Raw genomic sequence first — 60,948 nt, forward strand, 5'->3', positions numbered from 1 at the left:
TGTCAAAATTGTTAAACCTGATTGAGCACAAAGCTGATCTTGTACCATAATCTAAAATTTTTATGGTTCTCTGAATTGCCATTCAGGCTGGTTTCATGCTGTAGTATAGTATAGCCATATTTGGAATTCTGGAACAATCAAGAATAAGACTAGATTGGCAGAATTCAGTTGTTCTTACGAAGTTGTTTTTACTAATTTTTTTGGCTTCTGAGGGGTTTAAAGCTGTTTTAAAGAAAGGGCCTTGAGCCCTGTTAGCCTTAGCAAATGTTTCAAGTATCGAGTTATGGCACAACACTGTCAAGAGTATGCAAATAGCTGTAATAGGCACAGGTTCTCTTAAGTATCTTAACTGTTCAGTGTAATGATATTGGAATTAGAAAACATCTCTTCTGCTGTGCATTTCAGCAGGTAAAAAAAGAAGAGGCTATGTTGTAGGCTTCCTAGCTGAGAGTTGGGCAAAATTACTCTTTGTCTAAATTCAAATTAGACTGTTAAAGAAGCAACCTTATTACAGAAGGTAATTTTTTTTATATTTCCTAAGTTCAAAGCCATGTTAGTATTTTAATTTTTGATAAGTGGACATAAGTCCACTGTAGAAAGCCACAGTACATTAATGCCTTCTGAAGTCACTTGTTCCATGCTAGCTGCTGCCAAGGGGCAGTGTGGACTTTGCTATATTGCATGGATCCTCCTCTGGCTTCAAAGCAATGAAGAACTTACACAGAATAACTTGAAAACAGTAAAAAGAAATACCAGTTGCTTTCTCTCTTTCAGCATTTGTTTGCTACAATTAAGATTAGCTCAGGTCATTATCATTGAATTGTCTTTAGCCCAGTTATAATATGTGCTGATGGACGAGTGAAGCTGTACATCTGGTACCCGTTGCCAATAATGACTGTCAGAGATACTTGAAGGATGACTTTAGAAGTGCTATGAGTATTGAGTTCTGATTTTTACATTCAGCTTGTTACCTGAAGGTACTGCCATGATACCACCATTCAAAGTTCTGATTAACTTTCCATTACTGGTGTGGGTTTGTGTTTTGACGTCAAGCTGTTTGTATAAGTAATTTGAATTATCTAAAAATCTAGCAAACTATATATTAGAAGCACTTTAATTTTTGACAGATTACAGGTTCTGTTCTTTGCATTTTTCTATGCAAACATTTAGAGGATTTGTGTTAGAATCACTTAATATAAACCTCTGTCCATAAACTTTCTAAACTATTTGGTGTTGTAACTAACAAATACATACATCACTTTGTTAGATAATTATTAAAAATAAATTATCAGCATTACTAGAAGTGCATGACTGTTATAATCTACTTTTACTATCTTCAAAGACTAATTATGTCTTCTAGTAATGCTCTTTCAGCATTGGTTAGATGCATAAATAAAACCCCCAAATTTAGCTGCATGCTATTATTCTGAGGCTAGTCAATTGCCAAGTTATGTATACTTGCTGTCAATGCAGGTAACTTCCTTGTTGCATTAAAGCATTTATCTGTTTAGAATATCTTAACTGTGTTTCTCTTATTAGGCATGCTGAGCAGATGGGATGATAGTCAAAGGTTTTTGTCTGATCACCCATACCTTGTATGTGAAGAAACATCTAGGTATCTCATGTTGTGGTGTTTTCATCTAGAAGCTGAACAGGTATGAAGATGTTTAAATCTTTGGAAGCACACATTGTCCGATTTGCAGTAGAAAGGTGACCAACTTCATTAGCTGTTTAACTGTTCTTCCAGCCCTTTCTACTTTATTGATAGTGCATTGTCACATTTATGTCTAGATATAGCTAATTGTGAGTCCTCTTGCTTCTGTAAGCATCACTTCACATCTGCTTAGGAATTGGAACAAGAGGAAATTCTGCTGAATTTTAGAAATCTCAGGAAATTTCTTTAAATCAAAACTTCAACTTTTTTTTTCTTTTTTTCAGAAAAGAGCTCTGATGGAGCAAGTAGCACATCAAGCAGTTGTAATGCAGTTTATTATAGAAATTGCCAGAAGCTGCAATGTGGATCCAAGAGGATGTTTTCGTCTCTTTTTCCAAAAAGCCAAAGTAAGTCAGCTTGGGTAATAATGTGAGAAACTCTTGATACGATGGAAGTGTTTTAAAGAGGATTTCTTCCCAACCATGTGAGGCTAAACATAGTTTTTTGATTGATGTAGGCTTATGGGAAAGTGTTTTGATAGCAATTATTTTCTAGACAGAATACTTTATTATAATTCTGGTTCTGCAAATGAAAGCTTAGTGGATTTTGCTTGTTGTAGGTGGAAAGCAAGATGCAGCAGGGGCAGAACAGGTGTGTTACAGAAAAGTAATAACTAAATAACAACAGCAAACACCAGTTTTAAACTGGTCTGACTATTGGCTAATAAATGTTTTCAAAGTGTAGTTATATATTGTCAAAACTTCCCCATTTCATCTGCCGCTTATAGTGAGGCAGCTATATAAATAGTGTCCCTTTCTCATGATTGAAATAGGACAATGCAGAGCTTTGCAGGAAAAAGGTGGGAAAACTGAAACTGTGATTTGCTGTAGACTGTGTTCAGTTGTTCAAAACTCTTAATAGATCTTAATAATGCCTAAACAAGAGTAGTTAAAATGTGAGTTAGTTTGTGCTTTACTTTTGACCAAAGGGCTACAACAAGCACCTGTTGTAAGGATACCTTCTGAGTTGGAATAACTTGCAGGCTAAAACTGGATTTAGTTTACATGTTCTCAGATAAATCAGCTACTTAGGCATATAAATGCTACAGATTGTCTTAAAAAGAAATCTGCGTGAAACGTAATTTTAAATTGACTAACATTATTCCTGAGTTGTTCATAGTTGTTATTCCCCAAAAGGTCATTACTACATGGATTTCTTTCAGCACTGTGTAAGCTTACAATTCAAAAGTATATGTGGCTACAGAACAAATATTTAATTTTTCTCTTTGCAGACAGGAGAAGGCTACTTTGAGGCCTTTAAAAATGAACTTGAGGCATTCAAGACAAGAGTGAGAATCTGGTCACAGTCACATGGCTTCCAAACTATGTTACTCCATGATCTCAATGTCAATCCTGGTTGTGTGGGAGAGTGGACATCTTTTTTACAGGTAGGTTTATTATTTCCAAAATTTAATTTAACTGAAGCAGGACTAGATACTACCTAGAGAAGTTGTACCTTTCTGAGATATAAAGAGGATTATTTCTTGAATTGCTAATGCTTGGGATATATCATGCAGTGCTATTAATACACAAGGCATTTATGGGCTTTATTTTTACTTGCTGGAATTCACAGTATCAGCATAAGGTCAAAAGTATATGTTTGTTCATTGCCTTTACATTTTCATGCCTAAAATAAACACTGCATGATAAAACTGATCAGATTGTAGAGCTGTATTCCCAGTCATCACCACAAGCAGTATAAAGTCGTGGGATCAGTCAAGTAAGTTACAGAATCACAGAATGGTTTGAGTTGGAGCGGAGCCTAAAGATCATCTAGTTCCAAACTCCCTGCCATGGCAGGGACACCTCTCATAGGCCAGACAGCCCCATCCAGTCTGGCCATGAACACTGCCAGGGACCCTGCAGCTTCTCTGGGCAAGAGAAGTCAAGTCTAAGGAAAGTCTCCCTTAGTGATAAAAGGGTATAGTTAGGTGTTTTTTGCAGTTCCAGTTATGGCCACGTTTTAGAATGAAGAAATAACTTAAAAGATTGTCAAAAATTATGTATTAGGAAAGGAGTCACAATTGAAAGTACTTGTTTGAAAAAAAATTGATTAAAGTACCTCTCAGAGGTAGATCAAACAGCTGAATTTTATATAAATGTGCAGTTAGGTGCTAGAAATATTAATACCAAATACAAGCTAGCAAATTTTAAAAATTCTTGACACAGTGACATAATACTGGTTGATGATGTTTTCAGACCTTACTTCCTTTCTATTGTAAATTTGTCTCATCATGAGATGGCCAATGCAAACAGTCTTTGTTTCTCTCTCTCTGTTTCTCCCTCTATCTATACAATTACAGAGCATTAAACTGTTAATTTTTCATCTGTTGCAGAACACAGGAGATCTACAAGGTTCCATAAACACAGATGACTGCAGTTTCAACTCTGTGATACAAAGAGATGAAGAAGAATCCAAAATGATGGACACATTATAGTGCTTCTAAGACTGAGGCAAAGTACTCTTTTTTCTTTTTTTCTTTTTTTTTTTTTTTTTTTCCCAAAGAAGCAAACACGGCTATTTTCTTGACACTTATTTTTCTGGGTACTGCACTTTATTTTTCGTGTCGGATTTTTGTTGGTTTTGTTTGATTTGGGGGGGAGGGACTTTGAAGGGTGGGTAATTAAGAAAAAAAAAGTAATATTGTTTGAAATGTGCTGCTAGGTTTTTAGTTGTCCTTGAAGAGCAGGGTTCTTATATTGCCGAATGTGAAACTGGATGTGTTTTCTGCTACTAACCTTGCCTTTCATGACTTTAGAAATTAAACATCTGCACAAATACAATGTTTACAAGAAGCAGCAGATTCATGGTAGAATCTGCTATTGTCTTACTACAGATGTGGATATGTTTTACTCTGAATATTGGAGATTGCAACTGTATTCATGCTACTTTGCTGACAGTATAAGCTCTCAAATTTGGTTATCACTAATAGCAATAAATCAGTATCTGGTATCAGTATTTCTGATCTGAATGGATTAGATTAAAACACTGGCTTTCTACCTCTACTAAGGGGATCTAAATGTTATATTGTACTTTCATTAAACATAACTTGGTTTAATCCTAAAACATAAGCAACACTTGTCTACAAATGAGTGCTGGGTTGTATGATTTCTGGGAGTCTGATTCTCTTCTTGTTCATCAGGCTAACTTCAGATTATTTTTTTAAAACCAAGTCTTGTTATGGTTAAAGTAATTGAGGAAGGGAATTTATACAAGGCTTAGGCTAAGACCTCAGTTTAAACAAAAAGCTTTGTTATAAGTCATCTAGGATGAGGTATCATACATTGTTTGAAAGTTACTTTATATGCTACTCAACCAAAGCGGGTTTCTGACATTGTCAACTCAAACATTAAGTGGAAAAGCATTAAAAACCTCTTGTTTAAGAAGCTGGAAATCCAAAGACATTTTCTAAAAAGAACCTTGCACTCCAAAACTCTACTGTGCTTTTCTAACTTGCTGCTATTACAGCAGGTCTGTCTATAAAAATGTGTACTGTAATTGGAAGACTAGCAAAGACAGCATATGCCTCAGGTAATGGTATCCATACATATTCTTCATCCATTACTGAATTGTTCTGTTTTTATGTAGGTTTGGAAGGCATATTGATTTCAGAAGTTCAGTGGTCATAGCCTACCTCCAGTTTTTAGTTCATGCAGAATAGCCACTGGCAATGCCACGGGCTGAGGCAGAGTGGCTGCAAAGCCACTTTTACCCACAGGAGAAGGACCTGGGGCTGCTGCTGACAGTGACTGACTGTGAGCCCAGGTGGCCAAGAAGGCCAGTGGCAGCTTGGCCTGTACCAGCAACAGTGTGGTGAGCAGGGCAGGGCTTGTCCCAGTATACTCAGCATGGGTGAGGCTGCACTTCAGATCCTGTGTTCAGTTTTGGGCCCTTTACTCCAGAAGGACATGGAGCATGTCCAGGGAGGGACAATGGAGTTGGTGAAGAGTCTGGAGCACAAGTCCTATGAGGAGCAGCTGATTGAGTTGGCCCTGTTCAGGCTGGAGAAGAGGAGGTGGGGTTTGGCCTCTTCTCCCAGCTAAGAAGTAACAGGACAAGATGAAATGGCCTCAAGCTGTGCCCAGGGCGGTTTGGGTTGAACATCAGGAGGACTTCCTTCACTGAAAGGATTGTCAAGCGTTGGAATGGACTGCCCATGGAAGTGCTGGAGTCACCATCTGTGGAAGTATTTAAGAAATGACACCTAGTGCTATGAGTTATTTGGCAGGGTAGTGACAGTTGGAGGTTACACTCAATGATCTTGGAAATCTTTTCCAACTTTAATGATTCTGTGATTCTGTGAAATAGAATCCAGTAATTTTCAGTTTTGCCTACAGCCAAGATATGCAAAAGTCTAAGTCTGAAGAATATACTGAGTATATTCTATATAGAGTATCCTGCAGAGTGTTATGCAACAGCATAATCTGCAATGCAATAGCAGATACACTCATAGAGATAGCTTTCCATATGACTTCTGCTCTCTAGTCTTTTGCAAACAGACTGAAGGTAAAAGACCAAGGAGCAGTTCTGTCCCACATGCAAATTTGAGATAAAAATACAAATTTCTACTGCATCTACTGCAATTTGACAGATACTCCAGGAAACGGTAAGTAAACACTGCCTCCTCCTTAATAATTAGTTAAATATTAAGGGAAACTTAAAGGAAAACAAGTAACTTCAGGTTGTTTTTTAACTGAATGTTATATGCAAGGGTATTAAGGGCAATGTAGCACAGTGACTTGCTACCTTTAGCACTGGAGCCATTGATCTAACAACCTATTACACAGCAGAAGTTATTTTTTAAGTTTCTAAGGGGGTAAAACTGGATGGTGCAGAAATAAGTGTCAAGTAATGAGGAGATTCCTCCCCCCTCCTCCTGGTTCACTGAAATTTATGTATCCTGGTGAAAAAAAAAATTGGCTGTTTTTTATTGAAATCAAAATGTAAGAATACAAGCAGCTAATCAGGGTTTCTTGCTGTAATATGTAGACATTTCCTCAAGAGGACAGTATAAATGGTCAACCTTCTTAACAAGCTTTCTTTAAATGAAAGGAAAACTGATTGTAGTGGGAGATGCTGCTTATATTGTTCATTTATAGTAAGGCAGAAACTTCACAAATTCTACAACAACTATCTCTTTTTAGGCTCAAATTTAGACTCTCAAGACTCATAAAGCTAAAATTGGATATGCAGATGCAGTCCAAGATGTGTCAACACCCCAGCTCTGTAGTTGTTTACAGTCACTGCTAAGGGAGATTGGAACCTGCATTACTAGGACACAGCTACTTCAGACATTACCTATACAGAGTTTGTTCCTCAGATTTTGCTGACTCTTGAAACTTCCACTCTGAACATTAAAAAGGGCTGGGAGGAGTCACTGAAAAATAGCAGTGTCTGCCGTCCCTGGACTGTTAAAAAGTGTGGACTGTGGAAGTTTGTATTTCCAGTCATCTAGTGAATTAACACAAGAGATGGTCAGAGACAAAAGCCTCATGAAAACCAGTTGCTACAATAAAAATTGCTACAGTAATATGCCACACTTAATATTTTGACCACTGGCATCAGTGAGCACTTATTTTCAAAGATAGTAGAAAAGACATTCACTGGTCAAGATCGTCTAGTTACAGGTTTACCAGATTACACAATCTGTTCAGTACCTACTATCTTTTTACTGATAAAGTCTTGCAGGGTCCCACAAAGACAGAGGCTTTACCAAATGTGTTACACATCATTGAAACTCCCATGCCTGCAAAATAGTTGCTCTGAGGGCAGAAATATAATACTTGCTTAGATAATTTGCCCTGGTACTAAGTGTAATTTATGGTGAGCGAAATCAAGTCACATCTGTGTAAGCAAACAAGAAGCTAACCTTCCATAAGATCAGTTTCCATACACAAGAGCTCTGGTCTGAAATGGCTATTTGCAGACCAGTAGTCATTGTTCACAGCTGCTGGCTAGCTCCAGCTAGGCACACGTTCAGGGAGTGTGGTTGCATGTTCTTGTCATTGCTTCATTTACTGACTGAGTAAATCAGTCAATGTGCTTTCTAATTAAGCTGTACTCTGAAATGTATTTCCTTCATCAGTCAATATTGCAAATGTGTTCCAAATAAGAGACACAAGAGTACTGGCTTTTGTTAAAGACAGTTACTGTATTTTTAAAATTAGGTATATTTAATATAAAAAATACAGCATTGAAGTGCTAACCACAGGCAACAAAATTTTACCATAGTGTAAGTTAAGGACAGCATTAGACTTAATTTGATAAGTCTGGTAGACTACTTGGACAAATCCTTGATTGCAGAATCTCATGTATTCGGGAGTGAGCTATGACAGATGAGCAGAAGTTTGATCTATATTCACCTGGGGTTGGCAGCATCTTTCTGGCTCACATCTGGCAACTTGGTTTGAAGGAAAGCATAGATATGTGGCCAGATCTTATTCGTTTCTGTTCCAGAAAAGGATTTCAATAACCCTTTTTTCCTAAGGGAGAAAAAGAAGAAAGCATTACAGAATGTCAAATTGTTTAACTGTTCCAAAATCTCCACCTCACTTGAAGGTTACCCCGGCAGGAATGTGAAAATATACATGTGATGTAACACCAAGAAAGCTGTAGCATTGGAAATGCAGGCTGGACATCGATTTCTGCTCAACAGTCCTGGAAAAGTACAATGAATGGTGGTGAATATGGACATACAGAAAGGACAATCATTGATGTTCTCAGAATCTGATTTCTTTCAGAATCTAACAAGGTAAAACTAGAGCTCTACATGGTGACCTACTACATATCTATATATTGGCACTATGATACTTGCAGCTTTACATTAAAAGAATCATTGTGTATAATTTTGACTCTTAAAAGAACTAGTAATTTATTTCCACTCCACAATGCAAATGACAATTCTGAATTAGCTACTTTTTCCTAAAGAGTCTTGCTAGATGGGTCCAGTCACAGTCCTGTTCTTAGAACAGCCACATTTAAATCCTCATTAACAGTGTCTGTATTTGTGTATTGCTTCTTGACTCCTTGCACTTACTAGAAGAGTTTCTGCTTATACATCCAGAAAAAAAAATATTGTAAATTCTTGCAAAAAAAGGAACTGTTACCTCCACCCAGTAGAGCTGTTGTTGCTCATAACAGTACTATGATGTATTGAATAATGCACAGTATTCTTTATGAAGCTAAATGTGGCCGGCTGCAGTGACAGGTTATTTTACTACACAGGTTCCAGAAGGTCTCATGCAACCCTGGAAAGTCATACTCATTCTGCTGAAAGCTACACAGCTACTCCCACCACACTCACTGTTGTGGTATTCTGTGGCGGCGAGATCTGTTCCTCGCTATGCTGATGCACACTCAGATTTTGGAATGTCGAAGAACAGATTTTACTACTTACCGATAATATTCTAGAACAGGTTTTGTTTGTGCATCATAAGCCTGAAGCCTCTTGCTCACAGTGTCTGGCTTGTCATCATCACGCTGAACAAGCGGCTCACCAGTGATGTCATCAATGCCCTAATCATGGTTAAAAGCAAATACCAGAGTATACTTCTGACTTCTCTTTAAGCATGCTTTATATAATTTTCTATTTAAATTATGATCAATTTCCCCTTAATCAGGGTGTAGATTTCTGCTTATAAAGAGAGGATGCTGCCTGTGTTCTTGTCTGGAGTGTAAGTTGTTGACTTTCCAGTAAAAGAGTGTCAGTTTAAAATATTTTCTCAGTATTGCCAATGAATATTAGATCATAGTAACTTGACTAATTTGTCTTCTGGAACATTCATAGAATATGATGAATATGAAGACAAAACTTTCACCTGCGAGGGAAAACAATACTGTTGGTAATACATTCCTGTATAACAGGAAATAAGAGACCAAGTGGACCTTCATTTGACAGTAATAAAATGAGCAACGGAGTTAATGGCCCTTTGATTTTAAATTGCAAAATGGAAGAGTTTTCATTTAACAACAGCAGTACAAAAAAATGGCAGAAGAGTCAGCTGAAGCTTTCCCTACAGAGGTAGGGACCTAATGTGTGAACTTTTGTTTCTACTAAGTAAGTAAGCATTTTGCAGGTCTATTAAGATAATAGAGACAACTGTATTTCCCCTGTTTACCTCTACTCAATGTTTTCAATTTAAGTATTGCAGTCCACTGTGTTGTGGTAAGTCTGTTAATTAGTGAAAGGTAAGACAGATCCTAAATAGCAAAGCTCTGGCAGCTAAAGCCTACTCTGGTAAGTCTGAGAATTCTCTGTTCCATCTTGCCTGTGCTCTCCAGCAACTGAAAATAACCATGATTTTAAACACCTTGTTTTAAACAAAACAAAGGCAATATTTTCAGTTGCTCACTTCCATTGCTTACCTGGTATTTCAAGCTGGCCTCTTTTCCTGCAACACTGAAATACAAAAACTATAGGACCTGCTGTGCTTCTGATGTAAATTAATAGAGCTTCAAGGCTGTTGTGATGCCACAACAGCTAAGTTATTTAGAGTTAAGAATGAAATAGTTATATCTGAGTTGCACTAAAGCAAATCGTTCTTGAAAAAATTTTAAGGTAACAACATACACTCTTTCAAGCTCTTCTTTAGGATATCTCAAGTCATAAAAATCTGTTGAAAATTAATCTGTTGAAAAGCTTCCCTGACTTGAAGGTTTCTACATCCAGTTTTGCAGTACAGCAGCTCTTTCCTTGAAAACACCCATCATGGTTAAATATAAACACCGGGAAAGCATTAAGTGGATTCCTCTGACTAGTGGCTTGGTCTTTCCTCTATATAAAGCATGACTCCTCTGGAGGAAGGAAAAGAAATCTGCGTTTTGAACTGTACAGGCTGTAAACAGGCTAAGACCATGCCCAGATTGTGTGCCAGTGCACGAGGCAGACAGTATTCCAGATCAGTGAACAGCTTTAACAAGCGCTTACAAAACACCATGATGTTCTGCTCTGCAGAGACAAATACATTGTCCGACAGCTTGAGGTTCTACAAGGTCACTAACATACCCTCATACCAGCATGGTCTTACCAGAAAGATTCTGTGCTCCCAAGAAATGAGATGAGCATTTTTGTTCTGAGCTGCTGTGTTTTGAAACGCATTATGCAAACAATATTTTACTGCAGCTAGTAAATGCAGTGCAGTACTTATTTAGTGCCAACACCAATGCCGATTGCTTACCTGCACTTTGGGAGGACTGAATTCAAGATTGTAGACTCTGCCACTGGCAGGGTGGATCCAGCGTGCTGTAAGCCGACACTTTATGGTCTCAAATGGCACGTCTAGGTTGATCACAGTGTCTATGTGACATTCTTTATCGAGGGCTTCTGCCTGAGCAACTGTTCTGGGAAAACCTTTTTAAAGGAAACAACTTGATAAAATTCTGAAAGCAGAGTTGTAGCGAAGATTACCTGGATTGAGTCATTAAAGAAAATAATTGTTACACAGCAAAAAAACGCCACAAAAAGCATTGTCATGTTCTATAAAGATAGAAGAGACATCAGATTGTCCAATATTTTTCAGTGTGTCATGGCATTTTAACTTTAAAGCCTTTCAGCTTTTATTTCTTCATTTCAGCTAATCATCTTCCCAAAAGTGCAACAAATAAATGCAAAAATACCCTATATTCATTTGTACACCACGTATCACTACACTGAATAAAAGCACTGTATATGCATTTGGAATAATAAAAGCTCCAATGAAAAGTTTCCCTCAGAACAACCTAGAACCATTTGTGATATATCTTACTTTCACTGCTGTGTAAATCTGGCTTAAGGTGATGGCCATTACAAACCTGTTTTATTCAGTTGCAGTAAGCCAAATCTGTTTATCAGAGGCATTACAGGATTTAGACAGTTTCTATAAGTTTTAGTGTATCAAACTGCCCTCAGATGTGTTAACTGTGAGAACACTTCAGGCTCATCAGGAACCTGTCTGTTCAAAGATGCTGCATTTTGCCCCGTGAACTCTGTGGCTCCCTATTCTATGCCTTAAACTATTAGATGTTTAGTGGAACTTAGGATGGGTGCACTGGGAACAAAGAACAAGAAAGCAAACATCTCCACAAAGAATTTGAAATAAAAAATTAAGCACAAGACCTTCAGTGGTCAAATTGCTGCCTATATTCACTGGAACAGTTCCTTTCCTCAGAAAGCTCTAGAATAGTCTCATTTTCTTCAGTAGCTTGCATCATACTGTACAAGTAAACTTCTTCATAAAGGCAAGTGCCAACAGGCACAAACTTAAGAAATTCTTGCATAATGTTGATCTGTCCTTTGCGTGAGTAAGGAAAAACATTACAAAAAGACAGAGTTGATTAACTCAGACCAAGTCTTGTGCATTAAGTCTCCTGCACCCGACTTGCATCACAGTCATGAGCTGCCCTCATCCTATTTCTCACACATTCACATTATCTCATGAAAGTGCTTCTTAATGTTAAGAGCAGAGTAAGAGCTAGGTGTTCAACACTGCTGTTGAACACTGTTCAGGAATTGCTGTTCTTTCTTACTATTAGCAGCCACCATGTTTCTACATTATGGAGCTGAAAAGTGAGTTTGCTTGGGACTGAGTAATGAGAAAATTCCTCAACAAATCGAACTGCCTTTAGAAAAGCATTTCATTGAATTTGAACTCACATTTTCTACATAGTGTTCTCTCTATACAGAAAAGGATCTGCAAGAGGTGATGAATTAGAAAGAGTCCAGGAACACAGAGAAAATGCTCTGGATTATACCCACAGACAGATATAACTCAGACTGCTACATCTGCTATGACTAGAAGCCACCAACCTATTGTAAAGCAGTAGATGGGTGTTTGGCTAAGTGAACGTACAAGTGGTTCAGCAACTCTGGTTTGAGCTAACTGACCCCATCTATTTGTTCTGCATTGCAGTTACCAAACTTAAGATTTTGGGTTAATATATTTCAACAGAACAGTGTTGTTCCTGTGAAGCCCATTATGCCAGACCTATCCCTAGTGTAATTCAGTGGGTCTCATTACAAATGCTGATACAGACAAAATTTCTGCTGCAAAAGTTTAAAGGCAGCAGCCCATTAACATGCAGCAGAAATTGATTTATTCTCTTATGGTCTTGACATAATTCTGCTGAGAGCTGCCAGTGGGCACAGCTGTACTGCTACACATCCAGATCTACAATACTGGGACCTGAAACTAAAGGAAAAAAAAAAAAAAAACAACAATATCTGCCATTATTTGCTTTATGGTTTAGGTTTCATTGTACTGTTCACTGTGGCACTGTGGGAATAAAGCCTTTCTCTCAGGAAGGAACCCAACTGTGACTAAAGCCATCAGAACACATCACTGTACATAGGAACAACTATATAAATATAATAAAGTGCTCAGGGACAGAGGCCACTGTGGATTTTTCACTCGCTCCAAATAGCCACACCAATAAATTTTTTTGTTTTATCTATTGAGACAGGTTGTGACTAGAGTCTGAAAAAACATGCATCCAGCCTAGATACTATTTTTGTGCTGGGCATCCAACTGTACTCCCATGGGCTGGAATAACAAGAGTCATCCAGTTCATGAAGACAGCAGGAAATGCATTTTCTCTCTAGCAAGAATGCTGAAGCAATACGCTTACCCAGCAGAACTGCAAAACAGTTCACTCTGGAGAACAGAACCAAACAGCAAATGAAGGAGACCTCTTAGGGCAATTGAGCAATACTTTTGATTACACTCCACACTGCTGCAGTACTTTTCCACACTTACCTTGTTACTGTATCACATTTCTACCTTGCTATTTAAATAATTCCAAAGCCTCATCCTTCAAAAGTTTTCCATACCCCAAGAACTTTAATAAGAAAATACTTTAAAAAGTAAACTTCTCACTGCCTGTTTTAATGGGGATATACCATATGAATTATCATAAAAAATATCAGAATTGCCAGTTTTTTAATTTTTCTGGAGTGTTGAACTCCCTTTTTAACATGAATTAAATATCCCTGTAATGTTCTGAAGGCAGGGTACACCCAAAGCATTTGTCAGCCAAAGAAACTGGGGCAGACTATCTGCTGAAAGTTTCACAACAAGCTGCCTACCAGCAACCACAGCAGTCCCAAGTTTTCCAGAGCAGATTTTCTCTCCATATGTAGTGATATCCAACATGATAACTTACCATCCAATAGCCAGTTGTACTGGTCTAGACCTTTTATCTCATTCAGCATTAGTTGTGTCATGATGTGATCTGGAATAAGCTGCCCTTGGTCAATGTAGGACTTGGCAAGGATTCCCACTTCTGCAAAAGTGAAAGTTGCAGCATTACACTATCTCTGACCTCCAGCAAATGAGAAAAAGCCCACAAGCCTGCAAAAAAATAGTTTTGATTGGGATGATGAAGAAAAGTTGTAAACAAGACAGACACCGTGCTTGCCAAAATTAAAAAATATCCAGATGATCAACTAGGATCTGACCATACAAATATGTATCAGATTAATTAGATCCACGTGTAGGGCAAAACACACTTCTATCCTCACACCCTTTGAATAAAGTTACTAGTATGTATTTGAAATATGAAGTTCCAAAAACTAAAATGAGGACAGGCCATTAGCTAAGAGTCTTCAAAATAAGAAATAGAAAGGATGCAAATTTATTAAGATATCAGCACTCAGACTTCCTGAAAAAAAAAAAGTTTATTTTCTTAGCTTAGTGGCTAGTTATTAACTACACTTTGTTTTATCTATTGAGACAGGTTGTGACTAGAGTCTGAAAAAACATGCATCCAGCCTAGATACTATTTTTGTGCTGGGCATCATTACAAACACTTAGGCTTCATTACAAACATAAATGCCTGTGGCAGTCTACAGTGGGACACGCTTGCCAGGTATGTATTTTTATGATTACTAGAGTTGCAAGAGGGTTTATAGATATTGTACACTATTTATGGGAGTACACAGACACTAGTATTTTCCCATGGAACTGACTAACCACTAGTACCAGTCATGTATTCCACTGGCTCACTAAAATTCCATCCATGCATTGTTGTTGCAGCTATGACACTATGCTCCTACATAGCAGGCAGTAGCATGCTGTAGTTCACCCAAATCATAGGTATAGCCACGAAGAAATTCAGTTGCCTGGGTTCCATCCTGGGAACAAAGTTTCCATATCTTTCATTTATAAAATAATTACCCAGTAAGTAACCCAGAATTGCAGCTAGACTGGTTTTACTGTGGGTCTGCAGAAGCCTTTACTTGCAACCAGTTAAGATCTAGTACAGAAAACTAAAGAGAGAATGGGATGGACTGACATACCCACACAGACATGACCACTTTCAGCAGAAAGCAATGACAAATGCCAGTCCCTTCACTCAGTGCATGATAATGTGCAACAGGACAGGCCCTTCAGATGAGGCAACTGAAAAGCAGTACATGCCCTCAAATAATGCAAATAGTAGCTTTGGTGATGAGAAAAAACCATTGTAATAAAAGAACAATTTCCCCTTACTGCCTGTTCACATCTGTAGTCAGGCTTTGAAAAGTACAAAGACCATTTAGAAATAGGCACTGTGCACCTTGGCCAGACTTCAAAACATGCTCACTATATGGAAAAGAGTCAGACTGTGGTGCCTGAGTCCTCCAGCACATCACAAACTAGAAAGAAGGTGACTGTCTCTCTGTGTACAAGAGACTGTTTTTTTCCCTACCTCCCTCCTTCAGATCTTTTTTTATTATTCTAGCGTGCTTTGAACTATGTACCCTGAAAAAGCAGGTTGGGAGAAGAAATAAATCATGTCTACATAGTTTAACGTGTATTTGATGCTTGGCTCTGCTACTGATTTATGTTGCAGCATTGCTCTGGCCACAATGATCTAAAAATATTTGCAAGACAAGGTTCACAGGGAACAATTCTAACTTACTTTGGAAAGATTCATGAGTTTTTGGGCCCAGAAAGGTTTATAATATGGCAAGCTATAATTAGACCAACAGAACTTGAAAAATGCTGCCTTATGCCCCCCTCTACAGAACTCAGGTAATTTAGAAAATCACTATTACAGAGGGAAAAAAATAGGCAGAACCATACCCAAATAGTCATATATTAGGACAGAAAGTTGATACACTAGCTCAGAGGTTTGTTTTTTTTTTCCCACTCCTGCTGTTGGGAGTGGGATTTCGTAGGGTTTTGTAGGTTTTATTTAGTTCTGGGTTTTTTCAGGTTGGGTCTGAAACCACCTGGATTTCAGAATTACAGGTAACAAAGGTTTCTTTCCTTTGTAGGTGATGACAGGTATCCATGCTCCATGGTTTTACAAAGGATCGTCAGCACATTCTAACCACATTACAGCAATCAAGCTCTAGCCATAACCAGACAGTAATTACCTTAGCATTAGAGAGGTGGTCACAGACTCTCCACTGTCCAGAAGAACACGATAATAACTGCAGAACGATGACACTCATCTTCAACAGGACTTTTCAACCATGTCCATTTTCACAAGACAGCAAATAGAAAATTTGCACCATATAACTACTGTTAGCTATATCTAATTTTCTAAGGGCTTTAACTGCCCATCTTAGCATTACTCATTTCCCAAGGAACTGGAAATTGCATGATTCTTCAATTGTCATCAAAACTCATAGATCTTTGCCTTGACTGAATTTGTCTAGGCTGTCTGAGTTGCCTCTCAGTTCTTCTCCTATTTTCAGTGTACTACCTAGTCCTCCTACCTCATACTTCATCTCAGCCCTATGGGAACCATTTCTGAAACTAGTGACTGACTTTCAATGAAATTGCAGTAGAGTTCCATCTGGGTTTACTAGTGAATGAGAAACTCTGTAGCAGATTCTGGTAAATTCTGCTGTAGCTAATTTAGAGCAAACTTAACCTCCTAAGCTGTCCACTGACTTCTTTCCTTATATTCTGGATTTTTATGTGCCTGCTAAACTTCCATTTAATGTTTGCTGTCCTTCACAGTCATTCTTCAGTCCAACCTACCTAGAATTCTTTGCATAATCACTTCTCTCTCCATCACTTCAGGTTCCCACCTCAATTCAAGCAATATGACATTTCCACTTGGAATTTCCTCTTCTCACACAACCTTTTGCACGATTCTGGTGCTCTATGGTCTTGCACAAAACCTAAAGTATTTAGTAAACATTGTAAACCTCAAAACACTTGGTAAAATAACATTTCCTTCATTTTCTTGGAATGGCTACCCACCACATCTTACACTGAAAGTTCATAACAGAACAGTTTTGTGACCCTCTGTAAATGAAAGCATGATTGTGCAACTAAATAGAAATAGCATGAATATGATCAGGTCTGTCTACGCAGGTAGCGTAGCAAATTCTTAACTTACAGTATCTACAATATCAACTATAGGAAAGTCAGTCACTGTACCGAAGCCATTATCCTCACCAAGTAAACAAAATCTGTGTGAAGATGTGGGAATCACATCACAACTGCTTCACCTTCAAACATGCTTATGAGTATTCCAAAACTAAGACTGCCAGTTACCTAGGCATAATACTACAGTGATACTTACAAGTGAATGGAATATTCTACAGCTTGATGTTGCTGGAAATAATAATACTCTCACTTCATCCCGTGCAGCCTGAGATGGTTCTTACTTGGTTTTTCACCCCACCATATAGAAAAGCAGATGTGTAAGTCAGGAGGGAACCTTCCATCATTGCAGAAATCCACCAGAGAGAGGGACTGTGGTATCTCGACTGAGGCCAGAGGCCAAGCTAGAACTGTTCAGCAAGAATAATTTGTATATTTACCTAGTATAAGCATCACTGTATGTAAACACAGACCATGCTGAAACCTAAGCATGATATGAACTCATAAGACAATAATAATTTTAAAATCTATGCATTTTGAAAATTTTGCACATTGCTTTTTTTTTAAAGGACCACTATGTTATGCCTGCTAGCTCAGGACTAGGTGTAATTTTGGAATAGCTGTTAACAATTCCAGGTACTCCTAGCCATCAAATGAATATCCAAAAAAGTCTGATTGCCCAAAACCCCTCCTCTTGCCCTGCCTGTTAAAAGACGTGAATATTTTTCTCTTTTAAGATGCTTCCAGCTGGAGAAACCATGAGAAACTATCAGAACGATTAGAAACACGTACAAAAACTACCGGGTGCTTACAAAAGGCACCCAAGACAAGGAAGCAATGAGCTGTAACAACACAACGAAAACAGGATAACCTTCATGAAGAGGCTGGCAAGTGACAGCGTATGGAGGACCCACGGCTGCAGATGACGAGGCCCACTTCGGTGGCCTCTGGCCTCCAGAAGCGCCGTGTGAAGTCACCCAGCCTCTGCCTGCGCGGGGGGGCACACGGAGTAGGACTGGCGAGCAGAGACCCCATTAACGGAGCGCCCCGCTTCTGGCAGGGAAGGAGCGGGGCTGGGGGCAGGAATGTGAGCTGTGAGCGCGTGTCCCTTCCCGGAGCGGAGCTGTGTCACGCGGGAGCTCCCGCGGGGCTGCGTGGGGACCGATCCCGCGGCACAGGGAGGGGCAGCAGGAGGGGTCGTCGCAGCCGCGCACGCGTCCCCATGCCCACCTGTCTTCCTCTGCATGTTGTCCCTCAGCAGGTCGCCGCTGGAGAGGTGCTTCACGCCGAAGTGCTTGATGATCCGAGCGGAGACGGTGCCTTTCCCGGAGCCCGGCGGGCCCATGATGACGGCGCGCAGCAGCGGCGGCACCCCCATGCTGCCCGCGCTGCTCCTGCCGCGGGCGCGCCGGGAGCGCCGGGAGCGCCGCCTTCCTTCCCGGGAGCGCCGCCTTCCTTCCCGGGAGCGCCGCCTTCCTTCCCGGGAGCGCCGCCTCGCACCGCCGCGAGCCCGGGCCGGTCCTCCCGGGAGCAGCAGCGGCGGCTTCTCCGGCTGTCAATCAGGGGCAGGAAGGAAAGATCCTTTACGTAAGTGCACGGGGGGAGGGAGGGAAAAATTAATAACGATAATAAAAATATAAATGAAGCAAATTGCGTCTTAGAACGTCGCATCAGACCGCATTTAGGCATCACTGTTCAAACCGGCCATGACCAGCTTCCCCGCACCCCAGGAGGCGCATTTTGGCTGCTCCCTAAGCCGTCAGCCCCTGCCCCTCTCAGACACAGAATCAAAGAGTCGTTTGGTCTGGAAGAGACCTCAAGAGTCACCGAGCTCAACAAGTAATCCAGCTTTGCCAGTCCGTCCCTAAACCATGCCCCAAATTAACACAAGCCCACCTTTTAAATATCCCCAGAAATGGTGACTCCACCACTTCCCTGAATTATCATGAGGGTTTCCCACACTGAGCTGGGACGTGTCTCCTTACCTGGCTGTCACCTGATGACTGCTTGGCTGCTGACACGTCCCATTGCTGTCACTGCCCTGCCCAGGTGCCCTGAGGCTGTGGCTGACCTTGCTGTGCTCCTTCACCCCCATGCCTTGCCCTTGCTGGTCTCTCACAAATAAGCTCCCACTGTCTAACAGCAGGAAGTTGCGTTTTTAATGAGCTGTGCCTGAGTTTTGTTTATGGTACTTGACTGTGAACAACTGCAGGTTGTCCTTGTTCTGAGAAATGTTCCTCCAAACACCAAGATGTCCTTTCTCACAGATATGATTTGGTCCTCCTCAGCTACATCAGAACACAATATTGTGGCCAAAACATTAGATTGTCCCATTTCCTGATTGTTCACAGTCATGTCCACAGAGGAGAAGTGAGCCTTCCTGATAAAGGTTCTGGAGATGCTGATAGATCTCAATCACTGTACCAGAAAGGTCACAGTGAAAAAGTGAGCAGAAAGCAGAGCTAGAGTCAAAACTTCAATGAAATTCAGCTTCCTGATTTAAAACATTATTTCATTTTAATAGCTTCACACTGAAACAAGTAAAGCCATAAGAAAATATTCAAGTAGCTGTTTGGTACTTTGAAACAGAAAAGAAATAGGAATATAGCCCCAAAACTCCCCAGTCAACAAAATTAATTGCCTTAACAATTAAGTAGGAAGGCGCTGGCTTAGCTCATAGAACTTACTATGGCCCTAAGTCTCATTATCCTGAAAAATGTGAACCTTCACAAATGAACATGATAGTACCTCTATTCCAGATTGTACTAGGGCAGAAAGAGTTAAAGACTCGCTTTAAAGATGCTTTAGCAGCGTTCCCAGGGCAACACTTCAGTCTGCCAAACTACTGTACTCTTAAACAAAATTTGGCAGCAAAGGACATTTAAATGTTAGAAGCTACACTGTTCGTTTTAAGCTCCACACTTTAGAGACTTCTGAATGGCAGAAGTCCACAATGTGTTGATAAGTCTTCCTAAAGTAAATATTATGGAAAATTGAAGGTATTGTATGAAATATATATCCAGCAAATAACTAGACTTGTCAGAGAGCTCATTAACTCTAATGTCCAATGCTACCACGTATAAAAAGCAGCAATCATTTATTTGCTTGTTAAAAAGGAAGCCTGAGGTTCAGCCTCTCTACAGGCCTATTGAGCAGCTCAGAAATCCAGACGGGAATGCTAAGACAATGTCTTTGTTAAAGACTATTTAGAAACCTCTCTGAACTTCATAACAGATTCATGAGGAAGGGGTGGAAAAGAACAGAAAGGCACTTCTCCCACACACACACAGGTTCTTACTAACCTATGGCCTTTGCAGAACACAAGTGGGTACTTAGATTACAGAAAATAGGTAGTAAAATAAATTATTGTTCCCATTTCCTTCGCTATCTTTCCTGAAGTCCAAACCTCACTCTAGTAGTTTTGTAAGTAGTTGTGAAATACTCAGAAGTGGAAAAGGAAATAATGGAAGAAATGGGGTCAATGGTTCACTAGTTTGTATACAAGTCTTTACACAGCTATTCTGTATTTTAAGACACACAAGTGGTTTTTTGGCAGCCTCATTATGATGTTTGGAAAATGACATTTCATGATCTTAATTCAGACTTAATTATTCACATAATGAAGTAGTCAATGCTTGTGTAACACAACTTGCACTATATTCTGATTAATCTTTTTCACACAGGTAACCTACAGGTATAAATTAAAAACTTAACTCTTGCTTAGTGAGTATAGAAGTAACCCTCATGGTGACTGAACAGTAATGAAAATCTTATTTCAAACAAATCCAAGTGGTCTTACCAATAAATAATCTTTCATGTTACCCAGCATTTTTTCAAACATAAGAAATGCTTTGAAGAGGTTTTTTTGAGCCTTAAACCATCAAAAGAGTTTTTATCAGGTATGCTCCTTGGAGGTCTAATTCCTTTCTTCTGAGTTTAATATAGAAACTGTTGGGTAACTACTTCCCAAGTGTTGTACTTTGTATCAAAATGAAATGGTTACTTGCATGAGGAAGAAGTCATAATACACCGAGTGGCAGGACGTCTGACATGATCTGCTGCATAATTTTTGTACCTCATTTGGCGGAGGGGTGGACAATTTGATGGGTATAATCTGGCTGGAATAGAAGTGTAGCGCTTAGTGTTTTGTACCCTACCAAAAGCTGCTAACGAGCATGTTTTTCCAGGCCTGTCCTGGCGCCTTGTTTTGTCTAGTGTCTGTGAATAACTCTGGAAGAGAGAAGAGTGCACCATCATCAATTCTGTGACTAACACCAAACCCGTGGCCTGAGCACATGGGCTTAGGGGCAGGAGGTGGAGTTCTGAAAGAGCAGATGGGGAAAGGGGCCAAGCAGGACCCTGGCAAATTCAGCAAAGGCAGCTACAAAGTCCTGCATCCAGGACACTGCTTCCAACAGTGCAGGCTGGGGACTGACCAGCAAGGAAGAAACTCTGCTGGAGAAGACTGGGGAGAACTGCTCTACAGCTGGCTAAGCACCATCCAGCATGCGGCCACTAACATCCTGAGCCATATTAACGGGAGGGCAGCCACTACTTCAGGGATAACAGATATCCCTTCGTATTAGGCACTTCTTAGGCCACATCTGTGTGCTGTGGCCAGTACTGGACCCTCCAGTACAAAACAGGCATTGATCAGGTGGGGCAGGTTTAGCAGGAAGTGGCCAAGGTGCTCAGGGGATGGAGAAGAGACACTGCCACAGACAGATGGAACCATGCTTGTTCAGACTGGAGACAAGAAGGCTTCAGGAGTACCTAAGAGCAGCCTTCTAGCACCCACAAGAAGGTTACTGAGAAGGCAGGGACAGGCTGCTTACTAAGATGAGTGGCAGGACTTGGCAAGTCAGGCAGTGGAATCTAAGTATTAGTAGACTCAGCTCCTGAGGTTTTTAAGACCCAACTGGTTAAAGCCCTGAGCAGCCCAGTCTGACCTTGCTTTGGTCCACAGATTGGGCTACAGATCTGGATTCCAACCTGGATAAGGCTGTGATGCTGTATTTGTAAACAAGATACCCCATTAATAATGTTTTTTTAAAATAATGCATTAAATATTTATCTAGTGAAGGCTGACATATATACACAACACAGCTGAAAATTCTTCTTCAAAAATATATATACCATCAAGAACACTTGATTTTTTTTTATTAGATATAAGTTGAAATACATAGAATAAAATGTTGCTGTCGAACTGTTCCTTTAAAGTAGCAAAGACATAACTCTTTACACACCAAAAATGTAGAGCTGTGATTCTTTATTTGGATTTAAATAGTGTTTTATTTCAAAGAAGGATATAACACTTATCATTTTTGTGGTGTCACTCCTACCTTTATTAAAAAGCCTAATGAATTATTCTTCCCAGATGGCTGAGTATAGCAAATTGACACTTATACATAGCATGGGTTGTTCCAAAACCCTAAGTTTCCTAGGAAATGTGTATTCTTCAGACAGAAATTCATTGCCTGTACACCAAGCTTGTCTACACTCAAAACCTTATTTGCGACAAAGCTGAAGCACACCTTATTTGTAAAGTGAAAAATCTATTAACATAAGTGAAACTCAGTGTAATTCGAGAATTATTAATTACTACAGAAAGTTTATGCTAAATTACCATTATTAAGTTTTATTATTTATTATATTAATAATTAATTGTTGCACACACACTTCGTTTTTCCCATTCTCCTGGTGTTGTAGTTACCTCTCTCCTCTTGTCTGGGTCCCAAGGTCTCACTCAGGTGAGGGTGGTGGGGTTATGGTGAGTCATCAGCAACTGGACTCCCTCATCAGGAAGAATGCCATGCTTCTGTTGACAGCTCCTTCCTCATCCCAAGGATTCACTTGGAGTTGTTTTTGTATGCTTGCTAACACAATTTTACACCTTGCCTTTTCTTCACTAATCTGCAGCTCTAAATTACATCTGAGTTTACTATATATAGTGCCTTCCACATATATTAGATACTTTCTTCATCTTTTTTGCTAAACCAGTTGTGCCCAGCTTCAGGTCTGCATGCAAGAAAAGAAACATTAAATACATGAAAAATAAATTACCCATAGAAAACCTGTCAAAACTGCTCTCACAATTAAAGGAAGCAAACCAAAGCTGCAAGCAGATCAAAGGATATTCAGACAATGCAAATCTGACTAACTTCTGTTCTGATGCCTTGGAAACTCAATACAAGGCTTATGTTCTGTTACGAGCAATGGCAATATTTTGTTGGAGTCACAAGTTGATAATAATCAAATACAGAATTTTAATTATTTGGAAAACATTTCTGTTGTTTCAGTGGTTCTTTTGAGCTGTATTTGGAGTTTGTAATTTTAGTCCTATAAAAAGCACTCATCACAGATTGTTTAGACATCCGTCAATATTAACATAAATAGGAAAATAAATAAAGTTCAAATAAAAGAGAAGTTACATAGCTGTGTTTCTGAGACTGTGTGAAAAGTCTTGGGAGGTATGTAAACTAACAGAAATTCAGAGAAAAGTGCTATCTGTTTTGCATTCTTGGAGCCCTCATATATTAGCAGAAGGCAGATCTCGTTTGGAAGTTTCTTTAATGACCTTTTCTGTATTGTTTATCTCGAGCGATTAAACTGTCAGGAGACTGTCATGTTCTCCAACCACTGATTAAATGAAAGGAACATTTCCCTGAGTACTGAGGTAAGCCAGTAATAACTTTACATTTTGAGGTTACATTGTAACAGCTGCCCAGATCATTACATGTATATGCCACTCAGTCTCTCTGTGCCACCTCTAGGCAGTTGATAAAAATAATTCCCCCGACTCCAGAAATCCTTGAACTTCTAGCACAACAAACAAATAGCATTCCCAGGGAAATAAAACCCCTCCTTTATGTCACTGGGTATTTTTATGACAGATAGACCTTTCATTACAGGGATACTTACATTATTCCAGGAGAGTATATATGCCAGTGATTTTTTACAGAAGCATCTTAGGTTTCAGTTACATGAGAAAATTCTGACTGCCAATGGAATAATTTTTGGGGAAGAATGTTTTCTGTTTTGTCCTCCCAATTTTGTTTTCCCATGCCTTGACATAAAGCAGATACTTGCAAATTTTTAACAGATGATAGCAAGTAATTGGAAGTCACAGAAGAAGGACAGGATGGACAGAACTAAAAATACATGTGTGGGAGCGCAGGGGAGTACACAAAGGAAGATAAATGAACCACAGAAGAGAGTTCATTCAAAGTAGACACAGTTGACTAGACATTTTCAATGCAAATATAAGATACAGAGTTCAGTCAATGCAGTAAAAAACACAATCCCAGCAGCAGCACCTGACAGCCTTTCACTCAGCTGTCCTCACAGAAGACACTAGAATTCAGTGGGAGTATTTGTCCCCTATCACACGCCATATCCACAAACTCACAGCAAACCGTTATTTAACTACTATCCTGAAATAATGTCTAAAACGCCTGTGAATGAAGGAAATTAAAGATGACAAAGTCATTCCCTGAAAATAGGAAACAGTAAGTGCCAGACTTCTCCATTAATCATGAAGTTTAGCACTGTTTGTTTTGGAATTCCAAAATACCCTCCAAACTCTGAAACCCAAAGGAATTATGCAGAGACTTGACTGAATTTGTTTGTAAACAGGAAAACAAACCACTGATTTATTAAGAAAGTTTTAAGAATTTTTTTGTGAAGTTTGGACATAGATTAATTAGCTCTGAGAAGATATGTATGTTCTTTACCTTCCTTACACTCAGTTTTCTCTTAGTTCTGTTCAGTGTATAACAGAAAAAAATTTCAGCTGTCCAAGCCCTACCCTATTTTCTGCTATATTCTAGATCAGAGCTACAACTGGCAACTGATTTCTTACACACAGAAAGCTACAATTCTTTGATTCCACAAAACTGTCCATGACAAAACTCTTTTCTACAAATACAGTGAGGTTTGTCCATGAATAGCTCTAGATATTTCTGCCCATATCTCAGAAATCTTGGACATCACATATGTGAACAAATGCTGTTTAACTGCTGTCATTTTTTGATTCTCATTTGCCACAAATTTCTCAACATGCTTCCTTTAAAAAAATTTCTTAGGCTTTGTTTCCACACAGATGTGATATTTTGACTTAGATGTATAATTTTTTGGGATTTGATTTTTTGTCTTGGCACCTGGGTCTGGGAAATCCAAAGCATCTCTACAGTCTGTGTGGTAAATGGATTAAGTGGAGAAGAAATTTAGGATACTGGTATGTGAAAAATTGGACTCCAGCATAAAGAACAGTGTGTCCAGCTGGTCAAGGGGCATGATTGCCCTTTTCTACTCCACTTGTAGAGATCTACTCTACTTGTGAGATCCACCTGGATTTTTGAATCCAGCTGTGGAGTCCTCAGTTCAGGAAAGACAAGAGGACAGTCTTAAGCTGTGCCAGGGAATATTTAGGAGGAATTTCTTCACAGAAGGGCTGATTGGGCTTTCAAATATGCTGCCCAGGGAGGTGGTGGAGTCACTGTCCCTGGAGGTTTTTAAGAAAAGACTGGATGTGGCACTCAGTGCCATGGTCGAGGCAACAAGGTAATGTTTGGTCATAGGTTGGACTTGATGATCTCAAAGGTCTTTTCCAACCTAATAAATTCTGTGATTCTGACTCTGTGGTTCTGCAACATGGACCCCATTCAATCAGTCTAGATGTGGGCCACAAAAATGATTGGTGGGCTGGAATAATTTCTTCTTGAGGAAAGGCTGAAAGAGCTGAGATTGGTCAGCCTGGAGAAGAGAGGGCCTTGGTGTGAGCTCATTTATTTCTTTCAGTATTTACGGGGGCTTATCAGAGAGACAGAGAGAGAATTTTTACCAATAGTGACAAGACAAAGGGCAAGAGTTTTACACTGAAAAAGGGTAGATTTACACTGGACATAAGGAAGAATTTTTCTGCAGTGAAGGTTGTGAAGCACTGGCACAAGCTGCCAACAGAAGTTGGGTATGCCCAATGGGGACATGTAAGTGTTGAAGACAAGGCTGGATGGGGCTTTAAGCAACCTGGTCCATGGAAGGTGTCCCTGCCCATAGCATGAGGTTGACTAGATGATCTTTAAAGATCCCTTCCAAACGAAATAATTCTGCTTTGCTGTGATACAAAGCTTGCAGACCAGTGTATCCACACAAAAAAATATCCTTATGCATTTTGTCAGCAAGAAGCTAATAATAGGTGGCTTAGTTCCTTCAGTTTCTGGAAAGTGTACCTATCGTGGCTTTAAAAAAAGAAGTTTTAGTCTCTGGAAAACAATTTAGTAAAATAAAAAGTGGTTATCATTTGTAAGGAAAATTGTCTGACTTTTGCTGTACAACAGTGGAAGGTGCTGCTGACTTGCCTGAGGAACAAGAACCCTTAGAGAGAGAGAGAGAGAGATCTGGACAGAGTGGAGCACTGGGCAATCACCAGTGACATGAAAATGGCAAGTCAAATGCCAGATTCTGCACCTGGGACAGAGAAACGCCAGACACAAGTCTACACTAGGAGAGGGGCAGCTCTGGGGTTGCAGAAAGGGCTCTGAGGGTGCTGGTTGGCAGCAGACTCTGTGGCAGCCAGCAGTGTGCCCTGGCAGCCAGGAGGGCAGCAAATCCCATCTGGGTGCAGCAAATGCCATCCTGAGATCAGCAAACCCCACCCTGAGATCAGCAAACGCATCCTGAGTGCACCAACCTCGGCACTCTATGTGTCCCTCTGTGCCCAGGGTTAGGGCAGGGCCCCACCCTGCCGAGTTCTGGGTCCATCTCTGGGCTCCACCATTTCAGAACCATGGGAAGGTTCTCAAAGGTGTCTGGAGAAGGGCAAGACAGCTGGTGGAAGGACTGGACACCATGGCTTTGAGCAGCTGCTAAGGGCTTAGGGTTTGTCTAGTCTGGAGGAGAGCAGGCTGAGGGGCAACCTCCTTGCTCTCTACAGCTTCCTGAGGAGGGGAAGTGGAGAGGGAGATGCTGATCTGTTCTCCCTGGGATCCAGTGATTGGATGTGTGGGAATGGATCAAAGCTGCACCAGGGAAGGTTCAGACTCACCATTAGGAAGCATTTCTTTATAGAGAGGGTGATCAAGCCTGATGATGCCCTGAGCCTATCAATGTGTAAGGGGCATTTGGACAGAGCCTGTTTAAGAGCCTGCTTTACCTTTGGGTTGGCCCTGCAGTGAAGCAGTTGGGCTAAATGATTCTTGTACATCCCTTACAACTAGACTACTCAATTCCGATAAACTTCTTTTCATGGGCACGTAAATGTAGCCTAACAATTGACATTGTCACACCTCCATTGTAATCGATGTTTCTCTTAAAGGAAGAGACTGAAAGCCTTAGTCGGTCTCCTCCTTAAGGACAGCAGGACTCTGTGAGTATCATTAAGCAAACAGCCTGTCCCAAGGACCGCGAGGAGGACTCATTCCTCCGCTGTTTTCCTTAGGGCAGCCAGGGATAAATAAATGCTGAAAAGTACTGCCTAGGGAACATGGTCCCAGAAATCGACTCATTTGGATGTGGGAGCAGAATCCTTGTGCGGGCACCACGTTCCGCTCGGGACCGTCCTTACCCGCCCGCCGAAGGAGAGCCCACCCGGAGGAGCGGCGGGCCGGGCTCCGGTCAGACACATCTCCCGACACTTCCACACTCCTTAACTTTCAAGTGAAAACATGCAGGCTGGGAGAGCAGAGGAAAAGGCAGGAGCTGGCACCCGTGCTCCCACAAACCCCGCCCGCCCTCGCCGCACGGCCCCGCCGCCGGGCGCCGGCGGATGCGAAGCCCGGGGGCGGTGCGAGCCCTCCCAGCGCCCGCCCGCCCCCTGCCCTTTGCCCCCGCCCGTGTCCCAGCGCTTCCTGTTCCCAACCACGTGGGCAGCGGGATGGCGGGCGAGACGCAGTGCCTCAGCTACACGGGATGCAACTTCCTGCGGCAGCGCCTGGTGCTGGCCACGCTCAGCGGGCGCCCGCTGAAGATCCGCAAGATCCGTGCCAAGGAGGAGGATCCCGGCCTCCGCGGTGAGCGCGGCACCGGCGGCCGCGGGGCAGAGGTCGAGGGGCGGCGGAGCTCCGGCGCCGGCAGTGCCCGGGACCTGCTGCCGGGCAGGGGCAGACCCCCGCTGGGAGCTGGGGCAGCCCGGGCTCCATCTGGGCGGGCCCCAGCGAGCGGAGGGGGCCCGGCTGCGTCCCGGTGTCTTGCCGTGGATGCGCTCTCCTCTGAGCGCCGCGCACGCCGGTCTCGGGTGTAGCTGTCACACGTGGGTCGCGGGCTTAGGCAGGAGGAGGAGAAGGGGCGGTGAAGGGGGCCGGAGCAAGGGGCTGTCACACACCCGCCGGCTCCTGCCGTCAGCGTCCCTCGCTGCGCGGCGGGGCGGGATGGGGAACGCGGCAGTACCAGCCCCGTCCCGCCGGTTCGGCTCGGCTCGGCTCGGCAGCCCTGCCTTCCGCGGGGTCACGCTTTTTTCTACAGAGCAGGGCCAGTGCGGGCGGCCGGCGCTGGCGCTGCCCGGCCGAGCCGCCCCTCCCGCCCCGCGGGGCAGCGCGTTCGCTCCGCGCCTGGCGGAGGCGGTGCGGGAGCGGCCGGGCCGGGCTCCGACCGGCTCCCTGGTGTGCGGGAGCCTCTCCACAGCCCCGGAGCTGGTTCACGTGCCCGTGGCGGTGGGGATCGTCGCAGTCGGGATGGCAGAATTAATTCCCTGTCTCTTGGGTCGTCGTTTCTGCCGCGTGCCCGTGCCCAAGCGCCGTGTGCTCCCTCACGGAGCTCACGGTCGTGCAGTTTTAATGGGTCACGTTTTGTGCTTTGATTTTTGTCAGGGTTTGCCAAAACGGGAAAGGTGAAAGACGTGAAATCATTTATGCTCATTTCTGCATATTTGTTTAAGAGAAATCTATTTTGGGGAGTGCCATTGTCATTCTCGTACAAAGTCTTTGGCATCCCAGGATGAATTCCATCAGAACTGAAATAAGAAAACAACAGGACATAGTTTGAGGAAGAAACATTATTGTGGTGTTCAGTTGTTTTTTGGGTAAGGGCCCCCTGTTCAGAACAGGGGTAGATGCTTCCCTGCCTCCTGAAGAGCCTTGGGCGTGTAGCTAAAAATTCTACTCAAAAATGCCAAAGTATTCTTGTCTGCTTGACTTACCATGATCCAAAGTATTTATTACCACTGTGGAGCATTTGGTGGTGGTGAAGTTTGTAGCTATTGCCATGTTTTTTTAAAGAGTGTTTTTTAAGTATGGGTTCAAGTGTGAACTGTGGCTGTAACAGAAAAATAATCACAATAAATCCTGATTTGCGTTGATAATTCAACATGCAGCTCTTTTTGCTTTTCATGACTGGAACTTTTGTAAACTCTGCTACTGGTGTTCTCCAAGAGTGAAATGTGTGCCCACAAGGATGCACTCTTGCACTGGAAGATGCTGCAGTGCTTATAAAGTGATATAAACTTTGTAGGCATATAAGTGTCTTAGTTTAGAAAGAGAGCAGAACCAGTATTGTGTGACTGAGGCATAAATCATGTTATGCAGGTATTGACAAACTGTAAATCCTGCAGGTAACTCTGTGGTTTAGATATCTGTTATATCCTAGAGTCACATGTAGAAAGAAGAATCCTGATTACTGTGTAAGAAGTAACATAGGATTATTGTTAAGGGAATTCTGGAGCCTAGAGATGTTGTGCAGATGCTGTTGGCTCTTAAAACTAACTGGGTTTTGAATTCTGCATGTATTCACCTATCTTGTTGATACCGAGCATGTGCCATATTGGGATACTAAAATACTAGCATATTGTTCCTGGGATGGCTTTTTTCAGGTGTTTTTGTTTTGGTTTTGTGTGTTTGGTTTGGGGTTTGTTTGTTTGTTTGGAATTTCTGTTTGTTTGTTTGTTTGTTTTGGTGTGTGTTATTTCCTTTTTGGTTATGGTTGGTTGGTACTTTTGGTTTTATTTGGGGTTAAATCTGCTTATCCTTTTCATTGTCTGAGTGAGAGTCCACGCAATTGAGAGAAACTGAGGAATCATTTCCACACGAACTGCTGTAGTATAGTGAACACAGCAAGCAAGAAAAGAGGCAATGGGATGACTTGTGGTTTTCTAACCCTAAGTATGTCCAAAACTGGTTTGGAAATGGAAAATTTTGGAGTCTGCAAGCAACTAATTCTGTTTGTGGAACAGATAAACAGCAGCAGCAGCACTTCATATCTAAATATCCCCTTCTTTTCAGCTAACACTTTTACAGAGAATAATGTGAAGCTGTTATTAGCTTGTCAGGCTTCAGTATGTGGGGTCCTGTTTGCTATGATTTGTCTGTTCTGCTTTGTACTGAGCAAAATGTAAATTGTCAAAAGTTTTGTCCTGGACAAGAGCAATCTCTCAAGCCACTGTGGTCAGAAATGTCCACTTTTATTATGTGCTGTGTGCCAGGGAGAAGAGTGTGACTAGTCTAGCTGCCACATCTGAGGGCATCTCAGTTGATTTGAGATGCCTGTAAATGTGGAGGCCCACATTAACATCTCTGCTTTTTACAGACAATTGCCTTTTCACATGTGGTGGCATTATACCACAACTTGAAGAGTGAGAGTAGCCTTACTGTCATGGAAATCAGGAAAGGGTAAAAGTACAAGTAAGGTGTTGAACTTCTAGGAAACTTTACAGTTTTGTCTGTGCTCTACTCCTTAGATTTTGAAGCAAGTTTTATTCGCCTGATTGACAAAGTGACCAATGGCTCACGGATTGAAATAAACCAAACAGGTGAGATCTGTTTTTTTTCTGCTTGGTCTCCAGGATTTATCAGTTTCTGCAGTAGAACGGAAATCTTGTCTTTATAGAGGTAGGTGTTCAGATAAGATTGACTGAGAAGATCAGAAGTAACAAAGTTGACAAGTTTTGTAATAACATGCAAGAAGGTCAAGTGTTCCACCACAACACAGGGAGCTCTACTGCCCAAGAACTAAAATTAGTATTTTTTTAGGTATGCAGGATTTCACAGTGGGTAAAGGTTCCTCTGTGCCAGAATCAATTTTTGTAGAAGAAAAAGAAGATTTACCCTCTACAGAGGCAAACTTCTTAGCCAAACTGCTTGCTTATTCATGCTTAGAAATGAGTTTGATTAGGGTGAAAAGCATTCCATATGATAACCTCACCCGGTCTGAGTTTTTTCCTTTTTTTTTTAAGGGTTCTAATGAGCTTTAGTTGGTAAGTAAGGCAAATGAATTAGCATCTGATACGCCAAGACTACAATCACTCGTAACAGACTGACGAAGGTTTAGCTTCTATGGAGAATAATAATTGCTTGTACTAGCATTTTTGAGATTGCTAAGAGATCCTTGGTTTTAGTTGGAGAGGAAAGGAGGAAAATGGTGTTCAGGACAGACAGACACTCATGTGTTGACCCATTTATTAGCTGCAGACATGTAAATAGTGTGCTGGGAGTGCTTTAGCTTTCCATGTAGTCTTCTGCCTCCAATTTGCCTCATATGTTGTTGCAAAGTATTTTTATGCTGTTTTAATGGCCAGTGTTTTACAGTGCTCTCATTTTGGTTTGCTCCCCTGGCCTCTTCCCCAGGTACTACCTTGTATTATCAGCCTGGTCTTCTGTACGGAGGCTCATTGGAGCATGACTGCAGCCCCAGCCGTGGTATTGGCTACTACTTGGAAAGTCTGCTCTGCTTGGCACCTTTCATGAAGCATCCGTTGAAGATTGTCTTGAGGGGAGTAACAAATGATCAAGTAGATCCTTCGGTAAGTAATAAAGTTTAAGTATCAGAGAAGGATATTTTTCCCCCTAAAATAACAAGATTGGGAAGAAGTGTCTAAAACATGTCAAATTTTTAGCATCCCTCACATCCAGAAGTATCCATTGTTGCTGCATTAACAAACTCTCTGAGTCAAAGTAGCATCTGCTAAACTAGAGTGTATCACACTCTAAACTTCAGTTTGTAATCCCCCTGGCTGAGCTGATGTTCAGTTCTGTACAGCTTCTGTCTTTTCCCCTGCAAACTCCTTTTAAATGCATTGTGAGGCCCTGACACAGGTTTGGCTCTCCTCTTCTCTTAGAATTTCAATGGATTGTTTCTCTTGAACCATACTTGTATTTACTTTATAAGGAAAAAAGTGTCTTCAAAATATGAGTGCAGAAAGGAAGGAATCTGTCTCTTCTGCTGGATTCTGGACACAGTCATACCACTGCTGCTGTCAAGCCTTCTTTCTATTAGAAACAGGAGTCACATGATGATTAGGCAATTACAGTACCAAAAGTATGTAATAACTCTCTGGTTCTTCAGAAACATGCCAGAAGGTGTGGTAGGTCAAATGGCTATGAAATACTTGCCTTGGTTTCTATTACTGATCTGCAGTCCTTTGTTTTGTGCCAGTGTTGTTACCAGAAATGAGCTGTGGGAGATGTGATCGGAATGCTGAAGTAAAGATTAGTGATTGTGCTCTTTATTTATTTTTCTCCAAAAACTTCAAACATAAATTTCTGCTTTTAGAGAACAGCATTACTCTTTACTTTTTGAATGGTGATTAGACATTGCCTGTTTTCCTCTGAGTAAATTAAGGACACATTGTAATCTAAAAATTTAACCAGTTTAAATTAATACAAATATCTGTGAAGTATAACTACAGATACTACATGAGTCCCTGAGTCCTGCTGGAATTTATGACTTCTCAGCTCTGGTCATTTAAAAAACTCACTCTCTCACCTGTGGCTCTGTGAGACATCCCCATGAGTCAAGGGATGATCAAAGTGGGTTGTACACAGCACTATAAGAAAAAAAGGGAGTATTTTTTGCTACCCTTTCAGTCATTGTGATAAAAAGTACTTGTTGTAACTGGTAAGTAGTAAGAATCAAAGAAGTCCCTTTTTTGTTGACTACTTAATCACAGTGGAGAAATTCCTGCATAATCTGGAGATGAAGAGTAGTGAAATGTTCATATTGCTTTCAGGTAAATTTGGATGCTCATCTAAGCAATGGAGTCTTGATTCGGGAAATTATCTCCTTTCGGTCATCAGTCACATGGGCCTGAGATTAAACTATTTTAGTTCAAATGGGTACAAGAATTAAGGCTATTTTGTGCTTGAAAGGTGCTTGCACTTGCAAAAACTTAGACAAGTGGGTTGGCATACATCAGCTGACTGCCAAGCTCCGTATGCTGAACGTAAATCAAATGCGTGTAAAGAGTTACATCTTAAGTTCATTGTGCTGTAGTAGAGACATGTTTTAGTTCTTAGTACAACACAGTAACAACTTCAGTTACTGTGACTCAGCTCATACTTGCTAACTGTTAAGTGGTTGTAACTGAATACCAGTTCCTAAAATTGTTTTAACCCTGGCTTATGTCTGTTTAACTTGCCTGAGTAAGCATTAATCCTGGTGCACACCAATAGGGTACTTAAAGGACGTCTACAAGTTGTTTGGTATATGTATGTCACTACTGGTTTCTGAGACTAAAAGCACAATTTTAAGTGTTACCCTAATTTATTTGTATGCTTAAGTAAATGGAAACTTGGTTTTAAATTGATTTTGGTTTTTATTTTTCAGTAGACAGAGCATGTTTATAAACTCAGTGAAAAATTATTACCTATGCTTGCCCAAAAAGAGGTGCTTGAATTTGTTTCTCTATGCTTTCTGCTTGAATTTCTATCTGTATGCTTTCCACTTCCCGAAGGTGGAAAGGCAAACCAGTGTGACTACAGTGTGGAAGTTTAGGTGTTTTACCTGCTGCTCTTCATGTAGCAACTTCTCCACTTCAACTTAGTGGGTTGTATTGGATTTGCATGGCTGGATTTTGTGAGCTGTGATGCTACAGAGGTAGCTTCTGTGAGAAGCTGACAAAAGTTTTCCCTTAATCTGACAGAGGCCATGTCAGCTGGCCAAGTCTGAGCCAGTCAGTGATGGTGGCAGCACTGCTGGGGTAACAGCTTTAAGGAGGAAGTGTTGGAGGGTGGAACAGTGGAATTGGAGAGAAGAGTAAGAATATGTGAGAGAAGCAGTCCTGCAGAGAGCAGGGACAATGAAAAATGGGAGGTGTTCCATGCACTGGAGCAAACATTCCCCTGTAGCCCATAATGAAGACCATGGTGAGGCAGCTGTCCTCCTGCAACCCATAAATGTCAACAGCAGAGCATATGTCCACCTGCAGCCAGTGCAGGACCCACGCTGAAGCAGGTGGATGCCTGAATGTGGGTGTGAACCCATGGGAAGCCTGCACTGGAGCAGGATCCTAGCAGGACCTGGAGGCCTGTGGAAAGAGGAGCCTATGCTGGAGCAGGTTTGCTGGCAGGACTTGTGAACTCATGGGGAATCCACACTGGAGCAGTTTGTGAAGAGCTGTAGCCAGTGGGAGGCAAGTAGCAGGAATATGTGTGCAGCCAGGGGAGTGTGACCTTTCTCTCATGGTGGCCGTGAACAGGTAGGCTGACCCACTGGGCTTTGTGCAATCTGCTTTCAGCTCTGAGATCTTGGCTTTTACGCAGCCTTTTACACAGAAGTATTTTGGATGTGATTGCTATGTGGTTTGAGGTTGCTCTTCAGCAGAGATCACCTTGTCAGGTGCATGCAGGGGAATATTGTGGATCAGGGGAATATTGTGGATCTCCTGCTGTGAGGAGAGTAGAAGAGAGTCAGGTGAGAGGAAGAGTTTATAAAGGAGATCTTGTAGAAGGAAAGACTTCAGCTGAGTTCAGTGAGGCACAGGTCAGGCTGCGTTCCTGGAGTGTAAGAGCATGTGTTTACTGTGGTGTTTGTTTACATACATTAATAGCCCTCCAATAGGGTGCAATGATGGCTCTTTGACAACTGGCATCACTCCTGAAGAGTACCATGGCCACTGAACATGCACTTGTTCCAAGTGGGACTGTGCTGACATTATTAATAATAATATTATCCAGATGATTTGATACATTGTTAGACACTGGAACAAATCAGCCTGAGAAGTTCTGGATGCCACAATCCCAGCAGTGTTCAAAGCCAGGTTGGACAGGGACCTGTTCTAGTGGGAGGTGTCCCTGCCTATGGCAGGGGTACTAGATGATTTTTAAGGTCCCTTCCAACCCCAGAACATTCTATGATTCTGTGATAATACTGCACAGTATTATTACAGTGTGAGTGATACATCCTAAGTGGGTGAAAGGATTGCTACTTTGCACTCACTTGTCACGAAGAGATAAGCCTTTGGAATACCAGCCTGGACTGTTCATTGGCAGCCTGCAATTGCAATATGTTTTCCTGTGCTGTTGCTGGTGAGATCTGACCCTGGGTAGCTTGTGGGACCAACCATGTGAGACTGGGTTGAGACAGTTTAAAGTTTCTCTGTACAGTGATTATGTATGCAGAGGGTGCCCTTTGTAAAGTGACTTTTTGAAGGGAATGGAGGTGGCACGCAAATGATAGCTCCTATTTTCCTTTCCTTCTCTATGTATTGTTATTCTGACATTTAGATATAGCTGCAGTAATGTGTTTTAGAGTAATCATTCTTGATGTTTGTGTTTCCAGGTGTTGAAGGTTTTTTACAGCTATGGCATGGGGCTTTGAGTTCAAATGACTGTCATGCAGACATGAGACTAGTATATTAAATTTTAGCTTAGGAGCAGTAATCTTCAGTCTTAATCAGAATTCAACAGTTGTCTGTAGAAAACAAATTTTTTCTACTGGGTTTTCTTCCCATGGTTCTTTCTTCCCTGTAAAACTCTGTTTTCCCCTTCCCCCTTTTCCCAATCTAGCCCTTTTTTGCAAAACATAACACTGTATGTTAGGTGGGGCTCAATGATATGTGCAGTGCCAATGGATATACAGGCCAGCTGGTGCTTTTCCCTTTCTCAGGTATCCATGTGCTGCAGGGTCTCTGTCTGGGTGAGGGTTTTTTGTGTGTGGTTTTTTTGGTGGTTTTGTTTTGTTTTGGTTTTTGTTTTTGGGTTTTTTTGTTGTTGTTTTGCTTGGTTTTTTTTATATATCTTTGCACTGCATAAGGGATTCTTAAAGTTACTTTTCTACCTTTTTCTTAGCTACTGTAGATTTATTTAAAGGGAAGTGATAAGTGATTCGCATTTACACAACTTTGCGAATGAGCAATATTTATGTGACTTAGAATGTTGTTGGTTTTGGTGAGGTATACCATCAGTTGTATGATGCATCTGTTTCAGTGCAACTTGAAAGGTGTTATGCTGTCTGTTCTGGAAATGGAATAACTGTCCTCCAAGGGGAGCTAAGGGATGGGGTTTATGGCTGAGAATAGGCAAAAGGATAGAAAAATGGGTTTACAGCTCAGTTCAGCTGCTGCTTTTTGATTTTCAGTGAACTGCTTCTCATCCTGCCCAACTCCCCGCTTGTCTGTGAGGCAGAACACCCTTCTCCCATTCTTCAAATACTGCTGATGGCCTCCTCTGTTTAGGCAGCAAAATTGGAACAGTCAGTCTTACTATTTGTCTGTCTGGTACCTCTAAGTATTATGTCTGGAATTTTTCTGAGGACTGAAAACTACAACAAGTCTTGAAGTTTTTTGAGTTCTTAACCTACACAGTAAAGTTTTTAGTTTTTACTGGTATGTTTTGTTTCATGAGAAGGAGGAAGAAATGTTGTGTAATTTTAATTTGACCCAGATTAGCTTGCTGAGACTTATGCCAGTGGTATTCACATGCTTGTGCACATGCATGTTAGTAAAGGCTTTACTCCAAAATTCAGATTTGTACAGTTAATGAATACTACTGAAGAGCCAAAGCAAGGTAGCCTGGCTTTAAAAAAACTGTAAACTTTGTAAGTTAAAAGAAGTTAAGCATTGGCTTGCAGTTTTGTTTTAACGCAGACATTCAAATATTGATACTAAAACCAACACCAAATGTCTTTCTGTAAGAAAGGAGATATGTTATCCAGCAGGATTTGAAAATGAGAACTACAACATACACTCATAGCTCCTAAGGTATCATTAACAGAATGTTCACAGATTTGTAGTGAGGTACTGCAATTTTGTCAGTGGTTTGCACTCTTTTCAGAGCAGAGAAAATGAAATTCGACAATTATTACTTTTGGCTGAAGACGTGGGAAAGAGAGTGCTTTTTATCTGCCTTCTCAAATACTGTCTACCTCATGACTGTTTCCTTCATCTGTGTTTATCTTCTCTTTGGTCATGCTGTCCTGATCCTGTCTCTCCACAGCAATTTGTCTTGGGTAACTCCCTGTGCTGTTGCACTGCTAAATAATTTATATCATGTTTGGCAACACTCCTGAAGTTTCAGAAGAGGGAGGAAGAGGGCAGTCCCTGTAGTCTTAGGAATTAGAAAGAGCAATGACAAGGATTATGCTGTTCAGACCTGGACCTGGTGAGCACCTGGCTTAAAAGGGAGTACACTGATGATGTGTTACCCACTTCAGATTCTTTTAAGTGCTTCAGCAGAAGCCACCTATAAGCTTCTGTTAGAAACAGGTAAAAAGAAGTTGTTGATAGAATGATCTTTGTGCCAAATGCTGTAGCTATATCTTGCAGTGATGATTGAAAAAAATGTAGTGGTTCTTGCATTTGTTTAGATAAAGGAGTTTTTAGTAATGACAGAAGAATATTATTTTCTCAATAACATAGAAATGTTCAGAGAAATGTTTCATTGTTCAGAGAAATAAGTAAGCTGTTTTACATAATGACATTCAAAATCAGGCTGAGGATGAAAGCCAGAATAGGAAATTCTATCTGCCAGTAATTTGTTCTAGGACTTTTTTTTTTAGTAATGATGTATTGTGGTAGGCTAACTAGATGAAGCTCTCTGTACTGCATTCCCATGTTTTCCCATAAAGTACCTTCTATGAAGAAGACTTGTCTCTGTTAGTCACCTCATAATTTAGTGATTTTTTAAATTACTGACTAACATAACTTCAAATAGAGAGTCTTTTCTTAAAATTCTGTGTTCCACATAGGTTGATGTCCTTAAGGCAACAGCTTTACCCCTTCTGAGGAAGTTTGGAATTGATGGTGAAAGTCTGGAAATCAAGGTAAGACATTTTGTTCCTTTATTTTCAAGCATGTGTTGAAATTATGCTCCTGCAGTACTTCATGGGTCCGTGTGCTTGCTTTGGGCTTCTGTCTCTAACAGATAATTCATTGTAGCTACGAGCCACATGATGATAGGGAGGGTAAGGAGAAAGTAGTGACTTTTCTTAGTCTCCAAAGAAGACTGAGAAACCCTTTTGCTTTTTATTGCTTTTCAGTTTATTTATTACCTTTTTATTTCTGCTTGTTCATTCTACCTCATGCTTGGGGCTAAGAATTAAAAATGGTATCTTTAACCTTTTTAACCTGTAGGAGAGCTGAATCTGTGTTTGGGTAGTTGAGGTTTGTTTCTAGTTTGGAAAACAGAGGAAAGATGTTTTTCTTGAAGGCTACAGTCTTCAGAGGCCCAGTAAATCTGGATGCAAAACAACATTTGGGTTTCTTTTAGGTGGGAGAAATGTGTGAAGGGTCTGGCTTGCTCTGCAAAGGCTCACCCCTCACCCCCTCCCTGCCCACAGCCCCATTGCCTGTGTCACTGTCCTGGCACTGTCGGCCTCTGCTCCTGTCACCCTGCAGCAGGGCTGGCCTTCAGCTCACCACAGCCCTGCCCTGCCTGGCTCTGGGCCTCCCTGCCCAGACCCACTCACTGGCCCATGTCCCAGCTCTGCCCTTGGCTTGGAATGGTGGGACTGGGTCAGGCTAGACAGACCTGTTAGTGGGAATGAGTTCATTTTAGTCCCTCACATACAGAATATTCTGACTTGGAAGGGACCTGTAAGGATCATCAAGTCCAAATCTTAAGTGAATGTTCCATATGGGAATCAAAGCCACGACCATGGCATTATCAGCACCATGCTGTAATCAGCTGAGCTCAAATCAAATACCTCAGCAGGCAGGTGCAATCTGCTACTAGAGACAAATCTTAAGCCAAGGTTGTCTTGGTAAAGATGTTTTTGTTTGGTTTTGCACTGTTTCCAATTGAGAAGCCATGCTTTACTTTACTAGAGAGGAACAAAATTATCAATGCCTGCCTTTAGTTTTGATGCAAAATCCATTTCTGCTTTTAGGATGTGGTTTTCTTGCCTGTGTTTACATAATGCCCCTACTTAAAAAATTTTATTCTATGAGAAATAAAAGTGTAGTTCTGGGGTGTGTAGGTACATTCTTTGTACTATTTACTAATCTGCTTTTTTTCCTCCATTATTTGTTCTAGATCAGCCGAAGAGGAATGCCTCCCAAAGGGGGTGGAGAGATACTGTTTTCTTGCCCAGTGAGAAAGGTCTTGCAGCCTGTTCAGTTCACAGACCCGGGAAAAATCAAGCGCATCAGAGGAACTGCGTATCCTTTTTGTTTGTCTGTTTTTCTACTTTTAAATGTGTTTGTTTATTAAGAAAAAATCCCCTAACTTGGAAGCCATAGAAGTGTACCCACGTTTCTGAGCACAGAACACAGGCCAACATTACACAAAGGGATCATACAACTAGATTGCAGAACTGTGTCCCAAAACTCCTGTGTTCAAAACACTGCTATTCAAAAAGCATCTGTAAGCTATTGAATAAAGTCAAAGCTGAACAGCACTATTTAAAGTCTTTTCAATAGCAAGAAAAAGTTAAAATACCTTCCATCACATAATGTAGGAGCACTTAAAGAAATCTTACTTGGTGTGTAAATTCAGTAGTAACCAATGTAGTTTAGTTGTGCATTGAATAGGTGACATCTTGGTGGTTACTAGTTTAGCAGAAGTTATATGGGGTGATAGTTTAGTGTGATAGTTAAATCTTAGTTCAGTTTACACCTTGCAGCACTCTCTAAGCTTTTTTGTGTGGTTTGAAAGAAGGTTCTTTGGCTCTTCACCTTTGGTAGTACCAGTGCAGGTGGAAGTGGAGGAGGTTTTATTCCATATGGAGATAAGGGCACAAAATACTCTTGTGAACTCCGTACTTTTTCAAACAACTGCCAATCTAGCCAATGTTTTGGATTGTTTATTTCTTTTTGACATTATTTTTCTCTTGTGGCTTTTGTATCATATCTGTCATGAATCTGCTGTCATTGTAGAAAGAAGGTAGAAATCCCCTACGTGAAACTGTGTTAAGCAGTGGCCAACATGTAGTTTAATTTATGGTTGAGAGCCCAAACATGATTTGGCATTGATTACTCAAAAGGAAAGCAGGAACAAGGTCACATTTTCTGCCAGAGGTGTAGATTTGCAGCATGTTTCTTCTTTTACTTTATGGCATACCAAACTGGATGTTTTGACTACTTTGTCCAATTGCAGCATTTAGATAAGTGCAGTAGTGCCAAGCAAGAGCAGTCTTACTGGATACATGTGCTGTAGAACAGAAAGCAGGCAGCTCATTGTGCTTTTGGTGATAGTTGCTGTGGTATATTGGTGAAAAAAGTAATTTTCTTATGCCTCCATTCTGCTCTGTAGTAAGTAGTTATGTTTCTGTGTGGAGGAGGAAGCAATGATCATGACTTTACTGCCATTGTTCTAAATTGACATTAATATGCAGTACCAAGCATGGACCACTTTGATGTATCTGATTGAATTCTGAACTTCTACCTTGCTGTAGGCTTTCCTGGGCCTTTTCTCAGCGGCATAGGTTTGCCTTTAAGCATAGTGAGAGGCAGACTCGTTTTAGTTTAGCTATTAAGTGGTCCTTCAAGGCAATAGATTACAAAACATCTGGAAGGATAAGCCCTTATGTCTTTTTTATGTGTACTTTTGTTCCTCCAAGATTCATCTGAGTAAATCTTCCTCACAGCTGTGGAGGTCATATTACAGCAGCCTTTTATATAATCCAAAATACTGAGTGCATCAACTGTGCAGAACAACCAGTTTTCTGATTATTTTTTAATGATTTTGCCCTAAGATCCTAAAGTTTTGGGTTTGCCTACTCCACAAGAGATGCTATAGAAAATTGTAGAAAAGAAAATTTCTCCCTGCCAACTGGGAGTTTTGAGAGTGTATTTCTCTGCATTGCTGTGTGAATGGATGTGCATATTGGTAGAGTCTGAGTCTGCATTATAGTTGGGCTGGAATTTAAAGTATAACGTGCTTTGTATATTTGAAGATCTTTTGGGAGTGTCTCTGAAGCAGCACCTGAGTACAAGACCAGAAAGGCTGTTCATCTCTTAGGTACTGTTAGAAGGTGGGTTGGGGTGGGTGGTAAGGTGGTAGGTTCTTCTTCACTGGAACTTTCAGATGCTGAGTGACTAGAGAACTAGTCTGAGGCTACCACTCTGATAGCCTCAGAACACTGCAAAATAATTGGAGATAATGAAGATATTTTTCTTGGAGCCTTTTAATTAATTTTTTTTGTTGGAACATTTGTCTTTAATTTCTTATTCATCTTTCCAATTTCTCCCTAACAGAAAGGCAGGATTTTTTTGCTGCTAATTCACGGAAACTTCACTCAGGATCATGTTTTAATAAATCATGAAGAACAGAGCATGTGGGACTTCCTCCATCATAAGAAAGTACAAGATGACAGAACAGCAATTTAAATTTGATGAAGGGCATTTTCAAGACAGATATGTACTTAGTCGTAATCTGTTCTTCAGCACATGTTCTGTGTACTTCACTTCAAGGTATATCAATGAAAAGACTGGAAAACATTTACATGCATATGGTTCTCTAGGTACAGGAACATGGACAAAAGCCCACAAATAGATGTATAAAACACATGTTTTCTGAAATAATGCACTGGGGCCTTTTCACTTCGTCAGTCTGTGCTTTCAATTTTTTCTTGTGATCACAATGGATTTCTTAGCTCAAAAATGTAGATACTCTGTCCGAGTGTCACCACAGATGGCAAACAGAATGGTGGAATCTGCAAGGGGCATCCTGAATAAATTCCTCCCAGACATCTATATCTACACAGACCATATGAAGGGGGTCAGCTCTGGAAAGTGAGTATCCAGAATTTACAGGAATCAGACATGTTATTCTGCATTTGTTCATTTGCTGGGGTGTCCTGATCTAATTTTACTGAGTTTTAGATCACAATCTTCTATTTTGTTGATTTGAAATAAATATTTCTCTCAAAGAAAAAATTGGTGATTCACTAGATACATTTGTTTTACTTACACAGGGATAGAAGTGTGTTTTCTTAAACAACAAATGCAATACGTCACTATTGCCACTAAAGGCAATTTGAGCCCCCTTCATCTTTAAATCTGAGAGATTAAGATGAAGGAGTCATGATATGTTCAGGAAACAAAGATTCAAAGTTGACTGTACACCTTCTGTTGGAAATAGTAATATTAAGGATGGGACCCAGGTGTTTTAAGGAAGTGTTAAAGCAGTATGAGTTGTCGTCTGCTGAATGGCTGAAAGAGTGTCCTCTCACTAGCAAGGACTGGAAAATTAATTTATTGTACTTCCACAGATTTTGTTTAGCAGCAGAACACAGAAGTGATGGATGCTATTCTGACAATTTTGCTGGTATCTGCCACCTCTGTTGTCTTCTTCCTTGAGGTTGAAAGATTCTGGATAACTCATTTGATAGTTTTCTGTCTGTATGCTCAAATTCAGGCATGCATGTTTTCTTTCACTATTTCTGCTTTTTGAAATATTTCGTTAAAATTTGTTAGATTAAAAAGTTTATGAGAGTAGAAATTGTTGAAGAAATTTTTGGTATCTTTTGTCTTTTCCAATCGTTCATCATATTTAATATGCCAGGATTGTAACTTTAATGACTCCAAACTGTTGACAGGATCAGAATTGCAAAAATGTTTCTGGGAGCTGTGCAGTTTTGGGGTCTCAATTCTGTTTTTCATCTGTTTATGAAATTTAAAAAGTCAAATTATTTGGGGCATGAAATAAATAAATAAAACATTATTTTTATTACATGCAGCTCGTGCAGAGGGATAAACAATAGCATGGGAAGAGGAACTGAATCACTTTCAACCTGCTGGCTGGGTTTCTGATGCTACTGTGACAATCATCTTAAATATGAATCCAGTATGATAGCAGTATCCTTGATACTAAGTAATTAGTCTAATTTTGCTAAATATTGCAGCTTCCAGGGGAAAGAACTGAAGCCTTAAAGAAGGGTAGTTTTTGGTTTTAAATGTCACAGAGAAAAAAACACCAGATACCTTTGAAATGTTTATCAAACACAAATTAAATAAATGTGAAAGGTACCCTCCTCTATTAAAAAAAAACCAAACAAATATTTCTGAGGTTTGTATGGCTCTTTATTTTCTTCTTCATTTTTCTGTTTAAAGAGTTTGGCCCAGGAAAAGCTAACATAGAGGGTTTTGTGGCAACTAGTACTGGGTTTGACTTTTAATTTGTTAATTTTCTTTTTCCAGCATCATTCTATTGTATCAAACAGGACATTTGTCATCCTATGGGAGGACCTATTTATGACTTGAAGTTCTTGGCTCATTACTCCAATTTTGTCCTTAAATCAAATGCACTTTTTCACTTTCTTTCAGGTCGCCAGGTTTTGGCATGTGCCTTACTGCAGAAACCATCAATGGCACTATTCTCAGTGCTGAGCTAGCCTCAAACCCTCAGGGCCAGGGAGCAGCTATACTTCCTGAGGAACTGGGCCAGAATTGTGCTAAGCTGCTGCTTGAGGAGGTCTACAGAGTAAGTGGCCAATATGTTTTGTATATATGTGTATAGATGTAAGGGAAGGAGGTGATAAAATAGGTAAAAGGATAGGTGGTTTGGTGGCACCCTCAGACAGGCTCAGATTCAATCAGAGAAATTATCTGATGCTGCCAGTGTTGTTTTCATCCAGGTAAAGAGTGGTTTTGCATGGTTTCTTTAACAGTGTAATGACTTACTGGGGCATGCTATTTCCAGTGTCTGATATGTATTATGAATCACGGGAGTGGCTGTTCACTGTGGCTTTCTGTCTTCAACAGAATTCAATTAGCTTCATTCTCATGGGCTGTCACTCTTCTAAATGGTATGGATGGGTAACATAGTCCATGCTTCTAAACTAGTGGTTGGAATTGGACATTATGAGTGAAAGAACATAGGAGAGGCAGAAGGGGGAAAAAAAACCCTGCAAATCAACCCATGTTGACCACTTTGTGATGGTGATGACAAAGTCAAATGTGCTGAGAATTGTTGGTTGTATGAAGAATTGTCTTAATTGGTTGTTTGAGGGGACCTAGGATGATGTTTACTTAGGAATCCCAAGTGGATCACAGTTTTCCTCAGCACAGATATTTTTCTTTATTAAAATTGTTTTCATTTGTGGCAAGAATTTCAGTGGATAAGCAGCTTTCAGTGTTACAAATTATTTGGCAAATAGCACCCTGATGAGTTTCCAATTTAATAATGAACCTTCCAGCTGCTTTGTTTTGTATCTCCACAAATGTTTAAATAACTACGTTTTAGCATTGATAAAAGATGTTTGGCCTTTAGGAGGCAGTAATCTACAAATTTTGCTCATTATTTAAAAAAGCAAGTAGTTGCTCTGAACTGTAATAAGCTATGTGACTTCACAAATTGTTAAAACTGCCATTATTGAGATTCTATGTTAGGGAATGCAGTTAATCATAAAAAAATAAGCCCCTCAACTTCATGAATCACATCCATACCTGTGTTAGATTATTCATCTGTGCCCATTTTATTTTACTGTTTCCCTGTTGCAAATCTTTTATCTATTTGAATTACTAGTTGGCCACTTTTTCCAGTCTTCCTTTAATATTTTGGCTATGTTTATTCAGCATATAGACCATGTTGCTAAAGGACTTTTCTAGCCCAGGCTTCTTGTCTCACAGAAATGCCGCCACCAAAATGTATTTCCTGGGGTTGCTGGGTACAATCTAGACCCTTTGTATTTGAAAGTCCGGCCTGTGTGGAGAATGTAGTTACTGCTAGTGATGGAAACATCTGTCTGTTTCTGCAATTACATCGTGTCATGTAGTTATTTTATTTCAGGTGTGAGCTGCAAAAATATTTTGGTAATTTGTTTGTGTACATGTTGGAAAACATTTTCTGGTAGTCATGTGTCTAGAGACATCAAAAATCAAGTTTCCACATACTTTTATCAGCAACAGTAGGGTTTTTTTTTTCCCCTTTAGAAACCATTTAGCACTTGATAGATTAAAACTAGTGAGGCAGTTTGTCCAGGTGTTATTTTTTGCACAGAGTCAGATGTCAGAGAACTTACGAAAAAAGAGGGATAGAAAGGCCTAAAGCAAGTAACTTTCTGCTTTAGTGTGTGGCAGCCATTTAAATATGATGAGTCAAATTCTGCAAAGGATAGTGAGGATCTTAAGAAAACAGGAAAAAAAGTTTGAGGAGGAATCAGGGTCAGACAAGTTTCTGAATCATAAATTAATAGGCTGTCAGGTTTCAGTGTCTTTGAAGATCAGAATCTGAGTGAGGTTGTTAGCTGTGGCTTGCTATGGTACTGCTGGTGCTGCTGGAAGACTCCTTTATGTGTGGGTGACTTCTGTCCAAGAGTGACTGAAAAATGCTGAGCAGCGTACAGACTATTTGTCCTTCACTATAGCAGCTCACTGTGGAAAAGTTCAAATTTGGTAGCATTTTTGGCTGTGCTACTTTTTCACTGCAGTGCTTAGTCATTATTTAGTGAATTCTCCTCTCCCTCCATCATGGACAATATGAGGGGTTTTGTTATGTAGTTTTTGAAATACAGACTTGAATTTATGTATGACACACGTGGTCCTACAGTGCTAGTCTGAATTTTGAAAGGTAAAGTTTCTTCTTAATTTTCTTTTGTATTTTTGGAGGTTAGTTTGTTTTTTGTTTTGGGATGGGCTTTTTTAGGGTGTTTGGTTTTTGGACACTTATTTTTTGTTTGGGGTGCTTTTTTGTTTGTTTGGTCTTTTTTGGGTTTTTTGTTGATCACTTTGATTTAGTTGGACGCAGAGGGGATATAAAAACATGTTGCAAAGTGCACTGTGTTTGTTTAGGTTTAATGTACTAGTACTAGTTTTTTACATTTCTTTGCCTAGGTAAGATGTTTAGTGAAACTAAAAATCTGAAGAAGCAAGAATAGATTGCTCTGAACAGGCAATCTTTAAGTCTCACATATTTTTACACCACCTACTTGTTGAATACAGGGCTCAAGGGAGAATTTCTTCTCCTGTTTTTAGATCTTCTCTTTATGGGATTATTCCACCATCTGTGTTTTTTACCAGTAGGTATTATGCTGTGGGAGCCAGGAAGGGTCGACCAGACAAGGGCACCCTGAGAGCACTGGAGACAATCCTCCAGTAAAAGGGCTTTAGGTGTTGGGATCACCCACAAATCTGCTGGAGTTGGAGTTACTGTTGAAAGGGGTCCAGGGACATTTTGTAAAGTGCTTGCCACTGTATAAAGTTTACCACCCAGGACATCCAAGGATTTGAGTCTTGCTAGAAGTCCTTTTACTAAGTCTTCAAAAATATATTACTTAGGTTGCATGATTCTTGGAATCAGCAGAGCTTTTTAAATGCACATTTGTTGATGGAAAGATGTCAGAGCTAATAGACTAATAATAAGTGGCACAGTGCCTTAATTGCAGTGGCTCTGCAAGAGGGAGTAATGGAGTGACTGACTAGCATTGTCATTACAAATCCATATGCAGTTCTTTCTGAAGCTTAATTGTAGAAGGCTAGTAAGGATTTTAACTCTTGCCTTTGAAAGACATTGTTTATGGGAGCTTTATGTAGAGAGTAATTGGCAGAATGGAAAGTCTGGAAGAACTGGAAAAGGATTAAATTTTTATATTCCTTGTAATCATGAAAAATAAGGGAGTACATGTACCTATTTAAGGCTGAATTCTTTAATGAAGAAAGGCTGAGTTGCTAGGGGACCTTGAAGGGGCAGGAGGGCTAAAACTGTTTGTTTTATTGAAGTAGAGCTGAATGAGTGAAGGATTTCATTGATGGCTTAATTCTCAAGATGGTCTTACTTCAGTGTGGTAAGGCTTTGGTCCATTCTTCTGGGAAAAAACCCAAACCCCAAAAACCAAAATACAAACACTCTGCAATAATTTGTTACCCTTTGCATAATAGATTATTGAGTCCTGCAAATATGTACCACACAGGTAAGGGAGGAAATTGTGTGTGTCCCAAAATATAGCTAACACTCAATCAAAGCTGGGCTCAAGCTCAGAAGAAAAAACCTTTTCAAGACACTGTTGTCCAATACGCTGAGTTGTGATATTTGTATGTACATGTCAGCTGTAGTATTTGTACAATATTTAAAATGGGTGGGATTTTAAGGGACCTGTGTATATTTATCACAACTAGCTGGATCTGGCTCTGTAGTCAGTGTAAACAATAATGGCTAAACTGCCATAGACTGAATTAATACAGTCTAGAAACTGTATTCTACATTAGTAATGAGCACCAGTTATTTTGGAACAAACGTACCTTGGGTCTGACTTTGCCCATGCCATTTCTTTTGGGAGGGTTGTTTCTAATTTTTGACTCTTGAGTAAGTGGCAGGTGGATTGATAGAAAAAAACCTTGACCTCCTTGGGAATGTTAAGTCTTTTACTTGGCAGAAGTTACTGTTCAGTCATTAGATTACAAGCAATCACTTAATGTCACTGTCTGGGAACTGTCTTTGTAGGAATGGTGTTGCAAATGAGTGGTTTAGATCACTTAAATTGCTGGCAAAAGTATTGTCAAAAGCAAGTTTTTGTATAAATTTGTTGACGTGTTGCAAAGTTTGATGGCAAGGTTCACTATTACTTATTACATAGATGAAGCATGCAAAGAAATATTGGGTTAGAGTGAATCTACAATGATTTATTCAGAAAATGGGATGCAAAGAGGGTAAGGATGGAAAAGGATAAGGCTACAAAAGGAGTAAGCGAGATCCTCCTTTTGGGTCACAAAAGTGTATCCCTTGCAAAATGTAGCTTCAGACTTGTCAACAATTTGTCTAAAGAACATAGCAGCATTTAATCATTGACTATTGGAATGCTGGCACAATCAAATACTTCTATAAACTGCATGTGCACCAGTGCATACAGTATGGGAAACAAACAAGATGAGCTAAAGACCTGCATGCAGTCACAGGGCTTTGATCTTACTGTGGTGACAGAGACATGATGGGATAGTTCATGTGACTGGAATGTTCGCATTAAGGGCTACACCCTGTTCACGAGAGACAACCCTGACAGTATCGACCTCTGTCTAGGTGAGGATGATGAGCTTATGGGTCAGGATAAAAGGGCAGACTAGTAGGGGTGTTTGCTGTTGTGGGTGTTTGCTGCCTGATCAGGAGGAGAAAGTGAATGAGGCCATCCACAGGCATCTGAAGCAGCCTCAAAGTCACAGGCCCTGGTTCTTTTGGGGGACTTCAGCTCCCCTGACATCTGCTGCAGAGCCAGCACAGTGAAACACAAACAGCCCAGGAGGTTCCTGGAAAGCACAGATGACAATTTCCTGACACAGGTAGTGGAGGATCCCCCAGGCAATGGTGTGCTAACAAACAGAGAAGGCCTTGCTGGAGGTGTGACCATGAGAGTGTGGAATTCAGTTCCATATGAGGAGAAAGCAGGGCATCCACAGACTTCAGGAGAGCTAACTTTAGCTTCTGCAGGGAGATCTTCATGGAGAATGTCATGAGAACAAGCCCCACAGGGTCCAAGAGACCCTGAGGGGTCCAAGAGAGATGGTTGACTTCAAGGATCGCTTCCTCCAGGCTCAAGAACAATGCTTTCAAATGTGCAAGAAATTGGGCAAAGGGGAAGAGAGCTGATGGATAAATAAAGAACTTCTCTCATTACCAAGGGTAAGCAGGAATTACACAGGAACTGCAAGCAAGGTCAGGTTACTTGGAATTAATACAGAGAGGTTGTCAGAGTATTTAGAAAAGAGACAAGGGAAGCCAAGATCCACCTGGAATTAAGTCTGGCAAAGAATGTCAAAGACAACAAGAAAGGATTTTTCAAATACATCTATAACAAAAGGAAAAGGATAGCATGGGCCTGATATTAATGGAAGTGGGGCCCTATTAACAGAGGACACAGCAGGCAGAGTTAGTGAATGCTGCCTTTGCATCGGTCGTCACTGACAAGACCAGCCCTCAGGGATCTCTGACCCTGGAGACTAGGGAGCAGGAAGGGTTGAAGAAAGACTTTCCCTTGCTCAAGGAGGACTGAGCTGGAGTCAGGCAAACCTGGCATCCTCAAGTCCATGGGCCCTGATGGAATGCACCCAGAGGTGCTGAGAGAGCTGATGGACACCAAGGTGGGCAATTACAACCATCTTTCAAATGCTGAGGTGATCAGGAGAAGTGCCTGAGGACTGGAAGGAAGCAAACGTCACACTGGACATAAAAATTGAAAGAAGGACCCAGGAAGCTACCAGATAGTCAGCCTCACATCAGTCCTTGGAAGGGTGATTCTGGGGGCAATTTCTATCCAAATGGAGGACAAGAAAGTGAACAGGAGTAGTCAGCATGGATTCATTAAAGGTAAATCATACTTGACTGACCTGCTTCTCTTCTATCATGAAACATCATGAATGGATGAGGGAAAAACAGTGGATATTTTTTACCTTGACTTCAGTTTTCAACACTGTCTCTCACAACATCCTCACAAGCAAACTCAGGAAGTGTGGATTAGGTGAGTGGACAGGGAGGTGCATTAAGAACCAGCTGAATGGGAGATCCCAGGGGGTTGTAATCAGTAGTGCAGGCTCTGGCTGGAGGCCTGTCACTGGTGGTGTCCCCCAGGGTTCAATACTGAGTTCACTCACGACACAGAGCTGGGAGCAGTGGCCAGTAGCCCAGAGGGCCATGCAGCCCTTCAGAGGGGCCTCAACAGGGTGGAGAGATGGGCAGAAAAGAACTCCTGAAACTCAGCAAAGGTGAGTGCAGGATCCTGCATGTGGGGAAAAATAATCCTGGGCACTTGCAGAGGCTGGGAACTGAGGCACTGGGGAGTAGGTCTCTGTGTCCTGGGGGACAACATTCTGTTGGACAACATGCTCCAGGAGCCAGCAGTGTGTCCTGGTGGCCAAGAAGGCAAATGATACCCTGGAGTGCATTAGGAAGAGCACTAACAGCAGGTTGAGGGAGTTGATCCTGCTCTTCTACTCAGCCCTGGTGAGGCTACATTTGGAATGCTGTGTTCAGTTCTCAGGACAAGAGAGACATGGTGTTCCTGGAGCAAGTCTAGAGGAGATGACAAAGATGAATAAAGCACTGGAGCATCTCTATTATGAAGAAAGGCTAAGTGAGCTGCACCTGTTTGGTGTTGAAAAGAGGCGACTGTGTGGAGACCTTATTGATACATCTGAAGGGAGGGTGCCAGGAAGATGGTTCCAAGCTCTTCTTGGTGGTGCCAAATATCAGGGAAAGAGCCAACAGACAGAAACCGATGCACAGGAAGTTCCACCTAGTTATGAGGAAGATATTTTTACATATCCTTTACAGTGCAGGTGATTGCACTCTGGACCAGGTTGCCCAGCAAGGTTGTGGAGTCTCACACACTGGAGATACTCAAGAACAGTCTGGATGCAATCCTGTGCCATGTACTCTTGGGCGATCCTGCTTGAGCAGGGAGGTTGGTCCAGCTGACCTGCTGTGATCCCTTCCAGTCTTAACCATTCTGTGATTCTGTGACTAACATTTACAAAATGATTCAGTAAGATTTTCTATAAGCTCAGTAACAACTTAGTTGAAAAATTAAAGAGATGGCAACATTCATACTACGCTTGCTGTAGTATATTTAAATCAATTCATACATGAACACACATAGAGATAAAGATGTATATAAAAAGGTTAAAAATTCCCCTCAAGTTTAGTAAAATATGTCAGATGGCTTTGTACCACTTGAGGAGTTAAGTTTTGAGGGTTGAGTGTATCAGTGCAGGCCCTGTCAACAACTTTTGGTGATTGCTCCCCAAGTACTGAAGACTTGAGGGCTGTTGAGCTTCAAGAGGTGTACCACTTCAGGGGAGGTGCTGGTGCAGCTTTCTGTAGCCTTGGAGAACTCAAAGGCCCTCACTTAGTACTGCTGCCAGTAGGGTTGTGAGATGCTTGGCTTTAGCCTTCTGTCATTCTCTGTTCTGTCTGCAGTCGGGGTCAGTTGTTAGTGGAATTTTCATCAAAAGGTGCAGTAACAATAGTATAGTTCCACCTGGGCTATGATTTAGACAAAAATAATGTTCCAAGACTGTCTGTTAGAAAACAGCAGTTTGTTAGCCAGAACTTCCTAGGAGCAGACTGTTTCTGGTAAGCTAAAAAGGAGCTTAACTGCCCAGGAGGCATTAATCAAGGTCAATGTCTAATGAGAATTCCTGAGGAGATGGTAGAGTGGCTCAAGGGAACACTGCCACAAATGGGCATACCAGATCACTACTGCACAGCAGTACTGGGGATGACTGACTCACTGCAGCAAGGAAGTTTATGTAAGTACTTAGGACCTGATGGATGCATTGTGGTTTGATTTATTTCTTAGGACATGGTTGTCTCCATGCTGATTGAAGCTTTTGTATGAATTGGGTTATAAAAGTAGATACCTTATAATGTTTTCAGCTGTAGAGAAACAAAACAAGCTCAGAAAATGCTCCATCCAAGTAGAAGGAGCATTACTACTTTACTTATTTACTAATTACTAATCAAACTACATGTACAGAAAGTAAAGTGTCAGGAATACTCCTTACCAAACTCTTATCTGCTTTGGTATATGTTTCTCCTTGGCAAATACGACTGGTGAGATCTGCGGCTTTAGATTGCACCAGCAAATTTTGCAAGTCCCCTGTTCATTCAAGATAAAGCAAAATTTTTATCAGTCCTGTAGGCGGCATTAGGTTGAGTATGTGGACTTCATTTTGGTTATGGCAAGTTCGCACAGTCAAGAGGGCAAGTACTGCTATAAGAGCATGTTTTAGGAGTTGGGTCATGGTAGTGAATGTAACAGAGCTACTTATTTTGCTGTGCTGTAGTTTGTTGCATGTAATGCACAGACTTTTTTTTCCAGAAGAATAGAGCTGCAGTTTGTCACACAGAAGCAAGGCCATCTTGAGAATTAAGTCTTCAGTATCCCTCCTTGGAAAGGCTCTGCCTTTCTGCCTGTCACTGAGTAAATGTGCTGTGGTTGTCACGTTGGCTGATTCCCTTAATCTATGTAGTCCAAAATATATTTTCTCCCTTGCCTTCTTGGATAGTGTTATGTCTTAAAATTATGATAGGTTACCTTCCTTGTTAACAAAGGTAACTGTCAGTTTACCTCATTAGAGAATTTGGTTTTAAAAAGGCAAGGTTTTAGTTTCAGTCTCTCCAGAGAGCCTATTCAGAGGACTTAGCATTAGGCCTGATGCAGCAGAAAACTGTTCAGATAGATTTCATATGGCTAGTCTCTACAGCAGCCTTGACTGAAAGTATTTCTTTAATTTTATATTCCAGCTTTGTAAACAATTCTTATTTCTAATTCTAGCCTTCCAGTTCTAATTAATGTATGCATCATGGTAAACACCTTCCACATACAGAACTATTTACCTTGCATATGACTTAATACAGTCAAATATGTAAAAGAGTATGTGTGGTTCTACTTAATTTTATGTAGGGCTCTTTCACTTAGCAATAAAAAAATAATCTTCTATTTTAATTATAGAGGGGAAATGTTTTACAAGTGTAAACTCGCAAAAGTTGGCAGCAAGGGTTTTTGTGGATAAGTGCTAAATAACTTTTAACTTGCTGTTTTGCACCTGCTAACATTGAACTATTTGTCCAAATGTAACTGTTACCATAAAGTGCTGGAATTCATGGATCTTCAGATGCATGTGAACTAGAACTAATACCTCTTTTCAATTTACTGCAAAGAAATTCTTCAGTGTTTACATTCTGAGGTATTAAAACAGATTAGGAGGGATATTTAATGTGCCTTTCTTGTGGGTTTTGTTTTAGTTCTCTTCTTTTCCCAGCCTGCCATATGAAATTAATTTGTCATCGTTAAAAGAATGTAGATTTTTATCTCCTTGGCCCTTAAAAATTGGGAGTGGTATTTCACCCCTTTAAGTCTATCTTTTGCCTTTGTTACTCTCCTCCCATCCCAGTTTCTGGTTTGTACAGAGATTAATTATTAAAACATTTTGGTTTGCAGGGAGGCTGTGTGGATTCAACAAATCAGAGCCTTGCTTTGCTCCTTATGACCCTTGGACAGCGGGATGTTTCCAAAGTCCTGTTGGGACCTCTGTCTCCATACACGTAAGTTGTTTTGTTCAGTTCAGTTACACAGTCTTGTTTTAATTCACTAGTTTTATTGCACAGCTATTTTTATATATGGAAGACTTTGCCTATGGTAACAAATAGAACAACTTGTACCTGACTTCAAATGAGGAAAGTGGTGTAAGTTGCCTAGGGTTTGTTTCTACATATTGGATGAGTCCCTTACTGTTCTATATTTTTCCTGTTTCTGAGAATTGCAGATACAGGGTTTATTGATGGTTCTTGATGTGGAATGTATGTGTACATCAGTTGGCTTTTTGTTCCCCAGTGTACACTAGTATGTTTTCCCTGGTGATCTCTCTGTAGCTGTGTCGTTAAATGTCTTATTTCAAATGGCTAGCCAAACTCTAAAGGTGTGATTTTTCCTGTGAAACAGCTTAAAACTTAAATTCATGGAGCTATGTGCTATTTCAAGGTTTTATTGGGCAGCAGAATCCTATCTAGTCCTTTAGTCTCAGTTTTTACTAAAGCTTTGTCTGTAGCTGGTAGTTGTCTAGGGGATAGAAAATAAATTAATTGCTTATATTGCTAGTTGTAAACATAGGTTACAGAGTCACAGAATCATCACGGTTTGAAAAGATGTCTAAGATCAAGTCCAACTTTTGACTGAACACTATTTCTCTACTAGACCATAGTGCTAGATCTGGTTGTTTCTTTAACACATCCACAGACTGTGACTCCACCACCACCATGGGTGGCCCATTTCAATTATTAACGGCCCTTGCAGTGAAAAAACTTTTCCTGATATCCAACCTGAACCTACACTGGTGCAGCTTGAGGCCATTTCCTCTAATCCTGTCACTTATTGCCTGGGAGAAGAGACCAAACCCTCACCTGTCTACAACCTTCTTTCAGGCAGTTGTAGACAGCAATAAGGTATCCCCTGAGCCTCCTTTTTTCTCCAGGCTAAACACCCCAAGCTCCCTCAGGTGTTCCTCCCAAGACTTGTACTCCAGACCCTTCCCCAGCCCTGTTGCCCTTCTCTGGACATGCTCCTGCACCTCAATGTCTGTCTTGTACTGAGATGCCCAAAACTGAGCACAGGATTTGAGGTGTGGCCTCACCTGTGCTGAGTACAGGGGACAATCCCTGCCCTGCTCCTGCTGGCCACACCATTGCTGGTCCAGGCCAGGATGCCATTGGCCTTCTTGGCCACCTGGGCCCTGCTGGCTCATGTTCAGCTGCTGTCAGCAGCATCCCCAGCTCCTTTTCCTGTGGCAGCTTTGCAGCCACTCTGCCCCAGCCTGTGGCACTGCCTGGGGTTGCTGTGACCCCAGGGCAGGAGCCAGCACTGGCCTTGTTGAACCTCACACCACTGGCCTTGGCCCATGGATCCAGCCCGTCCAGATCCCTCTGCAGAGCCTTCCTGCCCTCCAGCAGATGAGCATTCTCTCCCAGCTTGGTGTCACCTGCAAACTGACTGAGGGTGCCCTCAATCCCCTCCTCCATGTCACTGATGAAGATATTAAACAGAACTGGCCCCAGTGCTGAGCCCTGGGGAACACCACTGGCCACTGGCCACCAGCTGGATGTAACTCCATGCACCACCACGCTCTGGGCCCAGCCATATGAACAGTTTTTTACTTAGTAAGAGGGTACCCATCCAATCCATGGGCTATCACTATAGTTCCCTGGGTCTTCCTTCTGACCCTGCTGGTATGAGCATCACACTGGCCAACTTCCAGTCCTCTGGGACTTGCTCAGTTAGCTAGGACTGATGCTACATGAGGGAGATTTTCTTGGTGAGTGCTTCTGCTTGCTCCCTCAGTACCCTTGAATGAATTCCATCCCATAGAATTCTGAGTGTCTAAATGGCTCAGTACTTCCCTGTGTATTTCAGAAGATCTATTCTCCCTGTACCCCAGCTAGGAGGCTAGTTACCCTTAGGATGAGTCTTACTGTTAAAGACTGAGGCAAAGACGACACTGAGGGCCTCAGTCTTTTCCTCATCCTTGATGACAATCTTCCCTTCCACATCCAGTAAAGCATGGAGATTTTCCATGGCTTTCCTTTAGTTTTTAATGTATTTATAAAAACAACTTTTATTATGTTTCACAGCAGTGGCCTAATTGAGTTCTAAGAGAAACTGGTTAGAGAAGCAAATTATGAAAAAAAAAATTATCAAAACAAGTTTATCAAAACAATTTTTCAAAAATTTAATTTTTCAGACTTGCAAGGGATTTATTAGATCACAGTTATTTCTAGAGACTGAGCAGTTATTCGTTAGTCAAATGAAGGGAGGTTTGTTTGTCTGGCAATGGCATCAAACAATAAGAGTATGAACTGTCCTTTTTCGGTTATCATGGTACCGGTGCTGTATACGTGAAAGGTACAGTACTGTGATAACTGAAGAATGGTGGTGCCATCACATGAGAGCTAAAAATTACCTAACTGCTCTTCTCAACTCCTGATACCTTGGAAACAACATTCATCAGATTTTGAGGGGAAGACAGGGAAGTGTCCCATTGCACAAAGGGGAAGTAATCCTCTGTAAAGTAAGTATTCATGTGAAATGTTTCAGAAAAGTAGATAATAGTGTTTGAAGTGCACACTTAAGCATATGAGATAATCCAATCACTTGTCATTGTATTTTTTAAATTTTTTACTCTTTTTTTGTTCTGTGAAAATCAAGCAAATGCACTAGTTTATTTTGTGAGCAGGCTGAGTTGAAGTTGGTGGGTTGTCACTTCTTCCAAGCTAGGTGTATGCAGCAGGGATAAAGGTCAGGAGTACACATACTGTAGCAGCACATTGTAAACTCTATGATTCTGTGAGAATCTGTGACTCATCAATCCTATGAGGATCTGTTCAGATAGAATGCAGCTTTTTATGCATTCAACAACTAGGGCTTTTTATGCGCTCAGCTAGGGCTGTTTATAAAGGACTGGTTAATTTGGCTCCTAAAGCAACTCATTGGTTACACAGGCTTATTAAGTGAATTGCAGTATTGTCATGTTCCATGTCCTTGTCCCTTCTTTTTTATCAGAGCTGTGACATCTCTGTATCTAGCATTTTCACCCTACAGAATCTGAAATTATTTAAAAGCTATGTTATTGGCATTCCTGTCCATCATGAATGTGACAGTTCAGCTGGCTGCTGAGAGCATCACATGGGGACAAAATGCTTTGGAACATATCCATTAGAATGAGGAAACTTCTTATTTCCACAGGAGACATCCATTGCCTCAGCTAATAATGGGGAGTGGAAATGCAGGCAACACCATGAGGTTGTTCATTCAGGGCTGTCCTGAGTGACAATGGAGCTAACAGTCTGCATGACCAGCAGCTGCTCTGCATTACCCCTTTCTTAGTATCCATATTTCACAGAAATAAGTGCCTTTCTGTCACGCTGAGCTTAAAATCAAATGCAGGGTGCTGGCCATCCCACTAACTCACAGGGGTCAGTCTGGCACGACAGACCTGTCTGCATGCAGGTGGATCAGCAGGAGCCAGGGGTATATGAAGGACAGCAACTGGAAAATCTGTTGTGCCCCAAAAACCTGGGTGTCCCAATCCATGGCTTTGCAAGGCTTCAAGAGGTAGGGTTAGGCTGCCTCTGCCCAGCCAAGCTGACACTTGCAGTTGCTCCCCTGACTGGGGATGCCCACCCCCTGCTCCTCAGTTTGTCTCCTCCTGGGAAGGTCTCTGGCAGGACTCAGGAGAGCCGTGCTGGGGCTGCCACTGCTAGCAGGCAAAGCCCTCTGCAGGCCCCAGTGCTACTGAATCAAGAATGGACTGCTGGTGCACAGGTCTTCTCTCACACTGGTCTGTTAGGTGGTTGCTTTGCCCAATGTGTGAAGTTCTTGTGTACTTCTTGGTAACTCTTAGCAGGCTTTGGGGAAAAGATAGCACTTAGATAAACAGGCCTTTTACTCTTGTTGTTTTTGGCTGCAAGGCCTCCACTGTGGCTTAGCTGTCCCTGCACCTAAGGAGCAGCTCTGTTCAGCTGCTGCCTTGTTCTTGACTGAACACAGAGTGTAAATTTTCAGCAAAATAAACCTTCTTTGTACCTTTCACCCCCTCCCTCAGTCCTCCAGCCTGTGCCTGTGTGGTTGGCACAGCCTGCGCTGTTATTTGAGGTGCCTACCCGCCACCCAGACCAACCTCAGAGCTAATACAAGCCTGCTTTCTGTCATGAACCCCTACTTTCCTGCCTCTTTCACTTCTATTTTCAGGGATTATACCACTTGTGCTTCCACTGCTACAAGACAATGCTGGCCTTTTGCTGCTTCTACATTCTCCCCTGGTGTCCCCAGGCAGCCTTCCCTTTGCTCACACCCTAGAGAGCCTTTCCCATGTACGTAGGGGCTGATATTTTTCTCACTCTGCCTTTATTCAAAAGGGAGCAGAGGCAGAGATGCAGGGTAGCCCAGCTATGTGCAAAGACAAGTATGGGCTGAAGTGATCCCACCAACATGTTGCAGATCATGATCACCTTTTAGGATTTTTCCCTGAGTCTCTGGCTCCATATGGCCTCTGTCATTTTTACAATTTATTCTGTGCCCTCCTTGCAGTTTAGCATGCCACTCCTGATGTTTTGGGCTTGGCTGCTTTCTTGTCACACTGCCAGAGGCTCTGAAAAGACCCAGCTAAGGAGAAGGCTGATACAGAGCTTGTTGTCTGTCAGCTTTATTGAAGCATTTGTGCTAGCATATGCCCTTTTGGCTACTATAGCTGCAACCAGAAACCTTGCAACTGGGGAGGCATGGAAGAAAACGTGCTTTTCAGTTCTTCATTTCAACTGTTAGTCCATTTGAGAGATGAGAAAGCTGGTGTCTGTGCTGAGGCAAGTTATCAGTCCAGGAAGGTACAGAAGAAAGTATACCTAGCATTGGGAGCAATGTTCCCACATTCACCCTTCAGAGGTATTTAGCAGATTGCCCCAGAAATAAGTAAGATCATCCCAAGCACACACCAGTAGAGGTAACACAGCCTCTCTTTTTCCAGCCCCTGCCATTTTCCTCTTCTCCCATGCATATATCTGAGTGCAGGAATAGCAGCATGCCCAGCAATTTTGCTCCTGCAATTTTCCTTCTACTGCTTCACAAATTCTGTGAATAGGAGCTGCCAAGAAGTTTCAGGGGCCTCATGATGCCACAGTGGGGACAGACTTAGGCTTTTGTTCTCCTTCTTCCCATTTTGTGGATACCTACTCTTGATTTGTTATAATGATCTATGTGTGATTAGCTTGCAATTATGCTTTCAGCATGTATAGCAGACAAGCCAATGTGTGACCTGGATGTCCACATTCCATTTCTTTAAACTAAGAAAGGCGTATACCAGTTGCTGGAGGAGATGAAATCTTTGTTCAAGACTGCAGACTTGCTTGTGGCCATGACTGGAAGAGTCCAAACTTCTGTCAGAAGCAATTACAAATTTTCTTTTGTAGTCTTTTGGAGCAGTTGCATGTTCCCTCTTTCAGAGAAGCCAGTAAAAATGTTTTCTTGGATATTTTTGGTTTTTTCCTTTTTTATAGTTTTTCATGTTACTTACCCTCCAGTCAGTGTTTGTTTAGGATCAGTGTGATTGTTCAGTTTCTTGTTGCCTTTCTGTCTGAAATAATGAAAGGAATTTGTTTTTTCTGAAAATGAGAAAACAGGAAGAATTCTGAGTCTGATTGTAATCCTAATGAAACATTTAACTGAGAAGTGAGGAGGATAGTAATCAGTCAGAAATCAAACACATGCTTTGGGATCTCTCTTAAAGTATGCCCCCAATCTTTTGGCTGTGCCTGTTTATGTTTTATTTCTACTTTAAACATTGGGCAGGGGAAAGGAGAATCACAGGTTGGTATGGGGTTCATATAGCCCTGATGAAGAGTCAGCATCACGGGTACATAACTTGCCTAGCTATATTTCTCTCCTTTCTTTCTTCTTCTCTCACCATTTTGTCTTGCTGTATTACCAGGCATTCCTCTCTCTGCTTATACAGAGAGTGCAGAGGTTTCAGGAGGGGCCACTAGCTGCTTCTACAACACAAATGAGAACAATGTTTGGAGGTTGTAGCACTGTTTTTCTATACTAAGCGATATTTTCTTACTTTATTCACCATGATCATTGCTTGAATCTGTGTTGGTACATAATGCTATGGGACTTTCTGTTTTGTTTCTTAAATGGTATTATTTTCTCTCATTCAGAATTGAGTTTCTGCGACACCTCAGAAGCTTCTTCCAGATCATGTTTAAAATTGAAACAAAGACCTCTGAGGAAGAGCACATGGGCGGGGAGAAAGTCTTAATGACATGTGTTGGCATTGGATTTTGCAACCTCAGTAAAACTATAAGATAAAAAACATCTACAGACACCGTGAAAGACAGAAAATGCTGCAAAGATCTAATAAACCCTACCTGTCTCTGTACTTACTCTGGCGCAGGGAGACCTGTGATGATTCCAGTGTGGGGTTACCCAAGCTCACTGCATGTAAACAATAAAGCTGACTTCAGACTATTTAGATCTGTGCTATTTATAAATGCAATGCCAGTATTCTGTGCTGCTTGGAGTGGCTCTCTGGAGTCTCAGCTGACTTGGGACTCTTTGCACTGTATTCCCCTGAATGGGACACAAGTGCGTCATGTCACTGTGCTCTCAGGCCTTAATGAGGTGAGTGCTCTGGTTTTATGTATTTACTGATTTCACTTGTAGCTTTTTCTGATAGAGAAAGAGACAGAGAGGGAAAACAAAAACAAGCTTTACATTGCGAAACAAATGATCACAACAGAAATATCAGATTATTGAGGTAATTGCAGAGATAATATTGGCATGAAAATTCAAGTAAAGGTATGACAGCAATTCTTTGTTTATACATTGTGTGTGTGTAGAATTTGTCAGATGCTCCACTCCTGTTTACATTTACTAAATTCACAGAATTACAAAATAGTCTGAGTTGGAAAGGACCCAGAAGGATCACTGAGCCCAACTCTTAAGTTAATGGCCTATACAGGGATGAAATCCATGACCTTGGCATTATTAGCGCCATGCTTTAACCAGCTGAGCTCATCTCAGGGTTGCAGTTTCAAAGGAAGAATAAAATATCTGTCTTTTATTTTTCCTAATGTTGGAATACTGTAGAAGAGACCACAGCCTAGACTGACTTATTTTAGCCTCTTTTGCAAAGATGGGTATGGGAGGAGAAACCTTCATGGCAGCTTTTGACTTATCACATACATTCTTTTTAGGCTTGTTTGACATGTTATACACGTGTCTTACAATTAGTTGTTAGAAGTAGCAAAAATAGCTGTACTCTTTGAGAAAGAAAAAGATATTTAGTTCCACCATCATATTTTGCGAATCTGCTCCCTTTTTAAATTGCCAATAATGCTGTGTGGAATGGATTGACAGATGCAAAAAAGTTTCTGCCAGGTTGTAGATATTTACCCATTAAAGGCTTCTGGTAGATTCCAGGCGAACCTGTTGAAGTTAATGCTGAACTCCTTACACAAGGGAGGAAATTTACATTTGACTTCAGATTATCCTTCATGTGTCTGGAGGAATATAAAACTTGTCAAAAGCTGGTATATAGAGAGCAGATACTAGTGACTGTGTTAAAATGGTTTCACAAACTTTATCTGATGCCACTGTAAAGTGGGCATTACCCACTTTAGTAAGTAGTATGAAGAATATATATTAGACCCAAAAAGGACTTGGATAGAGGTTTGATATTTGATCACTGTTTTGTTAACTTTTGCAGGCCATGTGAGTAATTTTTTTACTGTACTTTGTTCTTGTTGCAATCTGTCAGATATGATATGAAAAAATAAAGGTTTTTTTTCCTAAGTAAGGTTTTATTTCCCTTTAAAGCAAAAC

General features: G+C 41.1%; 3 protein-coding genes across 8 annotated transcripts in view; 2 read left to right on the top strand and 1 right to left on the bottom strand.

The window, feature by feature from the left end:
* Positions 1-4,785, top strand: part of CDC37L1 (cell division cycle 37 like 1, HSP90 cochaperone) — a 9,305-nt gene extending 4,520 nt beyond the window's left edge. Inside the window, exons 4-7 of the mRNA XM_064405184.1 lie at positions 1,540-1,655; positions 1,939-2,061; positions 2,946-3,101; positions 4,050-4,785. Of these exons, the coding sequence (XP_064261254.1) occupies positions 1,540-1,655; positions 1,939-2,061; positions 2,946-3,101; positions 4,050-4,151 (497 nt within the window). The 3' untranslated portion in view covers positions 4,152-4,785. The remainder of the gene's footprint in view (positions 1-1,539; positions 1,656-1,938; positions 2,062-2,945; positions 3,102-4,049) is intronic.
* A 3,060-nt stretch (positions 4,786-7,845) lies between these two features.
* AK3 (adenylate kinase 3) lies at positions 7,846-18,407 on the bottom strand. 3 transcript variants are annotated; one of them, XM_064405187.1, is made up of 6 exons: positions 18,244-18,351; positions 16,663-16,805; positions 13,850-13,969; positions 10,891-11,063; positions 9,111-9,229; positions 7,846-8,196 (listed from the first exon to the last, which is right to left on the bottom strand). In XM_064405187.1, the coding sequence occupies exons 2-6, from the start codon at positions 16,694-16,696 to the stop codon at positions 8,073-8,075; spliced, it is 570 nt and encodes a 189-aa protein (XP_064261257.1). In that variant the 5' UTR covers positions 16,697-16,805; positions 18,244-18,351; the 3' UTR covers positions 7,846-8,072. The 3 variants fall into 3 exon arrangements, with proteins under 3 accessions (XP_064261257.1, XP_064261255.1, XP_064261258.1); XM_064405185.1 differs by lacking the exon at positions 16,663-16,805 and having other exon boundaries at positions 18,244-18,407; XM_064405188.1 differs by lacking the exons at positions 16,663-16,805; positions 18,244-18,351 and adding an exon at positions 16,050-16,644.
* A 9,450-nt stretch (positions 18,408-27,857) lies between these two features.
* Positions 27,858-59,596, top strand: RCL1 (RNA terminal phosphate cyclase like 1). 4 transcript variants are annotated; one of them, XM_064405180.1, is made up of 9 exons: positions 27,858-28,022; positions 30,680-30,751; positions 31,566-31,741; positions 37,903-37,977; positions 39,189-39,313; positions 41,762-41,887; positions 43,421-43,577; positions 53,023-53,126; positions 59,283-59,596. In XM_064405180.1, exons 1-9 carry the CDS (start codon positions 27,887-27,889, stop codon positions 59,431-59,433), a joined length of 1,122 nt encoding a protein of 373 aa, XP_064261250.1. In that variant the 5' UTR covers positions 27,858-27,886; the 3' UTR covers positions 59,434-59,596. The 4 variants fall into 4 exon arrangements, with proteins under 4 accessions (XP_064261250.1, XP_064261253.1, XP_064261251.1 ...); XM_064405183.1 differs by lacking the exons at positions 27,858-28,022; positions 30,680-30,751; positions 31,566-31,741 and adding an exon at positions 37,278-37,316; XM_064405181.1 differs by lacking the exons at positions 27,858-28,022; positions 30,680-30,751; positions 31,566-31,741 and adding an exon at positions 37,281-37,420.
* Positions 59,597-60,948: the final 1,352 nt, after the last annotated feature.

The sequence above is a fragment of the Passer domesticus genome, chromosome Z (assembly GCF_036417665.1).
Source record: "Passer domesticus isolate bPasDom1 chromosome Z, bPasDom1.hap1, whole genome shotgun sequence".
Lineage (NCBI taxonomy): Eukaryota > Metazoa > Chordata > Aves > Passeriformes > Passeridae > Passer > Passer domesticus.

Coding starts and splice junctions, on each gene's coding strand:
- AK3 (XM_064405185.1), bottom strand. CDS start 18,391: ATGGGGGTGCCGCCGCTGCTGCGCGCCGTCATCATGGGCCCGCCGGGC. Junction 13,970..18,243: donor CAACATGCAGAGGAAGACAG/GTGGGCATGGGG, acceptor TCACTTTTGCAG/AAGTGGGAATCCTTGCCAAG. Junction 11,064..13,849: donor GTACAACTGGCTATTGGATG/GTAAGTTATCAT, acceptor TCCTTTAAAAAG/GTTTTCCCAGAACAGTTGCT.
- RCL1 (XM_064405180.1), top strand. CDS start 27,887: ATGGCGGGCGAGACGCAGTGCCTCAGCTACACGGGATGCAACTTCCTG. Junction 39,314..41,761: donor AAGCGCATCAGAGGAACTGC/GTATCCTTTTTG, acceptor TCAAAAATGTAG/ATACTCTGTCCGAGTGTCAC. Junction 53,127..59,282: donor GGACCTCTGTCTCCATACAC/GTAAGTTGTTTT, acceptor TCTCTCATTCAG/AATTGAGTTTCTGCGACACC.